The sequence below is a fragment of the Megascapheus bottae genome, chromosome 3 (assembly GCF_031878675.1).
Source record: "Megascapheus bottae isolate mThoBot1 chromosome 3, mThoBot2.hap1, whole genome shotgun sequence".
NCBI lineage: Eukaryota > Metazoa > Chordata > Mammalia > Rodentia > Geomyidae > Megascapheus > Megascapheus bottae.
In genome coordinates, this window is record NC_143511.1 from 63,897,278 (window position 1) to 63,969,366 (window position 72,089).

General features: G+C 42.5%; 1 protein-coding gene across 1 annotated transcript; it reads left to right on the forward strand.

Annotated features, from left to right (window-relative positions):
• The first annotated feature begins 15,438 nt into the window (after positions 1-15,438).
• Positions 15,439-58,524, forward strand: Nr4a3 (nuclear receptor subfamily 4 group A member 3). Its single transcript, XM_090330318.1, has 8 exons — positions 15,439-15,961; positions 19,562-19,729; positions 22,212-23,185; positions 26,929-27,058; positions 27,500-27,672; positions 38,104-38,303; positions 41,119-41,297; positions 56,193-58,524. Exons 3-8 carry the CDS (start codon positions 22,214-22,216, stop codon positions 56,438-56,440), a joined length of 1,902 nt encoding a protein of 633 aa, XP_090186444.1. The 5' UTR covers positions 15,439-15,961; positions 19,562-19,729; positions 22,212-22,213; the 3' UTR covers positions 56,441-58,524.
• Positions 58,525-72,089: the final 13,565 nt, after the last annotated feature.

Consider the following 72,089-nt stretch of genomic DNA (forward strand, 5'->3'; position numbering starts at 1 on the left):
TTTCAGACTAACAAGTTACACAGAGCTTGTTCTAGAGACCTTGACATTAGCTCACTGGAAAATAACCAGAAATTCAACTAAGCTTGAGTATTTTTTTTCTCCACATTTTCCTTTTTCTTTTTTTTCACTTACCATGTTAACACTATTTCATTTGAAATAGCAGCTACAAAAACGTGAGACAGATAGTAGAAATAAAGCTTAATGAAACTCAGTATCTTTCAGGGACTTAGCCAAGAGTTCAGGTAGCCAACAATGAAGCTATATGTGAAGACTCAAATTCCCTTGCTCCCAGACCATTTTTGGGTCTACTTATTCTATGCCAGGAATAAAAGATGCTGGTCTACTCTTCCTTTTACCATACCAGTCTAGAACAATAGCTATGTGGTTGCTAATTTTCCTTTAACTACTATTACTTGAAAACACCATATACTACATCTACCTAGAATAGTCCCCACCAGAAAGTCAAGTTACTCACCAAGTGAGGATTGGATGAGATACAGGGAACAAGAGTTGAGGGAGAAGAAAAAGAAGAAAATAAATTACCAAACAATCATGCAGATAGATGATGTAAGACACAAGTATCCAAGAACAGTGACCAAGATCAAAGCAAGAAATTACATCAGTGTCAGAAATAAATGGAAAATGGAAGCAGGTCCATGACCACATACTCAAAACCAAAGAGCTCAAGAAGTAATGCTATTTAGTTCGTTGCTGTTGTCTGTGAAGAACAGCCTAGGGCAGAACCCTAGCAAAGACAGAGACTGAGAAATAGCCACTTGGAATCTACATCTACATTGTAACGCCAGAAAACAGGAGAAAGGAAGAACCCTGATTAAAAAGTTATGGGAATAGAATCAAATCCACTTGACATGAATCTGCTTAGGTCTCATGCTTTGGCTGCGAGTGACAAGGTCCCAGTTCATGCTGGCTTACACAATGAGGAACTGTGTTATCTCACAGAACTGGAAGTTCAAAGAAAAGACCAAGAATAATGCAATCAGCAGTTCCGTAAGGTCATCAACGTTGGGCTTCCTCCATCTCTCTGTTCTGCCATCCTCTAGATTGGCTTCACCCCAAAGCAAATCTCTCTCCATGCCCCAAGATGGCTCACAGAGTTCTACTCACCAAACTCAGACACATCAGATGAAGATGTGTCTTCTCTTTCAGCATTAAAAAAATCCTTTCCCAGAGCACTTGGTCTCCTCTGGCTTTCCTTCTAACTCCTGATGAGAACAGCTTGCAAGCCACTCCTCACCCTCCACTGCCATGGGGAATGGGACTGCCAATGCTGGCTTAGGCTAATCATCTGGAGTGCGATGGGTGTGGGGCATCACCAGCATGACCATACAATGGATCATTTATAATGCTGTGATATTGTGCTCCAGACAAGTCTATAATTTAATTATGCTGTTTCCATGATCTTAACTACGAGGCAAATGCTTTGCCTGAAGTTCAGATAGTCTTCGCTCACATCTCATATTTATCACCATAAACTTTTTTACCAGATATAAAACATTTTATTATAACTTTCTTCATCAACCTACTGTCTTACGAAAACATTAGCATATTGAGAAAACCCAAGTACAAGTACTCAGACCCTGAGTTCAAGGCCTAGGATTGGCGAAAAAAAAAAAAGAAAAGAAAAAGAAAACGCTAGCATAACATAGAAAATAAATGTTAAGAGCTGGGAGTTTGGCCTAGTGGTAAAATGCTTGCCTAGCATGTAGGTTTGATTCCTCATTAGCACATACATAGAAAAATATGGAAGTGGTGCTGTGGCTCAAGTGGTAGAGCTCTAGACTTGAGAAAGCCCAAGGACAGTGCTCAGGCCCTGAGTTCAAGCCCTGGGCTGGCAAAAATAAATAAATAAATAAGTAAATAAATAAATAAATAAAGTGCAGAAAACAAATGGTAAAGTAGGTTTGTCTTCAATACCAATTGAGGAAACAGACATCTAGAGCCCCTTTTTGAGAAAGGGTTTAGCCAGGACTGGGTCCGATGAGGAATGAGTGGCAAAAGTCATCAATGAATATACACCCATTTCACAGACTCAGGTAGTGTCTCTTTGCCTCAGAGAAAAATGTCTTCAAATGATTTACCTCCAATGAGGATGTTTCTCTATTGCAATACATGTTTATTTTTATTTTAGTAGACTCTTCTCTTTACTTTCACATCTACTTTATATAGATAGACATATAACACACATCAAGCATGAGCTCCAAAAGTCATTTCACTAATAAGCAGAGTTTCATAGGAATTCTGAAACTGGGCCTCTATTGTGACTCCACAGAAAGGCTTGGCAGAATGACTTCATTTATGAATTCTCACTTAAAGCAAGCAGGGATGTCCTGGGGGTGCAGGCCAAGGCAGAAGAGAAGGACAGAAAGGGAAAAAGAATGACAACCTATTCCCAGTTAAAAGTAGACTAGCCCACAGCTGCAAACCAAAAGACAAAATCAAACCAAAATTGCATCTTGGACAAAAGTCACTAAATAATGCTGAAGAATGCTTAAATTGTGAAAAATATATAAAATAAGCAAAGTTGAAGTATGTGAAATGTGTCTTAAAAGCTGGAGCAAGACAACTATGGTTATTCCTGGGGAATTAATTTATGACATTTTTCTTTTGTCCTTCATTCCTTATCTGTATTTTTCTGAGTGTCCTGTACTGTACAAGTACGACCTTTCTAATGAAGGAAAAAGAAAAACAATAAAGCAAACATGCTTTTATCTTACTGCTAGATGTTTTGATTGTTCCAACTAGTATGTTACTGCTTTTTAGTTCAGATCATTCTTGCCCAACCATTCTCCAGCTGTGGTCAGCCAACTTGCTTTCACTTTTTGATATCACAAGCCTCCATGTGCTGCCATAGCTGAAATTAACTTTAAATATAAAAGAAGAAAAGGTCAGAAAAATACCTAGAAAATGAGCCAAAGTACTAGATTAATCCTATAATCACTGGAATTATCACTAATCAAAATCTAATAATCTAGGATATTCAATTTTTAGTGATCATTGTTTGAAACAATTTTCCAGTTGACCAGTTTACTTCTTTTTTTTTTTTGCCAGTCCTGGGGCTTGAACTCAGGGTCTGAATACGGTCTTTGAGCTTTCTCAAGGCTAGTGCTCTACCACTTGAGCCACAGCACCACTTCTGCTTTTTCTGTGCATGTGGTAATCAAGGAATCAAACCCAGGGCTTTGTGCATGCTAGGCAAGCCCTCTACCACTAAGCCAAATTCCTGGCCCTGATCAGTTTACTTTCAACTAAAACATGTTTAGCCCAAATTGGCTTCAACCAAAGTTAATTTTTAAGTCAAACTGGTAATGGACAGAGTATACTACCAGCACTAAGGAAAGTCTGAAGGCAGAGATAAGAAATGAGATCAAAAAGAAAAGGTTCAACAATAAAGAACAGGCAAGATGGCCTGGACTAGTTAGAAGGCAACAATGCCTGGGGCAGTGGTTCAAAGTGGAAGGAAGTCTTTTTATCGATCAGCTCTAAAACTAACCTCAGCAGTCAGGGAGTACAAGAAAGGGATGAAGTGACTTAGTTCTCCCTGCCCACTTAGACTTTCCCTTCCCAATAGGACAATGCAGGATTTCCCCTAGTTCCACAGGAGAAAAGCCATAATCTTTATTTGCTGGTTCAAATAGAAGGACATCTTTGCAAAATCACTCGCCTGCACTCACATTTTTGGTAATTCAGATTGTAGAGGTAGCCAGTGTAAGATGGATACTCTGGTACTACTTTTCTGTCACATTTTGGTTTCTGTTGTAGAATACAAGTGACAAACATCCCATATTGTAACATAACGTACAGGCAGTCTTGTTCAGGTTGCCTCAGAATAGGAAGAACTAAGGCAGTATGCTTTCAGCTGATTTTTTAGAACAGCTGGTGTGGTGGTAGAGAGAACGAGAACGTAGACCTAGTTTGTCTTAAAAGACCCAGCATTATTCTTAGGATCTCTTTCACCAATTGTTGCTCCATGAAAACAGACTAGCCTGTGAACAACCTGTATTCATTTAAATATTAGCTTCTAGGTTGTTGCTGTGCTGAGGAAGGCAGAGGCAGCATGGGGGAAGACATCCCAACCACTACCAAAAGTGATGTAGGAGAAGGAAAACAGAATTGTCTTCCTATTTAGTCACAACCAAAAAGGTGTGAAAAAGAAGTTGATGAATCAGTCTCATTTTTAGTTAAGAAGCAAACAGGGGAGAGGCAGATTGTTCATAAATGAGTAATCATTTGGAGAAAGATTAAGTTGGATCTATTCCTCCATATACCAAGAAAGGTGGATCCAAATTTTAAACCTGCTGAGCACTGGTTGCTCACACCAATTATCCTAGCTTCTCAGAATGCTGAGATCTGAGGGTCACATTTGAACACAGCCCGAGTAGGAAAGTCTGTGATAGTCCTATCACCAATAATCTACCAAACAAACAAACAAACAAACCAGAAGTAGAATTGTGGTTCAAGTGGTAAAACGCTATCCTTAGGAAAACAACTACAAGAACAAAAAATTGGCCCTGATTTCAAACTTCAGGATGGCACAAAAAAAAGTTTTTAACCTAAAATAGAAAACATAAAAGTAGCAAATGCCAATAGGAAATAATTTCTTCATAATCCTATGAGTGGAACAACCTTTTCTAACTATGACAAAAATCCTGAAGTATAAATTTAACTCTATTTTTTAATATATATAGCAAAAATCATCATAAGCAAAACTGGAAAACAAATGAAAAGCTGGGAAAAGCATGCTATAGTTCATATTACATATTATAACTCCATATAATAAACAGTAGTTACAACTATTGTTTCTGAACTAATGCCACCTTCCAAAACACCAAGGGTATAAGACATACTTCAAAAAAAGAAACAACCAGTAGAGTGCTGGTGGTTCATGTCTATAATCCCAGCTACACAGGACGCTGAGGATCATGGCTGAAAGCCAGCCTGGGCAGAAAAGCCTCCATGAGACTCTTATCACCAAGATGCTGAAAGTGGAGCTAGGTTAGTGGCTCAATTGGTAAGTTGTTAGCCTTGAGCAAAAAAGCTTGGGGAAAGAACCCAGGTCCTGAGTTCAAGTTCCAAGACAAGAAGCAGGCAAGGAGGAGGAGAAAGAGGGAGAAAAAGAGGAGGAAGGGGAGGAGGAGGGGGATATATTAAAGATATAAACACATGCTCAAAATTGTAAGAGAAATAAAAATAAAACTACATTCACAGGTTTTGCCTACCAGAATGGAAAAGAAAATCAAAGGATAAATGATGGATTTTTTTGTTATTTTGTGGTTTTTTTGCCAGTTGTGGGGCTTGAACTCAGGGCCTGAGCACTGTACTTGGACTTTTCTCAAGGCTAGTGCTCTACCACTTGAGCACCATTTCCAGCTTATTTTCTAGGTATGTGGTACTGAGGAATTGAACCCGGGTCTTCATGCATGCTAGGCAAGCAATCTACCACTAGGACAAACTCCTGGCCCATGATGGATTTTTTTTATGTGTATGTGTGTATGCCAGTCCTGGGACTGTGAGTGCTTGGGCACTGTCCCTGAGCTTTCTTTGCTGAAGACTAGTCCTCTAACACTTGAGCCAGTTTCTCTTCTAACTTCTTGGTGGTTAATTGGAGACAAACTTCTCCGGGACTTTCCTGACCAAGTCTGGCTTTGAGCTGTGATCCTCAAATCCTAGCCTCCTGAATAGCTAGGATTACAGGTGTGAATCACTGGCACCTGACTATATTTTCTTATCAGAAACACAAGTAATCAGTCATTCATCTATATTTGTGAGTGGGGGGAGAAGTGGGTAGATTTTACAGCTCCTATGTATGGTAATATGGCATTACTTACCAAAGTACATTTGCCCATTTCACCTGCAGTTCCACTTCTAGAAATTTATCCTATCAATATATTTGCACAAGAATGAAATATACAAAGGCAAGGGTTGGTGACTCACACTATAATCTTAGCTACTCAGGAAGCTGAGATCTGCAAATCATGGGTCAAAGCCAGCCTGGGCAGGAAAATCAGTGAGACTCTTATCTCCAATTAACCACCAGAAAACTGGAAGTGGTGCTATGGTTCAAAGTAATAGAGTGCTAGCCATGAGCAAAACAGCTCAGGGACAGTGTACAAGACCTGACAAGCCTCACAACCAATTACCCCCCCATCCCGCCAAGATAAGGAATGAAATAATCTATATAACAAAAGCATTGCAAAAGACCAAAAAATTCCCAAATGTCCATCAGTATGAAGCCAATTGCAAAAGAAATGATGATATATTTACTCAACAATGTGAAAGATTTCTGATATACACTATTAGGTGAATTATATCTTGGATTTTTTTCCAAGTTCGTATGGAACGTACTCTAAGATACGTTGTCAAATGAAAATGGTAGGACAATATATATAAGCTCCAATTTATAAAATAAAAACAAAAAGAATACAAAACAGAATTTTTCACGCTGGCTTGGAAATGCATTAACAGCAGACAAAGGTGGAAGGGAAATTTTTCATCACTAAATGTCCTGTTATTTAAATCACTGAACAGTTTATTTTTTCAAAAGTTAAGTATTTAAATTCTAAGGTAAATACAAGTCAAGGACCTAGTTAATATTCTACAGTCTATGGCCCTTCAGTCATGGATGGTCCATAGAAAAGGGACCAAATAGCAAGGCCTTACATAGCAGCATCTAGAGCTGGAAAGTACAGCAATGGTCACAGACAGAGTGAAGAGACTGATAGACACACTGACAAATAGACTGTATACATATAGAGACAGTAAGGAAAAGAGGGAAGAACACAACTTTGGTGAAAGTGTCACATTAAAATAAAGAGATACCAACGCATGGTATCACACCCCTGTAATCTCAGTAAGAGGCTGAGGCAAAATAACCATGAATTTCCGGCCAGCGTGGGCTATCCAGCATAGTGGGGTACATGGTCTAAAAGAAAAGGAAAAAAAAGGAGGAGCAAGAAATTCTTGTGTGTTTGGGATCAAAAAGCAGTGTAAAAATTCCTTCAGAAATCTGAACTGGTTGAATACAAACACAGGTGTCACAAAGTGTAGAACCCACTGCAAAAGCATGAACTCTTGGCAATGGTGAAGGATGGTAAAGTTAAAGCGGCATAGAAGGTCTTTTCTATGCCTCTCATATGCCTATCCTCTGAGTAAAATGCCCAGAAAGTTCATAAAATCACAGGCTGCTAAGGAAAGAGAAAACAGAATATTGAATAAAGGTTCCTGAAGAACAGTTTTATTCATTCATCAGATGAAGAACTCCTCTAAAGACACAATAAATTCATCTCAAAGAATGGTCATCTCCCACGAGCCCCCATAGTAGAATCAGGTATCTCGCAGTACTTAAAATAGCCATCCCCCAAATACACAAACCTGGGAACATTAAAGCAAAAAGACATTTGGAGATAATATAAGCCCTAATTTAGCACTAGTGACAAATCTGTGATCCTAGCTACTCAGAACTATGGATGGAGATTCAGAGACAGCCTGCGCAGACAAATCTATAAAACTCTGCTCTTCAATTAACCAGAAAAAACGTCAGACGTGGAGCTATGTATCAAGTGGTAGAGTACCAGCCTTGAGTAGTAACAAAGCCAAGTGACAGTGAAAGGACTTGAATTTAAGCCTCAGTACTGTTTTTTTTTTTTCTCTCTCTTCCTTTCTTTTACACACACACACGAAAGGAAAGTCATTTGTAGAATTATAGTTACTAAGTTTCAAATATTATCCAGTACTATTGTTTTAAAAATGTTTAGTTAACAAGTAAACTTAAAATTAATTTTCAGAAATTAGAAAAAATGCGATTTTAGTTTGACTAAACTTAGTAAAAAAAAAAATCTTAAAAATGCAGTTTTCTATCCTCCTTACCACGATTGATAAAACAGGAAAATATAACTGGAAAAGGGAACTAATTCAGAACAGATGTCAGGGAAGAATTTTTCCAGTACTAAACTATAAACATGCGGAATAAATACTGGAAAATGTTATTATGGTAAAAAAAATCAGAATCAGTTACTAATTACATGATCTAAGTAGGAAACCAGATACCTAAATATGTAGAACAGACCTTTCAAAAATAACCCTAAATTAATGGACAAACCATGTTTCTACTATCCAAACCTTAGATAATACATAAACCTGAATCTGCTGAAATTCAGATACTTTCTAATGCCTACAGTCAGCTCTTATTTACCCAAATAATGTACCCAAGTACAAACCTAACAAGCTGGTAAACAATTCACTCTACTCTTGATTACTTTGCCAACATTCTCTAACATCTTCAAGTACTTCCTTAGAACCTGCTTTAATACTTTGAGTAGGCACAAAGGTACAAAAGCCTGCAATTCAACTATCAACAGGCCTCCTCTGGCAAAAGTGGACAGCTCTGCACCAGCTGCTACTCTAGCAATGGCTTATGCCTAGCATGCAGGAAGGATCAGAAAGGAACTGAAAAGCTGGGTGATAGTGGTGCACACCAGTAATCTAGGTACTCCAGGTGGCTGAGATCCGAGGATTTCAGTTCAAGGTCAAGCCTGGACAGGAAAGTCCATGAGACTCTTATCTCAAATTAGCCATATAAAAATGAAAGTGGAACTATGGTTCTAAGTGGTAGAGGCTAGCCTTGAAAAAAACACCTAAGGGACAGAGTCCAGGCACTGAGTTCGAGCCCCACAGCCACAGAACAAGAAAAAGGAAAAGAACTAAAGAAGAGCAAGGAACAGAATCTATTCCAAGAAAGTTTGCTAATCTGTATGAAATCAATTTGTGACTCATCCAATATTCAAATAAATTTACAAAGACAAAATTCAAAGCTAAATATAAAATGACTTTTGGACCATCTAGGTTTTCTACTCATTTCTAATTCACGGACAAGAAAGGGTTGTAATGCTGGCAAAACTTGAACTATCACAGGATAGCAAGATCCCACTCTGTGACTACAGTTAACTGCCATGTGGGCCAAAGCAGCTTTATAAAATATTACTATGAATATACCCTATTACTACTAAAAGCACATGTTTTACATACAAGAGTTAATGAGCCACCTGACTATAACAATCAAGTAGTAAGTTAGATGGCAGGACAGAGGTAACTCATGATTCACAACATTGAACTGGCCTAAAAATATACTCAGCTTTTGAAGCTAACACTATTGTTTTTTAGAGATGATGGTATTTAAGCCTCCAAAAGACCATTACCAAAAGTCAGGCATCTTCATGAAAGCAAAGGTAGTCCTGTCTCAGCTCTCTGAGAAACAGAGATCTCTGAGAGTTCTTTCTTATATACAGTATCTTACTCTTTGAAAATATGTTTAAGTCTTTGAAAATATGTTTAAGGCAGTGAACGTGTACATGTGAGGAAACATATTTTCTTTCGGATCTGGGTTGATGAGAAAGAGTTATGCAGCTATATTTGGAAAGAGGTATTTATTTCGTCAACTCTAAAATGCAGATCCTGTTTCAGAGGCATTATATCCTAAACTGATTTATCACGCATAAGCAATAACTTTTCTCTTCCAAATTAGTGTGGTCTTCCAGAGTTTACGAGTGATAGGGGAAATCATGACTAAGAAATAAAACCAGACTTGCAAGCTTGGCTGTTATTACTGATGAATAGGAAGACATTATTAAATGAGATTTGAAAATATTATTAGCACCTACACCAATAAATATCCTTTCCATCTCAGATTCCTAGCTTTTTTTCTGAAGTTTTCTGACACAAAAAGGCTTTCCTGATTTTTATATTGATTTTTACTTCTTAAAATAAATTTTAATATTCTGTCACATGAGCTTTTAACAAAATCATGATCCCAAAATATAAGCAGTTTACATCTGCATTTTTTTCATGTAAAACTGTGTATGTTGTTTTGGAAAAGAATAAGAAATTCAAGAAAATTTACATTTAACTGGCTAAACACAGCTGTCATAGTCCCCAATTTTCTTAAATATTAAAATGTTTCCAAAAGAAGACTATTAATATCCTCTAGCCTATAATATCTGGCTCATCACTGACAGAAGGCAAGGGGTTAGAACAAAAGTCAAGCCAAAAGTCTACCAGGAAAAAAGAAGATCATAGCAAATCTTCCTACGCAACAAGCCAAACTGCCATTTCCTCCTGCCACCACGGAGCTGCCTGTGTTTCTGGCAGACACCTTGACAGGTATGTTCCCAGCTGGAACATCCAAAGTTCAGGTAAAGAAAACAACTAATTTATGACCTCATATATATCTATTCGTGCAAAGCATGTCTTGAATCCAGTGAATCTGCTACTGCTACTATGTCTGCTCTCTATATGGATTTAAGTTAGATAAGGAATTTTTTATGAACTTACTGTCTGCACTGAACATTCTTAGGTGATGTGGAAATGTTAGACATGGGTAGGGCATCTTTTTGAAGCTCATGGCTTGACAAAAGGACACAAAAAGCAGTCAGTAAAATAAGAATTTTATGAAAGATGAGTACAGTGTGAGTTTACTTCTCAAGCTAGCTTTCATGGAAGGGTAAGATTTCAGTAAGTTTGTGAGAATGGAGAGAAAGGAATGGCACAGAGAAGAGAATTACAAACAAATTGGGGAAGTTGGAAGAATGCAGGAAGAACAGTGAAGATACCAGATTGATTGATTATGACAGGGAAATTTTATGGAAATAAATATAGGGTTTTACTAGAAAACCAAAAGTGGCGCTGTGACTCAAGGGGTGGGGTGGTAGCCTTGAACTGAAGAGCTCAAGGATAGTGCCCAGGCCCAGAGTTCAGGCCCCATGACCAACCAAAAAAAAATGGGGGGGGTGGTATTTTGAAGCCACTAGGCAGTTAGACTTTTGAGGATGTGGGCAATAAAACAAATGGTAATTTGGAAGAATAATCTGACACTGATATAATTGGTAAGAGAAGGAAGGTATGTAGGTCAGATAGAAAATTACTACAACAATCCTGGATCCCTGAGCCAAGAGTACATCAAGTATACTTACAATGTCAGGTACTAAATTTTATGCATTGCATTATGCAATTTCTGCACTGATTCTAAAATATTTGAACCTACAATTTTTTGGCTTCTTATTTTTACCTTAGGTAATAATTTCTGGTTTGAAATTTGGATTTGGCCTTGTTTGCAAGTATGAAGATCATTTTTTACCTACTAGCAAAATCAACAAGGTTGAATGCCATTTTTTTTACAAGAGCATTTAAAACAATTCTAAAATCTCATTTTGTAAAAACAATTGCTTTGTATCACATGCAATCTTCAGTCTTCCCCAAATCCTGTATTTTCTATTCCAAGAAAAAGTATCTTTCTTTCTTACAAATTAATTAGACCTGTAAATGGGGGAGGGAGAAGAAGGAGAAGGGAGAGAAATAGGAAAGGAGGGAAAGAAAAGAAAGGAAGAAGGGAGAGAAAGAAAGGAGAAAGGAAAAAAGGAGAAGGAAGACAGACAAGTAGCTAGCCAGCATATTGGTAATTGTAGACAATTTTTAACAGATTTTCTGCCCTCAGAGCCAAAATTGCTTTAGTTTGTGTCAACTCCAGTATACAAGAATGCCCTTCTTAAAAAAAAAAAGAAAGTTTTCATTATGTCACAAATTAACATGTAGTCTTCTTCTATTTGATCTCCGAAAGGAAGAAACTTAACTATACAGTATTTCACCTGGAAAAAAAAAAGTCACCGAAAATTAATTTTGATGACTGAATTTGTCATATTACACGTGCCTCATCACAGAATAGACTTAATTTCTAATTTTTTAAAGAAAATAGTTTGATGACTTTTGAAAAGTTAAGAGATGAACTGATATTAACCTAATAAAGCCAGCAAAAATTAATTCAGTTTGGGTCACCGGAAGAAGGTTTAGGGACCAGTATGTAAACAGAGGACAATGTCCCATTTTGTAAGAGCCCATTCTCCTCGCCTTCTTTTCCAAAAGAAGTGAGCCGGCAACTGGCTCAGCAGGTCAAACTACCCTGAAGGAACTGAGATTGCACCTGACCCACACTTGGGAAGGAAAGGCTACAGAAGAGGGCCAAAGGAAGAGGGAAAGTGAGGAAAGTGGAGGCCTAGGAGTAGCCCAGACAGAGAGCCTCAGGACTCAGACCCTTAAAGAGAGAAATGCTTTCTTTACCTGAATTCACAGCCACCCAGGGAGCATTTTTTTTAAGGTAACCATGGATAGCAGTTTGAAATTCACCAAAGGAGCCCAATTCTCAAGAACAAACTTGGTTAATCATCTTAAGAACAACCCTAATGGGGTAAGGAGTTAGAAACAAGTGACAACGCAATGAATCCCTAATTTTAGGGCTCGTGCTGATTCCCAGTTCTGCAGGAGATTTTTGAAGTTGAAAGTGGGGGGGGAGGGGAAATGGCAGAGGAATGGGTGGTGTGCAGAACACAGATGAGATTTTTTTTTTGTACAGCATGGAAATAAAAATTATTTTTAAACCTTCTTGAGGGTGAAGAGTTAGGCAAGAAGTAATACGTGGAAACTGTCAAATGCTTCTCTTTAACACACCCACCCACCCACCAGATACCACCGCAGCCGGCTGGGGGAGTCTCCCCTCTGCTTGCCTGACAGCTTCACTTTCTTTGAGGTCTGGAGCTGGTGATCACACTGGCCCGTCATGGTATTTTCAGTTAACAAAGTAGTTACTCAACAGGGGGGAAAAAGCCACAAAGGAGTCGAGCAGCTGCTGCTGCACCCGTGATGCAAGTGCAGGATGAGCCCCGGGCCGCCACCGCCGCCCCGGCTCCTCCGTGACGTCCGGGAGGGGTATCCCCGGCTCTCAGGAAGTGGTGGCCGAGGGCAGCTCCGCCCCACGCGACTCCGGGCTGCAGGCCGGGCGGGACGGGCGGGCCTGCAGAGGGCGGGCGGGGGATCACCGTTTCCCCCCTCCACCCTCCCCCCACCCCACCCCGCGCGCGCCGCCACTCCAAGCGGACCCCGCGCCCGCACCCCGCCAGGATCTCCTCCGCCCGGCCTGTGCGGAGGGATAGAGGGAACCACCCGCGCGCCCCAGCTCACAACCCACTCACCCCGACCCCGGGCGCCGACATCACCGGTCACCAGACGGGGGCGGGGGAGGGGGAGAGGGAGTGAGTGAGGGGGTCGAGCCCAGTCCAAGATGGCGACCCCACCGCTTTTTCCTTCCTCCTCCCCTTTAGCCCCCCGAAACCGTCCGCACTTCAGGCGGGGTCGAGGAACCCTCCCCCCCCTCACCCCCGACGCGGCGCGCTCTCGCGCCAGAGGCCTCCGGCTAAAAATAACCAGACCCGGACTATATTTGGTTCGGCCGGATCCCCGGCGAGGCCGCGCGCGGGCGCGCGTGCACGCTGGCGCACGCGCACACTCGGCGGGCCCCGCCCCTCCCGTCCGGTCCCGCCCCTCCTCTCCCAGCCCCGCCCCGCGCCGCGCTGAATGGAGAGAGGCGGGGGTGACCGAGGAGAGCCTACTCCGCTATCTGCCGCGCGCGCCGGCGGCGGGGCCAGGCCAAGCGCCGAATTTAGTAACATCGCCTGCGTCAATCACGCGCCTCGCGTGCGTCAGCGCCGCGCGGCTCCAGGTCCTGCTCACCCCCCCTCGCCCGCCCCTCCTCTCCCAGCCTTTGAATGGATACAATGTAGCAGCGCCCTCCTGCCTTCAGAGACTGGATTGGAACCCGCCGGGGCGCGGAGGCTCGGTTCCTCCGCGCCGGGTCAACTTCCCGAGCACCCTCCCACAGTCGTCTCCGCACCGGCTGCTTGCCTGCAGTGGAAGTGGAGGCGAAGAGAGACACAGAGAGAGAGAAAGAGAGATACACATGGCCATCTATATTTATATGTAGTTTTGTTTTCAAGTTTTCTGCTCCTGGCTTGAACCTTCTTCGATTCTAAACCAAGTGATGTGGACCTGGGGGAAACTTCCCCTTCAACCCTGCCGTCCACACGCAAAGATCGAGACAGGTCAAAGAAATAAAATGTCACCTCCGACTCCAGCGGACCGCACAGTGCTCGGTCTTGTCTATTGTTTCACTCAGGATATCTTCTCAGAGACATATCACTAAAAGGCCACCTAAGAAATGAGCTTTTAACTGGTGACACGTTTGTTTTGTTTTCAATGAGAAACTCACACTGAGCTCCATCATTTCCAGGAAGAAATTTCTCTTCCATATAGTCGCCCAGCCCAGGCTTTGGACACACCATTTCAAGACAAATGAGTCCCCAGCAGACCAGAGCCAATGCCCTAGGGAGAGACTGACTAATAAATCCTGTTGATTGATTTTTTTTTTTGAGATGTTTCATTTGTGAGATGGGAGGGGGAGGCATCTGCAACCATCAAAAAAAAAAAAAGTGAAAGTGCGAGTTGTGAGTTGCATTTCTGACCCGGGCACTGGGGAGGAGGATTGCTCTACCACAGTCAGACTCAGCTATTCAACACGTGTGTGTGTGTGTGTGTGTGTGTTACACACATTAACTAGTTTCCGGAGGTGGGGGTAGATGAGAGACGTGCACTTCGTTGGAACACAGTGCGTCCAGTTAGGGGGACTCGACACCTTGAAGTTTAAATAAAATAAAAATCAATCGTATCCTTCCAGCCATTAGCATCCCTAGGCAAACACAGGCGCCCAGCCACCTGGGGAAGAGGAGGAGGGAATTCAGCCTAGGCACCGCGGGGCCAGGAAGACGAAAACAGTTTTAGAACCTTTCCAGGAGGAAAGCGCAGCGGCACCTCGGGGAGTCTTCGGGCCCGTGCCAGACTCCTTTCAGCCCCGGCTGCCAGGTCATTCGGAGAAGCAGGCTGGCGGAGCTTTCCCTTTCGGAAGAACTATCCTCTCCCTTACCCGCTTGCCCCCTGGCTGGGTGCCCTGGGGCAGCCTCGGAGACGCGCCAGCCGCGCTCCTCCCCGCTCTTCCCCCCTCCTCCACCCCCATCCTGACAGCTGGGCGGTCCCGCCTGACCCGCGGGCGGGCTCCAGCACTCTCCCCCGAAAACGCACGCCCAGGAGAGCCGCGCCCCCGAGAAGGGGCTGGCCGCGGCGACCTCGGAACTCTCCCCCCCACACACACACACCACCACCACTACCCCGCCCCGCCCCGGGGCTGCACGGGGCCACTACGGCTCACTTTCCATTGTGCGATGGTGAGAATGGCCCGGGGGCGGGGGGCGCGGGCGCGCGCGCGCGCGCACACACACACACACACACACACACACACACACACTCAGACACCCTCCCTCGCACACGCGGAACCGGCTGGGCCAGGGGAGGGAGGAGGAGGGTGACGTAGCGTCCCATGGCGTCACATTGACGTCTCGCATTCCAGGCACTCTATGGAGAGGCCGCTAGGGCTCCTGTGGCATAAATGACGTGCCGAGAGAGCCGGCGAGCGCGCAGCCGGGAGAGCGGAGTCTCCAGCCTCCCGCCCCCCACCCCTCCAGCTCCCGCTCCTCCTCCGCTCCCCAGACACAGACACGCTCACACCCGCGGCTCCCTCACTCGCACACACAGACACACACGCGCGCGGGCACACACACACATACACACTCACTCCACACACGCACACACACTCCACTCTCTCCCGCGCGCTCACACCCCTCTCGCCGCGCCGCAGCCGGACGCCCCTCCCGGCTCACTTTGAGCCGCTGACAGCGCGGACAGTGGCCGCGGAGCTGGGAAGCGCGGCGGCCGCCTAACCTCCCACCCTTTCCCCCCACCCCGGGGTCGTCCACCGGAGCCCGGACGCCGGCGGCGGAACCTCTCGGCGGCTCTCTCTCTCTCCATGAGTCGGGATCGCAGCATCGCCCCGGCCGTCGCTCACCGCTGCTGGGAGCCGCTGGGCTTGGACCTCGCAACCCTTCCGGGACAGCAGCTGTGACTGGACCCGACCCCTCCTCACCCCGCTGCGCACCCCACCCCTGGCCTCCCAGTGCAGATTTCGAGGCAGCTCTCTAGAAACTCGCTCTAAAGACGGAACCGCCACAGCACTCAAGTACGTATGAGATCTGCCCAGTTGTATTTTAAAAGGAAAAAAAGCGTGCGCTCGTGTGTGTGTGTGTGTGTGTGTGTGTGTGTGTGTGTGTGTGTAAGGGGAGGAGGTGAACTTGCTTGAAAGTTGGCGCGCCGGGAAGCGTCGCTCCCCCAAATTGGCAACTTTTGCGTGTGGGGTCCACGGCGCACACACGCGCCCCCCCCTCACCACCACCACCGTTTGTATTCCTGCTTTTCTTTAGCCTGGCGGCCCAAAGCCATCGGCGGTGGGTGGTGATGGCAAACTTTTCCCCGCTAGCGGGGCCTCCGAGGGACTCGGGAGAGGCGGTGGGATTCCTCTCCCCCACCCCAAGAGGCCAAAAGCCTCTAACAAAGAGGAGGACGGGGATTTGCGCCGCGGCGGCTCCGGCGGTGTAATTCAGGGTATTTCGGCTCTAGTTGTCATGGTAATGATGCTCTCGGCGGCGGCGGCGGCGGCGGCGGGGAGTTGCAACCCGGGTTTTGATGAACGGCAGGCATTTTCCTGCCCCCCATTTTTTTTAAGTGGGATGGAAAGTAGGGGGGGGAGCTTCGATGGATCCCAGTTAATACACCTGACGGTGGAAGGGATAGACAGAGAGCGCGCTGGGGAGGGGGGAGGGAGAGGCCTGGGACAGCAGGGGCTGGAGTTTGCCCGGGGTGGTGGTGGGGATGTGGGGAAGGGGCGGGGGGAGCCTGGGGAGATCTCCGGAAAGAGGTCCTAATTGTAGGAATGTGGTGTATTGTATTGAAATGAGCCCGGGGACTCCGCTAGGCACGTCTGCCCGGCGTCGCCGCCTGGCCGGTGGACGCTTCCCTCTCTGGAGGTAATGGGGTGTAATTGGCTGGCTCCCGCGCCCCGGCACGCGTGGGGAAGGGTGTCCGTCTCCTCCGGGGCTTGGTTTCGGGGTGGGAAGGGCAGAGTTGAGTTTGCACTGATAGAATTCGCGCTTTGGGGAGGGGGGTGGGGGGTGCTCGGCGTGTTTCACTACTCCGGGTAGAAATGAAAGTTCTCGGTGGCGAGAGGAAGGCGGGCAGGCTGCGCTCGGCATCGACGGCCGAAGCCGGGCGCCTCTCAAACCTGTTGGAATCTTGTGGCAGTGGCGAGGGAGGAGAGCGGCGTCGGTCCCTGGATTTCTAAGAACATTCTTGGAGGTTGCCTTTTGTCTCTTCCCCTGGGTTACCTAAGAAATGCTGCGGGGCGTTGAGTAATCAGCGATCTCTCTCCACGGCTCCCCCAGGGTTTTGGGGTGTGTAAGGAGAGGTCCAGGGCAGTCGTTTCAGAGCGAATCCAGTCCTAGATCTCCCCTTCCCTACCACTGAGGAGTGATTTTTTTTAAATATATAGAACTGGACTAGGGGATAAAGAATAGCTGCCCCACGCGGAGAGTGAGCACAATGAATGAAAAAAGTACTTTATCCGAGTGGTGGTGGTGGAACAAGAGGCACTGTAACGGGAATCTCAAAGACATCTCCCCACCCCACACCCCCACCCCGCCCCGGCCTCCCTTCTCCAGGCAAACCCCGCACCTTTCTCCCGGGCCCCTGCGCGCGCGCGCGCTCACGGAAATTCTCCCCGCGGTTTGTCTGGTCTCCCGAGGTCTTTCTGAGAACCGGTCTTTTCCCTCGCTGTCCCTGCCCGCTCCCTTCCCCGAGCCCCCGCCCGGCCTCCGCCCCCACTCAGCCAGGATGGAAACTCCGCGGAGGAGCCCGGGCCACGATGGTGTGTTGCACGGTTTCCTCCACACACTCCACAGCCCCGGGAGAGGAACACGGGGGTGTTCCTCTCGTCTGCTCACGAGAACAGAAAAGGGGCTTTGGCAGAGGTGGTTATTTCTTCCTAATTTACAACTCCCAAGGCTCTATGTTCCGGACCCCGGCGGCCCGTGAACTGCCACCGCAGAACGTGGTCTCCAAGGCGGCAGAGCCTTTGCCTAGGTAACCGGCGATTTGGGGAGGGGTTGAGGGGGGAAAGAGGCGGAGAGATGGAGAGAAAGATGGGGCGCTCGACTGGGGCCGTAGGAAGAGGCGGTGTGGCTCTTCCCGGAGAACGCAGGACTCTGGGCAGAACCCCCTTCCTTGGGGACTCGACACCCGCGCCCGCGGGAGAGAAGAAACCTCACCTTAGAAAAAGACTTCGCTTGTAAGGTTCCTTGGGAGGGGCAGGGATGCAGACTCCCACGGGGGAGTGGGGGACGATTGCTCGAGACGCCCCCCCCCACACCGAGGGTGCGAGGAGACCGATCCATGTTACTGTGGTGGGAAGATGACCTTGGGCCAGCCCTACTGCTTTCTGTGGGTGCAGCTTGGGCTGGGGGTGGTGGCAGTGGGAGTCCCCCATTTCCTAGTGGTTGAGGGTTTCCAGGACCTGGTAGCTCGGAACCCCCCCCCCACACACACACACTTTTTTTTTCTCTTACTATACAAGCAAGATGCAGACACAGGAATAACAGGAGAGGAAACTTACACGACCTTCTCGCCAGCGCACTGGAGAGGTTTTGTTGTTGTTTGCTTTGGGTTTTTTTCTTTCTTTCTTTTTTCTTTTTTCTTCCATCCAGTTCCTACCCTTCGAGCTGTGCCCACCCGGAGCAAAGGGGGCGCCATAGGCCATTCTTTAGGGCAGTCAGATCCATTATTCCCCAGGCCAGCCAAGCGATGTTTTCAGCTACAAAGTTTCCCTAGGCTGTGCGCTGAGACGTTTGCTGGCGAGCTACTCCAGGCGCCCTCCGGGAAGCGCCCCTTCGGGTGTCGGGGAACCTTGAAGCCCCCACCCCGGAGGACACTGCCGGCTGGGTTCAGGGGACCTCCCTCAGCCCGCCCCACCAGCCGAGGTCTCCGGCTACCTCCCACCCCCGCCCCCGTTTTCCAGCGCTCCGCTCTTGGCCTTCTTTCCACTGGTGCCCTTTTGTTTGTTTGACCCCTGGCCCCTGAAACTCGCGGCTAATAGAAGGGAAGCTCCATTAGCATTTAGAATGAAAAGCGCGGAGTTTCTTAATTCCTCCAGGCATTCACGCATTCGTTCCAGCCCTTGTGCACTTCCTATGCAACGTGTGAAATTCGCATTTGAGGGGTGGGGTGAGGGGTAGAGTTGGAAAATAGCTTATTTTCCGCTCGTGCACACCCACGGACTCCCAAATTCCGGCTGAAATGGTCGCCAGAGTGTTCACTTGTATTTGACTTTTTTTTTCCTCCTCTTGATTTCGAGGGCTCTGAGCTAATCATGGGGGCAGAGATTAATTTGTGGGCGACGACAGGCTGCGGGGCTTTCTCAGATCGCGTGCCACAAAGCGGCGGAGCAGTGGGCTCAGACAGCCTACCCCCGGCTTTCCCCAAGACAATGTGATTGATGTATCTTGCTCTGGGATTCTGGGACCCCTTAAGCACCTTTTCTTAACCTTAAGAGCATTCTCTGTAATTTTAAAAAAGAAAGAGGCAAAAAAAAAAACCCACTTTTGCAACCGGCTCCTCCTGTAGGGTTCTCCCCACCCCACCCACACTCACTCCCCATTTGCCCAGCAAAAGGATCAGCGACCCAGCCTGGTCTCACCGCCAATGTGTGTTTTCTCCCTCTCCGTGCCTGCAGAACCCACTGCGGGAGAACGCAGCCCGGCGAGCCCGGGCCCTGAGCCTGGACCCTCTGCGGAGCCGGGCAGCACCGATTCGCCTCGCAGGACATCTCCTCCGCCTACACTCTCAGCCTCTGCTGGAGAGACCCCCAGCCCCACCATTCAGCGCACAAGATATCCTCCAGGTAGGTTTGTAAGCAGGACACCTTCACCTTCAGAAGCCATGGGCGGTGTGGGTGGGAAGACCACACATCCAGCAGGCAGGCTGGTCAACTTGCCCAGTGCCAACTCAGCGGCTACTGGCCCCGCATTTTGCGGCGCAGGTGTGTTTTACGCACGTCGCTCCTCTGGATACCACACCCTGTTGCTACCAAATGGAGCAGCAGATAAAACTAAGCTCTGGATTTCTCAAAATGGGATTTTTACCTAAGGGGGGGAAATGCAAGTACTCCAGTAGATTCGGATCTTGTATACATGGGAATGTCTTAATTTTCACTCTCCTCTTGTATCTAGTATATTGATTTAAGACATGTAGGATTACTTACAGCATTAAAGAGCATTTTTTGTCTATATAAAACCAAAATCACTTGGGTGATGAAGTTTGAATGATTGGAGCTTCGTGGGAAAAGGGGGACATATCTGAACCCAAAGCCAGTACATCAATGGAAGTTTGGCAAAAAGAGAAGGCCCAAGCCAGGCTTAGTTTTCACTGCCTCCTTACAAATTTGTTAAAGTGTTACTGTTGATGTAGGTACCAGAGATAGATGCAGATCCATAGAACATTAGTCCCCCCAAAAAAACTCATCATCTTTCAGCAGAAAACTTCAGAAAGACACAAAGAAAAGAAATCAGTAGTGAATGATAGAAAAGACCAAGGGAGAAATCCCAGTGGTGCTGAAGGGCGGGGAGAAGATGGAAGAGCTGCAGTGTTCTTTCTTTGAAATGATTAGCTTTTCAGTTCATCCCAATCATTGGACACCAAAATAAGTAGCCCTCTAACTTCAGATTAGGAAGGGTGTATTTAAGAACCTTGCTTGGGGAAAAAAAAAAAAAAGACAGGCTTGAACTAGCCTGCCTAGTCTCTCTCTCTCTCTCTCTCTCTCTCTCTCTCTCTCTCTCTCTCTCTCTCTCTCTCTCTCTCTCTCTCTCTCTTCCTTCCTCCCTCCCTCCCTCCCTCTCTCCCTCCTCTCTCTCCTCTGGCCATCACTGCTTTTTCCAACAGGTCCTCCTCACCTTTTTTCAAGTCAAGATTGCATCCCATACCCGCATGACTCAATCAGATTTGGAAATGTGGGTAAGAGAAAGATGTCAAAGGAAACTCGAAGAATTCACTTTTCTATTAGTCACATCTTTTACATCAGACACTCCAAGCAGACCAGAAGTACCCGGTTTTCCTTTGGCTCAGAAAAACCAACCACCAGAAACTGCCCATTTTACCACTTCTATTTAACCATAAAGAAGGAAAGTCGATAGATCACCCACTAGTGTCAATAATTCTCAGAACCTTTTCACCCAGTTCCTCTCTGAACAGCAGTAGTCAGCTTGGATACCAGTCTCTTTGGGGCTCCATGTAGTCAAACTAGCAGAGAAAGCAAATCTGTTCCAAAACTGCTTTCTTCTTGTCTATGGAACTAATTCTGTGGTCCTATGAAAATACCTAGACTTACTTGCCTATTATGAGTGACTGTTGTCATAAAACAGCCACTGATAGTTTATTAGTCCAAATTAGGAAACATATATGTGTGTATGTGCGCGCGCATGTGTGTAGTGTACAGCAGAGAGCAGATTTGGTGGGTGTGCTGTTGCAGCTGCTGATCTTTTTCTTTGCAGATGGCACAAACTCCCCCGAGTCCATTTCCTGGGCCTACGTTCCCACTTCGCCACCTAGCTGGCTGAAGTCATCAACAGGGTCCAGTGTGTTCAGGCTGCTAGTCTTGTGAAGAATGGGGAGGGGGTGGGACTCAATCACCAGGACGTGTGTGGGCAGTCTCAGTTGGCACTTGTAAAATGTTACAATGTCACCATCTCTCTTGGCCAGTAAGTCCCACATAGGACATCTTTTTGACTAACTGGTAAGTTTACAAACCAGCCTGTGTGTGTGTGTGTGTGTGTGTGTGTGTGTGTGTGTGTGTGTGTGTGTGTGTGCATGTGCGCGTGCGCCTTGAAGGAACCAATAGCTTCTTTCTCCTAAAATTAACCGAGAGAGAGAACCTTTACTGGCTTTCCTTTTTGTCTTCCTGCCTTGTGGCTGAAGAGGTCACTGCCTTACGTTTATAGGACTCAAAGCTACAACAACAATACTACTACTACTACTACTACTACTACTACTACTACTACTACTAATAATAATAATAATAATAATAGCAGCTTTGGGTTTATTGGGGAAGGCATCAAGGTTCCAGAGCTGGTGGAGAATAAAACAAGGCAGAGAAGATGGGTACAGACATTCTGGTCAGCTTCTGGTATCCCAAGGTCTCTTTGTTTGCCTGGGGAGGATTCAGCTGTCTTGCCAGGGAGGGAGAGAGTGAGCCACCAGACAGACGGAGGACAGGTTGTCACTTCCTCCTGGCTTTCCACATTTAGAGGGCAGTGAGTTCCATGCTGCCTGTTAAACCAGGAAAGAAGCGTGGCCTGGCTTCTGAAACCTTCTCATGCCTGTCCCTGCAGATATGCCCTGCGTGCAAGCCCAGTATAGCCCTTCGCCTCCAGGCTACAGTTATGCAGTGCAGACCTATGGCTCGGAATACACCGCGGAAATCATGAACCCTGACTACGACAAGCTGACCATGAACCTCAGCAGCACGGAGATCACGGCCACGGCCACGACGTCCTTGCCCAGCTTCAGTACGTTCATGGAGGGAAGCAGCTATGAACTCAAGCCCTCCTGCCTGTACCAAATGCAGCCGTCGGGGCCGAGGTCTCTGATCAAGATGGAAGAGGGCCGCGCGCATGGGTATCACCACCACCACCACCACCATCACCACCACCACCATCATCACCAGCCCCAGCAGCCACCGCCACAGCAGCCACAGCCATCCATTCCTCCTCCCTCCGGTCCAGAGGACGAAGTACTGCCCAGCACCTCCATGTACTTCAAGCAATCCCCGCCGTCCACCCCCACCACGCCGGGCTTCCCCCCGCAGGCCGGGGCGCTGTGGGACGACTCGCTGCCCTCTGCGCCTGGCTGCATCGCCCCCGGCCCGCTGCTCGACCCGCAGATGAAGGCGGTGCCCTCGGTGGCCGGCGCGCGCTTCCCGCTCTTTCATTTCAAGCCCTCGCCGCCCCACCCGCCGGCGCACAGCCCCGCCGGCGGCCACCACCTGGGGTACGACCCGACGGCCGCCGCCGCGCTCAGCCTGCCTCTGGGAGCCGCGGCCGCTACGGGCAGCCAGGCCGCCGCGCTCGAGGGTCACCCGTACGGGCTGCCGCTGGCCAAGAGGCCGGCCACGCTGGCCTTCCCCACGCTGGGCCTCACCACTTCCCCTCCGGCCTCCAGCCTACTCGCGGAGAGCCCCAGTTTGCCATCTCCGCCCAACAGGAGCTCGTCCTCCGGGGAGGGCACGTGCGCCGTGTGCGGGGACAACGCGGCCTGCCAGCACTACGGCGTGCGCACCTGCGAGGGCTGCAAGGGCTTCTTTAAGGTGAGTTGCGCGCCCCCCTCTGCGCCCTCCCTCCTCCCCCCTCCGCAGCCAGCACCCCGCCTCCCTCCCCCTGCTGAAGCCAGCAGGGTAAATACTCCTACACCCCAGGAAGACCTGTCAGAGTTTCCCAGCGCCTTCATTCGGGTTCACGTTTCCCAGGGGCCTTACACTGGACGTCTGTGTGGGAGACGCTGCCCCAGTGGGCTTGAATGGTCTCCTCTTGGCCTTGGTCTGGCCTTAGGAGTGTCTTTCTGGGGAGAAATTTAAGTGGATTAGCAGACCGTCCTGACTGTCCATCTAGGCTGTCTGAGAGAATCGGGTCTGCACTGGATGGCTGGATCCTAATCCCCCCCAGTAAGAAAGAGCTGGGACTCTTTCTTAGACCTGAGATGGAGTTGATTGAATTTTGGTCACTCAGTGACTGTTTTTATTCACAGTGTCTCACAGGGAGATAGTAATGATCCTTGCGTCAGAGATGAGGAAGTTGAGGATTTGAAGCCAGGTCAGGGTAGTTTAGACTCCAAGAAGGAACGCTGGGATGGAGGCGAGAGGCTGCTCATGTTTGTGGGTCCTCCTCCTTCTCCACCCGCTCCTCAGTGCACACCCTTTTCATAGTTCTGCAGAAAGAGACTCTGGCAACTATCTGGCTAGATGCAATCCGGGACAATTTCCTCTGTAGAAAATAGAAGCTGGGGCCTCACCAAACTACTCTGTTCTCTAGCAATCTTCCCGCATCCTTGGGCTGCAGGTATTGCCAGATTTCAGCATTGATTGGTCTGAAAGGATTAATTCTCCTTTGGTTTTATAGACCCACAGAAGTCATTGACCACTGTCATCATGTCAGCCTCCACATACACACAAGGAAGTGGAGCCCTAGAGGGCTGAGACTCTGGGAAAGCGAATGCACTGAGTTAACAGTTGGTGTGATGGGCCCAACTGATTTGACTCCAGAGCCCAGTGCTCTCTCCACCACTTTAAGGGTCAGGATGGCATAGCTGTCTCCTTTGCTTGCTGTTCCTCCTTTTGCTATTGAGTCTCAGACTGCTTTGGGCATTTCTGTCTCAACTTCTTCACTCTAACCTGCTTACTGCCCATTAATTGCTTCAGGCATTTGCAAACTCCAAAGTCATATAAGGAAATGAGATACTGATGGCTAACTAGGATCAGAGAGGCCAAGAGTCTATATGAGAGCATACTGGGATTGGAGTCAAAAGATTCAAATAGGAGTTCATCTGTCCCTTTCCAATAATATGACATTAAGCATGATGCTTCTTACTAGGCCTCAGTTTTTCTATCAGTGAATAAAACTCAGATTTAAATTATGTATACATATAATGTATATGTATATATGAACATACTTTATAATCTTTTAGGGACCATAAAAAAAACAGTACATTGTTGAATGAAAACTATATAGTATTTGTAAATTTCATGCTGTGGGTAGCAACAAACAACAATTACTTTTTTAATTAAATTTTTTTTATCTGCGCACTTTAGTTGTACACAGGGAGTTTTATTGTGGCATTTCCACACCTGTGAACAGTGTATCACAACTTACCTGCCCCACCTCCTCTCCCTGAACTTCTTCCCTCTTGTCAAAGCAATTGCAATAGTCATTTTTGGTGTTGATTGAGCTTTGTATTTAAATGGGAAAATAGTTGTGGGAAGACTTTGCAATGCAGTAAGTGCCTTCCAGATCTGCAGGATTCTGATGTTTTCAATACAGAATCTTGGATTCATTGTACCTGTGGGTTGGCCTTTATTTCGCCCTATCTTAACTATTCACGCTTTGGCGAGGGTGGGGGGAGCGCTACATTGGTTTAGCAGGTGGATGTTACAGCATGCCAATGGAAATGCCGAGGGATAATAAAATAGGCAGTAGAAACGAAGAAAAAGAAAGACAGCTTAGAGAACTGTAATTAACCATCCCTCAAATAATTAAGGGTGCACCAAAAATATGGTGGAAATATGTTCCAAATCTAGAAATATTCATTAAATGGTCCCCCAGCAGCTTCCTTTTGCTTCAGTTATCCCTTGGAAACAAATCTATACTTGAAATGGAGGGGGTAGGACAGAGAAGAACCTACCCCACAGATCTGTTAATTAAGGGAATGGGAGCAGGTTTTACCCAGTGGCTTTCTACCATTAAATTGAATTCTTTATAAAATGTGACATGAAGTGCAGTTAATGATGGGAATTCAGTGATTGAACCGTAACGATCTCTCCCTGTCCTTAAACTGTGCAGGCACACACACATGTGGGGAAGGCTTCAGGTTATTGGGAAAATGTATACCTGAAACAAAATGCCAACAGCACTTAAATTGGCATATTGCCTTGAGGATAATGGCAAGAAAGAGAGTGTTAGAAATGAAGCATGTTCAATGAAAGAGAGCTTCATTCAGGAAACACAACTTCCTATCCTTACAGGCTGTTGAGAACTTAAATGTTGGAAGCCCTGAAGTCTGTGTGTCTTGAAAATTTTGCATTTTAGACTGGGAAGATATGGCTGAGATTTGAGATATATATTATGTTTTATATAAGCAGTCCTGAAACTGCATCTTAAAGTGAAATTACAAAGGTATACTGTGAATATTGAAACAAGGGAATAAGGATGATAGAAAATAAAGAAAGGATTCAAATCTAGAATTTTGGACACAAAGTCCAAATTACCTAGACTTTTTTTTTTGCCTTTTCCCCCCTTTTATGCAGCCCAGACTTCCCAAATGAATTCCAACTTTCTTTCTATATAGGGTTGATTAGATCCAGGTAAATCTAAGCAATAAAAAATGCATCCACTTGCACAAATGTTTTCAATTAAAAAATAAGCATTCTTCTACATTTGGAGCATAAAATATGTTTAATTATCCTTCCATGTGTCACTTCCAAATCTGATATGATTCTGAAAAATATGAGGTTATTTTTATATCCAAGACCAAGTTTTGTGATATGTCTTTTACAATATGACTCCATTGGTTTTGCATCAATATTCATTTATGAAACAACATATTAATGGGAATTTTCACTGAAAGTATATGACTTTCATATTTCTTTTTTCTGTTCTCATTTGCCTTTGAGATTTTTCTTTCTTATCTATGATTGTGATTTTTAGTGCCCAGTTTTAAGATTCTGTTTTCAAAGATTGAAAGTGGCTAGATTTCATATTTATTGTTTCAAGATTAAATAAACTACATAGGTCAATGAAGTAAATTTCCTTTTGAATTGGAATATTATTCTCTACATGTTTGAGCATACTAAATCCTGATTCTCTTTTTTTATGATTTCATCTCTATTGGGCAACAAAGCCAGTTACTGCGATATTTGACTTACAATAGTGATAGCATACGAAGTACATCCCAGATAATTCTGATTTTATTTTAATAAGGTCAGCAATAATCAGGGGAGTGGAACAAGTAGAAAATTGTTCCCAAAGGGATATTAAAAGTGGAAATAATCTAATCCTCCAAGGTATGATACGTTGACCTGGTAATTTCAGATATGATTTTATCATTCAGAGTTGGATGTCTCATGAGACTTGCTTCAGAACAATCCAAGATGATTTTCATTGTCAGCAGCTAACACTAATAAAATTGTTTTTCCTGCAGGCTAGCGTGTTAGGAAATTAAATTTATCTAATTATACGAATTGCACTGTCGCTTTTCACATTGTAATTAAAATACATCTTGTCAGGTCCTACCTCTTTCCAGAAACTATTAGTTGACTATCTCTGTATTGTCTTTTCTCAGAGAACGGTGCAGAAAAATGCAAAATATGTTTGCCTGGCAAATAAAAACTGCCCAGTAGACAAGAGACGACGAAACCGATGTCAGTATTGTCGATTTCAGAAGTGTCTCAGTGTCGGGATGGTTAAAGAAGGTACGTTTTTTTTGTTGTTGTTGTTTTTACCAATTTGCTTCTATATATTCTTAGATATCACTGATACCTGCTAATATTTACACGAGTGTATCACATTTTCTTCATTTTTCTTTAATTCCAAGTTTTTTTTATGTATTTACATTTTATGCTTCATATTTACATTTAAACATAATTGAAGAGTATTCATTCTAATTTCTTAAAATCAATAGAGAGCCTACATACAATGCCTCTTGGCTCTATTTAATTCCTTACCAAATGTAAATATGCAATTTGTTTCCATTCACATTAGATTCTCAGTGACTATTATTCCAAACTTATTACCACTTTCAAATGGTTGATCTCATTCATTGCCCAGCTGTGTGTTTAGGGTCCTTTGTGTGAGCTATACCTATTCAGAACATAATCTTGAAATGTGGTTTTCTTGTCCTCTCTCTGCATCAGTTGTTCGTACAGATAGTCTGAAAGGGAGAAGAGGTCGGCTGCCTTCCAAACCAAAGAGCCCACTACAGCAGGAACCTTCTCAGCCCTCTCCACCTTCCCCTCCTATCTGTATGATGAACGCCCTCGTGCGAGCTTTAACAGACTCGACACCCAGAGACCTTGATTATTCCAGAGTAAGTTTTATGATGCCCTGCTTTCAAATGAATGAGCAGAATATCAATTCGTGATAATAGCAATGCTAGTTGATTGACTGTGTACCTAACATCGTGCTAGACAGTTTTCATACCCTTTCTTATAGTTCTCATTTCATTTAACAACTCAGTGCATCCATTATACCACATAATTTTTACCTTATTGGTTCTCTAAATGCCTTAACAAATGACCCTGACAGAGATGCACCTGTCATACACATTATTGCAGGAATCCTAGCAGAGGTGCCAATGAAAATATGCCCAGGTAAACTACAATCTGTAGATTCCCCTCCCTAGCCCCCACAATCTAGACAAAATGACTTCTGGGGTGTGTGTGTGTGTGTGTGTGTGTGTGTGTGTGTGTGTGTGTGTGTGTGTATTTTGTTTTCATATTGTGATCAAACCATCTGAGTGAACCTCAAGTTATCCTTAAGCAGTTTACCCAATGGCATCGGCATTGACTGACCTGCTGCTTGTTCGAAGGGATTAGACCATTGATGGAAAGGAATGAGCTCTGGCCTTGACATCAGGGGACTGGGATGGAACACTGCCTCAGCTGCTCCCTGCCTGTGTCACCTGGCTCTCTCACCCCTGCAGTGGAGATGATTACAATATTTAACTCTAGAGGGGTATTTTGAACACCAGTCACAGGAATACAAAAAAACATTTGGGAAAACCAGAAATGATCACTAGTGTTGTTATTTAAGCCAACCCAAATAGGATCAACATTGTTCTTTCATACATGTAGTGAAAGATGACCATTTGAATTCTGTAAATTCCCACCCCCTATCAGATTTGAAAACCACAAAGAGCCATAAGAGGATTTTCTGGAAAGTGTTTCTAAAAAAACAAACATTTTTCTAAGACCACCACTCTAATCATATATATATATATATATATATATATACATATATATTTTAAGGGATTTCAAAAAGCAAACTTCTAGTAAAGTAGAGTCTAACTGAAGGGGATAAAGAAGGAGAAAAGATCACAACTACCTTGCCGTGATATATCATTTGCTACATTGTCTCATTCATCCTTTAAATAAGCACAAGTTGAGGGACCATTACCCTCACTGGAAGACCAATCAACTGAATCACACATGAAGATACCAGGGCAGAAGGGATAGCCAACAGGCAGTGACAATTACATATTGCCTTTGCCATGTCTGGTCAGCAGTTTAAGCTTCTGGTTGAATGTTTAGCACTGGATATAAGTGCATTATTGCTGTGGTGTTGACAGCAATGATTGAGATACTTGCTGTGATCCTCTTGTCCTCATCCCCACCCTTATAGGCCTCTCTGCACCTGATCACAAGGCTCCATAAGAAGCATGGTGAATTCTTAGCACCTAAGATTGAGGACTCTTGTTCTGATTACAAGTAGCATCTCTTGACGAAAGTCAGGTCTCAAATACTAGTGTAGCAGAATAATGCAGTGGTAAAGTGTTTAGGCTTTGGAAACCTGCAATCTTAGTGGAAAATCTCCACACCATTATTTTCTAGTAAGGTGACTGAGCATTTGCCTAGACCTTTTGATGCTTCTACATCTGTGTAATAAGGGTAATAATATCTACTTCCTGGGATTGTTTGTGAGCATGAAATATACTAATATTTGTCAATGATTTGACACTGTTCTCTGTATATTATCTTCTTTCTTTCTTTTGTTCCAAAACTGGAGCTTGAACCCAGGCCTTGTGCTCTTGCTTAGTATTTTTTTATGTGTGGGTCATGGGGCGTGAACTCAACTTGGGCGTTGTCCCTGAGCTTTTCAGCTAAAGGCTACCACCATATCCCTGGGCCTGGGCATTGTCCTTGAGCTCTTCAGCTCAAGGCTACCACCCTACCCTTGAGCCAAGCCCCACTTCCCATTTTCTAGAGGTTAATTGGAGATAGGAGTCTCAGGTCCTTTTGTACCTGATCTGGCTTTGTGCCTTGACCCTCAGATCTCAGCCTCCTGAGTAGCTAGGATTACAGACGTGAATCACCACACCAGCTTTGCTTAGTATTTTTTGCTCAAGGCTGGTACTCTACTACTTGAGCCACAGCTCCTCTTCTGACACTTTGCTGTTTTTTGTTTTTTTTGAATAAGAGTCTCTCAAATTTGTCAGACCTGACTGGCTTGGAATTAGGATCTTCAGATCTCAGCCACCAAAGCAGCTAGGATTTACAGGCATGAGCCGAGCCACAAGCACCCATCTTATAGTTACCTTTATCAAACTTTCTTATTCTGCCATTTGTTTAATGTGTTAATGAGCATGACTATCACACACATCAGGTACTCAGCAGCAGTTACACCATGAAAATAAGCAATATGTTCTCCATTGTACCGATAAAGGAAATTAAAACTAGGTGAGGCTAAAAAGTCAGCATGCTCAAGACCATATAGCCAACCCACACCTGAATGGCATCATGTGTCAGAAACATTGGACCCAAAACCTGTGCTCCCTAAGAACCAAAGCTCCGTCGCCTCAATGGTTTCAATAAAAGTGGGTGCTAGAATTCCCGAATACTTTTGGGAATGAAAATTCTGCTCCCATGAAGTACCCTAGCCTCTGTCTATATAATTCAATGTCATTTGTGAAGCCAGTAGACATTGTCTTAGCTAGGGTCTGGCGCGTGATCTGACATTGTTGCAGGGAAGTTAGCATCACTGTTGATGATCAGTCTAGAGAAGTTAGACTCCAAAAGTAATACCTTCTTCCCAAATTATCCAATTATCAGTCTTCTGCCCTAATTGCACATTCAATGGCAGAGCCTCCCAGCACTTTGAGTTGTCCCAGCTGGGAACTGTCTCCACACTGAAAAATCCATCCAGTGTGTTTGTTTGCCTCTGCACCATTCAGTCTGTTAGTCTAGTGTCATCCTCCTCATCAACAAACATTTATCCAATTTAATTGTTAGCTTTGTCCAAAATAGCGGATTGACCATGTCACAGTCTGGGTCACACTGATACTACCTTTGGGAGTCTGGCTCCAGTTTGCACAGCATATTTATTTTAATTGCATTGTTTTTTTGGAATCAGGTTGGACCTCATAGCTTGGGTTCTCCTGCTTTTAGATAGCTTTTCCAAATTATCCAAAAGTTGGACCCAAATCAACTAAATTAAAAGAGGTTTTAAAAAAAATACAGTGAGTTTTTCATCAAAAACTTGGATGAAGGCAAAGGAGCATGCTGATCACATTTGCAGATGACAGAAAGCTGGGCGGGATTGCTAATCTGATGGATGTCAGTATCAACATTCAGAGTGATCTCGACAGGTTGGAACAGGAAGGGTTGAAACCATCACGGAGAAAGTTAACAAAAATAAATGTGAAGCTCAGTATTCTGATTTTTTTAAGAGAGAGCCTTGGCTTGTCAGTGGCTCATATTAAGGAACTCAGGAGTTTATCCCACAGACAGTATTATCCAACTAAATTACCTGCAGCAGAAGCAGAAGGATGGAACCAGAACCAAATTCCGCATGGTTCCACAGAATCTGTCCCTTCAGACCACATTTTTTGAAACCGAGTCCAGTTCCAGGATGGGATTTAAGAGGAAACTTGATTCACTGTTTCTGGAACCTTATAAAGAATGGTTGGAGGAAATGGAAATATATAGATCAGAAGAAAGATTTGGTGAAATTAGGTCACTCTCTTGCTCTATGGCAAAAAGAAAGAAAAAAAGGCTGTTTCCCCCATTGGTAGATCTAGAAGGAGAATGGAGGGGGTGTCCCTTCTATTTCCATCTGGCTCTGAGAATGAGCTCTCTTTAGCACCCCACCTGTGGTAGAAGTGAGATCAGAAACACATGAAATAATTAAGGAGAACATATAATAATCCTTCACCATGGGAAAGGTTATTGTAGATGGCAACAAGCTCTTTCCAATGTTAAGATTCTGTAATTTTCTTCCTAAATGTAAGTCTTATATATGCATAAGACTTCATATGGTTCAGTAATATGGTTTTTTAAAAATCAAGATTATGACTTGATTTTTGTCTATTAAAACAATGCATATATTGAAAAAAATGAATTTGAGTGCCTACTTTGAACCAGTCACTATCATATTTTTATAGAATTCCGCATAAGGCCCTAGGTCTTCATGAAGTCTATCATAAAGGCTATCATTCATCAAATGAAATTTTCATCATATTTTCTCTTCATATTTCTTACTTACAAATTCATAGGACTGGAGATGATCATGAAATCATCCAAATCTATGTTTTCAGAGGAGTAAGTGAAGATTTAAAAGGGTTAGCTGACTTGCCTAGGGTCTGGTGGGAGTGCTGGAGTGAGCTCTGGATCATGGCACTCAAGGGTTAAGATTTGAACCCAGCCCAGGCAGGAAAGTCCATAAGACTCTCATTTCCAATTAATCACCAAAAATCTGTAAGTGGCTAAATCAGTAGAGCACTAAGCCTGGAGCAAAAAAGCTAAGAGACAAGGCCCAAGCCCTGAGTTCACCTCCTACTACTGGTGTACACACACATACACACACACACACACACACAACCTTATTATATTTTTAAAGCACAATAATAGTTATATAACTATTGTTTATAACTATTGTTAAGTATTATAACTTTTACTACTTGCTTTTCTAAAAGGCCAACCAGTAAACACAATGAAAAACACTTCAGCTTTCGGGCCTGGAGTTTGGCCCAGTGATAGAGTGCTTGTCTAGCATGCACGAAGACCTGGGTTCGATCCCACGGTACCACATACATAGGAAAAAGCTGGAAGTGGTGCTGAGGCTCAAGTGGTAGAGTTCTAGCCCTGAGAGAGTCCAAGGACAGGGCTCAGGCCCTGAGCTCAAGCCCAGGACTGGCAAAAAAAAAAAAAGAAAAAAAAAAAACACTTCAGCCTTCATTTGTACCTGCCTGATCCCATTCTACAGTAGTAACTAGTGTTAACATTTTAGTATATATTCATAACTTATTATATGTATTTTTGCATCAGTCCTAGGGCTTGAACTCAGGATCTGGACACCATCCCTGGAGCTTTTGTGCTCAAGGCTAGTGCTCTAGCACTTGAGCCACCACTCAACTCCTAATTTTTTTCCCTTTGTTAGTTAATTGAAGATAAGAATCTCACGGATTTTCCTGTGCAGGTTAGCTTTGAGCTACAATCCTCAGATCTCATCCTCCTGAGTAGCTAGGATTATAGCTGTGAGCTACTAGTTCCCAGCTGTTTGCCCTGTCTAGTTTGAGTCAAGAGTGGATGAGCCAATACAATATATTCAAGGTACTGGCTTTTTCCAGTACATCAGATCAATAAAAGAAGGGGAAAATACTTGTCAGCGGGTGTGATTTAATCTTCTTGTAGCAGCATAGGTGCCTGGAAGGTCGAAAGTACACAAGCACCTCTCTCCCTGCCTGTAGGAAAGGAAAGACTTTTGTTCCAAGTCACAGAGGAAATGACTGTTTCACCAGGCCAGAAGGAGCGCTCCTGAGCTCTGTGACGCATTCCTGGCTCTGGGTCCTCCACTTCTCCTTTGGGCCAAACTTCTCTCCCTCAAAAATGAGCTCAGATCATTGTACATCAGCGCAGTCAAAACATGTCATGTTTGATTTGTTTCTCTTTGAAATGCTGCTATTCCCTGCCTCACAGTTGCTTTTAATTTAGTAATACAAGTATATATAGACATCGGGCTTGGCTTCAGTATCTGCATAATTGCTAATGAAAAATATACTTAATATCCTCATTAGTTGGCCATTCCAAGTATTTTTTTTAGTACGCTTGAGTGTTTTCTGATCATTGATGCCACTTAGTATAGAAACAGACTGCACATACAAGAAATATTGCTCAGATAAAACCAGCCACCAGCAAATGCCTTTTAAATATTAACAAGATAGCCTATGAGCAGCAGAATGGTGAATACATGTTAGACCTACAGAGTAAGCAACATAAAGACAGAGTGATTTCATGAAGCTTCTCAGAAGATGCTTTCTAACTATTCTTAATTCTCTCAGACCATTTCCCACCCTTCTCTAGGCCACACTTTCTTCATCAGAATGGTGATGAGATTGAACTAAATAGACTCCTATGGTACTTTCTCTCCTCATTCCTTGGCACTCTATGCATTATACTTGCAAGAAGTTCACCATGAAAGCAGGTCGCATCCCCCTAGGCTGTGGTATCAAGATAGCCTCTATCCAAAAGTGCTTTAATGTTTGCTGTAAATGCAGATATCCAAAGCTGGACACCAGTGGCACATGCCTGTAACTCTAGCTACTCAGAAAGCTGAGATCTGAGGACTACCCCAATAGAAAAGCCTATAAGACTCATCCCCCAATGAACCACCAAAAATGCAGCAAGTGGCAATGTGGCTCAGGTGATAGAATGCTAGCCTTGACCTTAAAAGCTAATGCCTTGAGTTCAAGCCCCAGTATCAACACACACACACACACACACACACACACACACACACACACACACACACACAAGAGATGTATACTATCCACACAGACTTATTGGACTGGAATGAAAGGGAGAAGGAGAAAGTCAGGAATCTATTTTAAGAAGGGCCCCCAAATGATTCTTCAGCACACTAAGGCTAATAATCCTCCAATACAGTTTGATAATGACAACTTTACATTGAATTTCCCAGTTTTTGTTGGAGTTGTAAAAGCATGAGCAATAGAGATGCAAAGCTTCCAGAAAGAAATAAATTCATTGCACAAATATTTTTTGAATGGGCATTGGGTGTCAGGTGAGATCATGGGCATATTGATTATTGAGTAAAACTAATCTCTTGCCCTCAAATGCCAGTGAAAGAGAATAAAAGTAAAATAACTTACAGTGATGCCATTGGTGGCAGAATGGCAGTATTCACTTTTAGGGATTTTTGGACGGATGGAGGGAATAGAGATAGCAGGTTAGAAAAGAAGAGAATGGGGGAGAGTTGGATGTATCCATTGCCAATCTTTTTCACTGCCGATTTTTCAAATGATACCTTCTAATGTAAAAACTGAAGAATATGTATATGTCATTTGTGTCATAGAATGGTCACATCTAAAGTTTTTAGAACTCTAAAAGACCCAGTGGAAGTGGGGGAGGGATTATATTTAACTAGAGCTGGATGTGTGATAAATATTCATTTATGTCTGCTATTAAAATATCATATGGCTCATTTACTAAGGCCGGTATGTCACATTTTAATGACTTAAGTTCAGCTTTAGCTTTGGCTAAAATCTGGGTTGTACAGTTATATTCATGCCATATGAAACACACAGGTTCATTTGAGCTTAAATAGTATTCATTGTTTTTGACTGCAGTGCTGGGTCTCTTCAGGTGCTTTGGAAAATTTCTGTCAGGATTTGGCTGGCTGTGAGTGTCATGTTGTGTCTCAGGAAGAGCAGATGCTAATAGGCTAAAATGCTTTTTTTTAATATATATAATCATAACCTGGAGCATGACCTAGTGATAGAGTGCTTGCCTAGCATGCACAAAGCCTGGGTTCCATTCCTCAGTACCACATACATAGAAAAAAGCTTGAAGTGGTGCCAAGGCTCAAGTGGTAGAGTACTAGCCTTGAGAAAATCCAAGGACAGTGCTCAGGCCCTGAGCCCAAGCCCAGGACTGGCAAAAAAAAAAAATCTTTCTGTATCTGCGTTTGCTGAGCATGATCAATAAGCAGAAGTCTAGAGATTTTCTTTGGTGAAACCAAATCTCTTTCTCAGTGGCAAACAATAGACAAGCAACAGCAGCAGGACTAGGGGTCCAGATCATTTCTCTCTAGGTTTAAACTGCTAAGCCAAAGAATCTGCCCACCTTTATTCTGTTTCTATAAATAGTATATTCCATAGAAGAGATGGTCCTTGTCCCCATGTTGACCCTCCAGCCACCCACAAGTTATTGGTGGCTCAAGTGGAATCCAGTTTGGCTCTAGAATGCTGGGCCTTGGACCAGAATCATTGCAAGTGAAGCCCAGAGGATCTGACTGCATGTTGAAGAGACGTTCTTCTGGATTTCCTCCTTGCTGGGTTCTGTCAGGGAAAAGCACATACACAGTGCAGGCAAAGACTTCTCTTCCCAGATGTAGAGAGCATTAAAATGTGAGCCCAGCGGGGGCTGAGGCCTACAGGGAACCCTGCCTGTGTGAAAACTGTGTGCTCTGGTGCCTTCTGAGTGAACATTGGAAGCAGAACGCTTGTCAAACTGTGAGGTGTGGTTTCAGGGGAGTCTGTGCAGGAGAGTGAGGTTGTTAGGTCTATTCCCAGGAGTTTACATCCTTTTAGTCTTTCTCTCTCCACTCAACTTAATTCTAGACAGTAACCTCTCACTGTTATCTTACTTAAATCTTGTGATTTAGCAATATGGAGAATTTTTTTAAAGCTAGTAGGAATCTTAGGGATCTGCTAAGCCAGTCAGTTCCTGTTTCAGAGATGGAAATAGATGCAGAGAGGTTCAATGATTGGTCTGGTGTTGCACAGCAGAGCCAGGAGCATTCCATGTGCTGCTACCTGGTTCATCACACCCATGCTTGACTCCATATTACCATGTGTAATGTCCTCAGCTTTAATGTATTTTTAAAATGTATTTATTCTTAAACTTTTAAAAAATTCTCTGTGCCAGTACTGAGGCTGAACTCTAGATTTCGTTACTCTTGCTCATGGCTAACACTTCTGGTGTTTTGGGTTTATTGTGTGTTTGCTTTGTTTTGGGTTTTGTGGCTTGGCATGGAGATCCTTCGGTCTCAGCTTTCAGGCTAGCTAAGATTATAGGTGTAAGCCACTGGCATTCAGTGCTGTCAGCTTTTACTGGGATGGGGGAGAAGGGGAATGTGTGTGTGGCGGCAGGGGGTGGGTGGGGATTCTGCCCTTAAAGATCATGTGGAATTACATTAAAGAGAATTTGTGTTTCTTTAAATCTCATTGTCCACTGTCCATTTAAGAGTGTGATGAAGGGAAGAGTCTGACACAGCAGGGACATCTTTAAACATGATCGGCCGTGATGCTGACTCCTCTGTCGTTTGCTCTCTTGGCTTCTGTGATTGCATACAATCTATGGTTTTATAGAATCCTAGGCCCCTTGTGAAGGTGTAGGGGGTAGAGGAGCCAGGTCTCTAACCTGGACCCACGCTATGGGGTCTTAAAAAGTCAAAGTGAAAACTAGAAGGTTGTTGCAATCCAATTTCGTTTTTTGTTTTTTTTTTTGTTTTTTTTTTTTGTTTTTTTTTTTTTTGGTGGGTCATGGGGCTTGAACTCAGCTTGGGCACTGTCCCTGAGCTCTTCAGCTCAAGGCTACCGCCCTACACTTGAGCCAAGCCCCACTTCCTGTTTTCTAGAGGTTAATTGGAGATAAGGGTCTCAGGTCCTTTTGTACCTGGGTTGGCTTTGAACCTTGATCCTCAGATCTCAGCCTCCTGAGTAGCTAGGATTATAGGCGTGAGCCACCGTGCCCAGCTGTAATCCAATTTTTATCTAGTACGTACAGAAGCTAAGGAGGTTCAAAACTCTTATTGCCAATGTCTTAACTCATTCTCCAGGTTAGCCTCTTCCTATATGTTATTTGCCTTTAATCACTTTGGCAAAATTTCTTCTCCTCTCTCTTCTTTCTACAGCGATTTCCCCATGTGGTTAATTCACATTTACCTATTGAGTATATTATAAAATGTGTGCAATGTGAAAGGGAATTTTCAATTTTCTTTACTGTAAGTAGCCACAAGTCCTGAATCTATTGACACAGCACTACCTGGATTTTGTCTAGGAGATTCCCTGCCTCCCTGTCCTCTAATGATTGTCTCACAGAAATCCATCAATAGCAAGCAAAAAAAAAATCATTCTTTTCTCCTATTGGCTACCTTCTATTTTTCTCTAACTTCACTGAACCCTAGGATCACCTAGAAGTCTTGATAAACCAGATCTGCTAGGCCCACCTTCAAGAGGTTTTCATTAGGTACTTTTGGTTGGACCTGAGATGGTCAGGCCTAGAACGTTCCCAGCTGGTGCTACTGACCTAGAAAGAACACTTTGAGAAGCACTTCCTTTATGTAACAACTTTTCAGGGCCAAGCACTTACACTGAACTAGATTCCATGGACACAGAAGGCCCAGAGTGATATAAATGCCCCAGGGCAATGGTTTTCCACATGGGTTGGATGCCCTTGGGGATTCCCTGGGCAGCCTTTGAAATCTGCAATGGTCAAGCCTTCCTTGGAAATCTCTGAGGTTTTCCTAAATCTCTGCATATGATTGCAATGCCCGGTCAAAGTGGAAACCACAATACTGATGGAGAAATAATGAGAAATTCGCTGTATTTTATAGTCTCAGGACTATTAGAAGAATCAGATGAGACGTGGCTATGAAAGATTTCCTAGACCATGGAACCTCAGTGTCAGGATGTGGACGCTGACAGTCTGGGAAGAGCCATCTATACATGATGGTGTTATTTCCATGGGACCAATAACTTTTCTATCTGTGCTTTGCTTTCCAGTACTGTCCCACTGACCAGGCCGCCACAGGCACAGATGCTGAACACGTGCAACAATTCTACAACCTGCTGACGGCCTCCATTGATGTCTCCAGAAGCTGGGCAGAGAAGATTCCAGGATTTACTGATCTCCCCAAGGAAGATCAGACATTACTTATAGAATCAGCCTTTTTGGAGCTGTTCGTGCTTCGACTTTCCATCAGGTAATTACTATTATTTTATCTTCCTTCACTTCACCCCTTCCTATGAAGGATTAGCTACCTTCATATTGTAACCGATTCATCAGGGAACAGTTTGCTCTTTGTGATAGCTTATGCATGTAGTTCCAGCTACCTGGCAGGTTCAAGAAGCTAAGACCTAAGAATTGTGGTTCAAAGCCAGCCAAGGGCAGGAAAGTCTGTGAGACTTTTATTCCCAATTAACCATCAGAAAACCAGAATTTGAGCTGTGACTCAAAATGTTAGAGCACCAGCCTTTAGCAGAAGAGCTCAGGGACAGCACCAAAGTCTTGAAGTCAAGCCCCACAACCGACAACAAGCTCTTAACTCAAATTTACTCTAAGAAACTAAGCAAGCTATTTCCCCACTGGAGAGTCCACTCTTTTCTTTATGAAACAAGGATGGGGTGGGTTAAGAGAATCTCTAACATCCCTGGTAGCCTCAATATTCTATGGCTCTGTGAAGAAATGTCCCCCCATATTGCCTAGGAATGTAGGGCACTGTGATTACCACCTTACTCCATTTCACAAATTATAGTCTGAATACATCCAATAGGGCTCTGAAGAATTCCACCCTCTGGCAAATACTACAAGAGAACTATTCTGGACCAAATGATTTGGGTTAGCCTCTTGCAATCAGTAATACTGACCACAAAGAAGAAGTGACTTTTCAAAGAACTTGAACATCAGACCTAGTTCCTCTTGTAAACTGCACATGTAGTCTTTTAAAAAAACAAACAAGTAAACGAAGTGTATTTTATTAGGTTTCACACAATGTTTCCTTCAGTCCTTCCTTCAGTGATATACTTTTAGGAGATGGCACTAACATTTTACCAAATATTATAGTAAAACCCACCCTCTTTCTCTTCCATACTATCCTTTCCACAATAGTCCCAGTAATTCCTCCTTACACTACAGACTCCATCCCTTATTCCCATCTGTTATGGGTTAGTAGGCAAGGGGGAAAGTTCAGAAATCTTAATTTTTAATTCATGCTCTCTCAATTCTGATGCCAGTACTCAGAGATCCTTCTTTCAGATCTGAGGTTGGATCATTCGGTCCTGGGTATACCAGTGTGGCAGAATCAGTGGGAGAGACAAGTAGAGTGTCCTTTACTAGTTCAATGGGCAGCCAACCCTGTGGGTGCTAGACCCCAGCAGCAATGTGACTGTCATCTACTAGGCATTCAGCAGAAGATTAAGTAGATGATAAGCTCTAAGCAGGTGGACACCATACCTGTCTTATTCACACAGTTTTCTCTGGTACCTACCTCCCGGAAGAACACAGAAAATACTTGCTGAGTGGTGGGATAAATGAAGCTATTTATCTATGAAGCACAAGGAGAGAGATCCTGACTTATGAATGCAATAACCAAGATAGATGAATTTGTAATAAGATATTTTAACATTAAAGGAAAACAGATTAAAGCAAGGGCCCTATAAAACTCAGAACTAGTTCCAGTTAATCCTTCTGGTGTCCCCTTTCTAGGTACTGTGATTTCAAATCCTTTCTTTTATTTAAGTCACTTGGCCTTCTTAAGGGGCAGCATTTAATATTTCTGTATTCAGAATAGATAAGGGGGATAAGGGAAAAGAAGTTCAGAGAGATTAAAGGAGTACCCAAGTACATGCCGCCCAGTAAGGATGTCTAACTGGAGATTCTGGGGTACCTTTCATTAAAGAATGGGATCACTATGTACGTACAAGAAAATATACAGACAGGTTTAGAAATAGCCTCCATTGCCCACTGTTTAAAGTCATGAAAACAATACAAAGTAAGGATTCATTTTAGGTTAGCACACTTTTTAGTTCAGGATTGATTTCTGGTACTTTCAGAGTTTATGCCTTTTATCTCTGCACCATATAATGGTAGTGTCTGGCCCCTGTGTTTATCAGCCTTTGACATTTAAGAAAATAAGGGATTCTGGGTGCTGGTGGTCCACACTTGTAATCCTAGTTACTCAAGAGGCTAACATCTGAGGATTGAGGTTTGATGCCAGCTCTGGCAGGAAAGTCAGTAAGAATCTTATATCTAATGAACGACCCCCAAGCCAGAAGTGGATCTGTGGCTCAAAGTGGTAGAGTGCTAGCCTTGAACAAAAGAAGTTCAGGAGTCAGGCATGGTGGTTCACACCTGTAATCCTAGCTACTAAGGAGGCTGAGATCTGAGGATCGTGCATAGTTCAAAGCCAGCCTGGGCTCTAAAAGTCTGTGAGACTCTTATTTCCAGTTAACCACTAGAAAATTGGAAGTGGCACTGTGGCTCAAGGGGTAGGGCAGTAGCCTAGAACTGAAGAGCTCAGGGACAACACCCAGGCTCAGAGTTCAAATCCCACAACAGACAAAAGAAAAAAAAAAGAAGCTTAGGAACATTGCCAAGACCCTGAGTTCAAGCCCCGGGACTGGCAGAAAGAAAAGCAGGCAGGAGGGAGGGAGAGAGGGAAAGAGGGAGAGAGGAAGAGAGGGAGAGAGGGAGAAAAAAGAGAAAGATGACCTTGAGTTCATCTCAGAGAGAGGTAGTGCCCTGGGCTTCATCTCCTTAATGTTCAGTGCTTGCTCCTCACTGTTCCAACCAGTAACTGATTCAGCAAGAAGACAGCGCGTCCCAGAGCCCCATCTTTACCCAGGCTGATCTTTCCCAAAAACGTCAGCACAGCCAAGTGATGCTGGTCGTTTATTCCTAAGAATACAGACTTGTTCATTGCCATGGTTTACGGCAACAAGCCCTATGTGTCTGAGTGCCTGTGTGTTGTGGTATCAAATAGAGCTGTCTAATGTATCTCCTCATCCTTTACTTCCCAGGTCAAATACTGCTGAAGATAAGTTTGTGTTCTGCAATGGACTTGTCCTACATCGACTTCAGTGCCTTCGTGGATTTGGGGAGTGGCTCGACTCCATTAAAGACTTTTCCTTAAATTTGCAGAGCCTGAACCTTGATATCCAAGCCTTAGCCTGCCTGTCTGCGCTGAGCATGGTCACAGGTAAGCACCACCTGGCCAAAGCCAAAGCCATTACAACTCCTTTCCCTCTTGCCCTGAATCAAAGCGGGTTCTAGCACTGGCCATCATACATACCAGAAAATGGGGGACATGGCTGCTGTTTTCCCCCTGAAATGTGCTAAATTTAAGCTGATTAGCACAAAGAGCCAAGCATCTACAGCTTGCTGTCATGAGCTTCTAGGAAAAAGGAGTCCAAGTCTATATCACTTTCAACAACCGCACCATGTGAAAAATCTAAGTCCACTGGAGCTCCCTTAACAGTTGGACTAGTCTTCCAAGGAAGACAAGGTTAACTACCCCATTCCACCAGAACATAGACAGCAAGTTGTCCATGTTCCTGATCCTTGCCTAGTAACTCCAACTAAATACAAACAACTACAGACACGCGAAGACAACTGGAATTACTAACTTTGGGAGACGATCGAGGAAAATGGCTAATGATAAAAAAATAGCTCTTAAAAGTTAAGAATCAGAAGCATAAATCATATTATCTCTATATGATCCCATTCTCCCTCTAGATATCTCTCCTTTTCTGTCTTTTGGGAGATGATGGATTATCAAGGTGGGGCATATTGAGCAGGAGAAAAAACTGTACCCATATCCTTGTAGCTGCTGAGGCTCAGGTCCTTTTTCCCCTCATACTGGCAGAGTTACCTGTTAAAGCTCATCCTCTTCATTCACACTGGATTCCAGTGAGGCATGACAGGGCCCGTGGGGGCTCTTGAAGAAGCGAGCCATACTTGTGACTCATCTCTGTCTTTTTGGTCAGGTCGAAGCACAGCCTAGGCTGTTGCTTGGGCTTGGATATTCCCAGGGCTGGAGGAAATGTCTTTTGGACAGATGACAAGGACATCTCCAGAGGCCCGAGCACACCTTCTGATACAGCACAGATGAGGGTTGGTTTGCCCAAGCATTGGTTACTGGGGTAGTTTGTTAATGAAGTCCAAAGTCAAGTAAATGCATGTGCTATAAAGAGGAATCAAACACCAGTTTGCCCATTTGGCCTTCTAAGCAGACTTTCCTCTGGTTTTTGGTCCTGAGTAAAAAATTCACTTATTTTATTGTGGCTGCCATGGATTCCAAGAGGGTCATTAATGAACTGAAAGCAAAGGCAATTTCAAAGAATATGGATTCTTTTTTTTTTTTTTTTTTTTTTTTGCCAGTCCTGGGCGTGAGCTCAGGGCCTGAGCACTGTCCCTGGATTTTCTCAAGGCTAGGGCTCTACCACTTGAGCCACAGCACCACTTCTGGCTTTTTTCTATGTATGTGGTGCCAAGGAATTAAACCTGAGTCTTCATGCATGCAAGGCAAGCACTCTACCACTAGGCCAAACTCCTTTCCCCAAAGAATATGAATTCTATTTAGAGAGCTTTGTGATGGCATATCAGAGCACCAGAAGAAAATAAGCATATTTAGGGCCCACAAGGACTGCAATAAAATTGGTCCTTTAGCTCCATTTCATAAGCATTTAGCTCTTCCTAGGACAGTTAAATATTCAAATCTGGAAATCATGGAATTTAGTTAAATAGATAAAATTAAAATAAAATAAAAATAAAATCTGGAGCCAGCCTTGACTCTGCAGAAAACAACCAATCCATTGCCATATCTCTATGGAAATGGGAATTGAGTCTAGTTAATGAGCATGTTGCTGACCTGATCACAGGTCCCTAAGTTTTTAGGTAATGACATACATTCCTGAAAGAAACAGATATGCAAATGAATACATATATTGCAGGGCATTGAGTGTCACATGGAGATTTGAGAGTAGAAACAAAGTACTGAGAGTGATGTTCTTCTCAGGAAGGATTACAGGGCTGGACATGAATGAAAACAGATAACAGTTCCAGGATAAAGTGGGAAGAGGTGAAGCTGGGTGCCCATGGCTCAAACCTATAATCCTAGCTATTCAGTGGGCTAAGACCTGAGGATCACGGTTCAGAGCCAGCCCAGGCACAGAAGACTGTGAGACTGTGAGACCAGGAGAACTGGAAGTGGCCTTGTGGCTCAAGAAGTAGAGCATTAGCCTTGAGCTGAAGAGCTCAGGAATAACACCCAAGCGCAGAGTTCAAGTCCTATGACTGACCAAAAAAAAAAAAGAGGTGAGAACTGTATAAATAAAATTTTGCTAGGATCATTGAAAAATATAGGTTGATATCATTTTTCTAGGAAAGAGAACACATAAATTGAGAATGATGGCAGATGCCCCTTGGTTAACAGGTTAAAGGGGTGAGGGGTAAGAAGGAAAGAACATGAAAAACAATCCACTCCTAGGTGAAATATGTGGTGCTTGTGTTGAAAGCAGTAGGCAGCCATGCCAAGGTGTGAACCAAGATCATGAATAGGCTTGTAGTTCAGAAAGATCTACCCTGATGGCTGGTTCTGAGCTCAAATCAGGGCAGGAAAGAGAGTAAGAGAAAAAATTTTAAAAGATGCCTGTAAGTCCACTATTTTGAGAGCTGAGACTTAAGAAGAGGCCTGTAGCTTTTTTATTTTTCTCTTTAAGTGGGAATGAATGGACAGCGGAGGGTAGGCCATGTGAGTGCCAGATAGTCCGCACCTGGAGAGATGGGCAGCTCAGTACAGTGCCGAGTAGGAAGTAAGAGGGTGGTGCTGGTCTCTGTTTCCCACTTGCCTGTGGGTTCTGTGGTCAGCGCTGCTCAGCCTACTTCCTGTTCCTGTGGGACTTGCTGGAGGAGGAGGTAGGAACAGTACACACATTGTAATCCAGCATCCTTGTGAGTGTGGGATCCCAGGTTTAACATGTATGCACGATTGAGTATTGTACTTTACCTCCCCAAACCTCAGCTCCCCTGCCCATCATTTTGCAATGAGGATAATAGCATCGATTCCATGAAGTAGCCATGCAGATTACAACAAATTGCGTTTGTGAGTGATGTAGCCAAATGAGATTCAGGGTAACTATTCAATCTGCTTATGTTTCTTCTTAGAGTGATGGTGACGGGCTCACTCCCACACAGTCAGCCACATCTGCCCATTCCCCTTGAAAACCTTGGCTAGTCCAGAATCCACCTGTGTTGTGAGGAAACAGATGGTTGCCTCTAGAAAGAAATGTGCTTGGTAACTTATTTTCTCTGACAATTGAGAGGATCAAAGAAGGACAAGATTGTTAAAGTAATGAAACTGCCCTTACAATTCACATAGTACATTATGGTGGTGTTTTAAGGTTTCCTTCCTTCCTCTCCTTTTCTCCTTTCTTCTTTCTCTCTCTCTCTTTTTCTTTCTTCCCTTCTTCCTTCCTTCCTTTCTTTTTGCCAATCCTTAGGGCTTCTACTCAGGGCTCAGACACTATCTCTGAGCTTCTTTTGCTTAAGTATAGCACTCTATACTTGAGCCACAGTTCTGCTTCCAACTTTTTGACATTTTTTTATTTTGGTAATTTATAAGAATTTGTAAGATAAGAGTCCCACAGATTTTCCTGTCCCAGATGGCTTTGAACTATAATCCTCAGCTCTCACTCAACCTCCTGAGTGGCTAGGATTACAGGCATGAACCACCATTGCCCCAGCTCTGCTTTAGGGTCCTGTTTTTAAAGGTGCTGAGGTTCTGTCCCACCAGGAGAATATCCCTCTTATCTCATTTCTGCATCCCACAGCACTGGCTTGGGAGTCATTGTCTGTAAGAAGGATTGAAAGGCACAGAGTCTCAGGAAATGGCAGAAGAGGAAGGGTTGTCTGGGAAGCAGTATACAACTGGTGTAGCTATTTACTTTCATTTGAATGCTGATTGCCATGAATGTTAGCTTTTTACAAAACCTCCCTCATCATTAGGAGTGACTGTGCAGCCAGCTGCTAGTGGCTCGTGCCTGTAATCTTAAACTGTTGAGGAGGCTGAGATCTGAAAATCTCCATTCAAAGCCAACCTAGGCAAGAAAGCCCAAGACAAGTCCAAGAGGCCCTGAATTTCAGCCTCAAGACTGGCATACACAAACACACACATACACACACACACACACACACACACACACACACACACACATACACACACACACAAAAGAGTGATTGAAGAATATCAGCTGGACTGTTAGAATTAGAAAAAGTATCCCTAGGGCCAGACTTGGTGGTTCACACTTGTAATCCCAGGAGGCAGAGATGGAAAGATTGTGGTTGGAGATTAGCCCAGGCAAGGGAAATATTCGCAAGCTCTATCTCAAAAACAAACAAAGCAAAGCAAAAAAAAATTTTTTTAAAGGTGTGCTTGGTTCTTCACACCTATAATCCCAACTAGGTTAGATGTAGAGGTAGAAGGATCCAAGGCTGGCTTGGGGTAAAAACTTGAAAGACTGCTTGCTAGAGGTCTTGAGTAACTGCAGAGAAAGAGAGAGGGAGGGAGGGAAGAAGGGAGAAAGAGAGAGAGAGGGAGAGAGAAAGCGCACAATGTACCCCCAAATAATTGTCATAGTTGTCCCCTCTCAACCCAGGGTTGAACCCATGAGAAGAAAAGAAAATCCTAGAAGTTTAGCCAGTCTAAGTCCTGGCATGGTGATACATACCTGTAATGCCTGACAAGCATAAAAGTTTAAAAATCACAGTTGAAGACCAGTTGGGGAAAAAGTCCACAAGACCCCTTGACAATCAATAGGCTGCTTGTGGTAGTCCCAGCAATGCAGGAAGGACAGAGTAGGATCATAGCCTAAACCAGCATGAGGGAAAATGTGAAACTTGAAAGGAAAAATAACTAAAACAAAGAAAGGGAGAGGGCTGGGAAGTGACTCAAGTGGTAGAAGCCCCATCTAACAAATACAAGATCCTGAATTCAAATCCCAGTAGAAAATAAAACATTAGTGTTTGAAAATTGGGTAATACTGGTACTTTAGCCAAACACAGCTTTCCCTTGTCCCCTCCCCCCCATTCTTTTCTTCCTCCTTGTCTTCTCTCTAGGCTCTCATGAAAAACTAGGTGAAGGGGTGGGGCAGGAAATGGTTTCTTTCAGATCACTCTCCCTTCCTACAGTCAGAGGGAGTTCCCCAGAGTTGTGGGTTTCAATTTTTTTTTTTTTTGGTCTGAAGTTTTTCTACCTAACCATTGCCTCTTACTAATGCCATGTCCCTGAAGTGATGGGCATGCTTCGCTTCTGGTGAGTTAACTCTTGTGTTAGTATCTGGCTTCGCTTAATTGTGTTTAGTGAACAAGACTTAGTCCTTGAAGTAGAAAGTGAATGTGGATTTGCCATCTTTTAAATATTCATTCACTAAGTACTATAAGCCTCATTTGTGGCCAGGTCTGGTCTGTGGAGATGAGCCACGTATGAATTCTGCTATCAGGAAGTATATCATCAACCAGGAAATCATATATAATTATTATTTTAAAAATGAACCCCATCTCTATGATTTATGCTCAGATCCTTATAAGAGACAGAATGTAGAAGAAAGGCAGATAGAGGTAAAAATGCTGGTCATAAATCACCTCTATGGTAGTAGCATATAGATGTGGAAAGACATTTCAGATCAAGGAAATGAGATAGTAAGAGTAACTCATGAGGGAAAAAAATGGGGGAAAATCATGTATGCTAAAGTTGCATTACACATGTATTAATTCACATGCACCATGAAATAGAGGGAAAAGGAAGAGAATGCAGGCTGTCACTGCCTGTGATTATACATTCTAGAGTGAGCATGACAGAAAGATATTAATCCACTGTGGGCCATCACCTCCCTGTCTCTAGTGGAAAGAGCTGAAAAACATATTCTGTTCAGAGACATCTAAAGGATTTTCGGAGAAAAAACTGATTGTATTAGATATTTACTTTATGGCCTGATAGCATGACCTAACTGCAGAATAACAATGCACTTTCCACCTAATAACAGGGGAAATAGGATTGGAAAGGTTATTTTGGGTCCAGATAACAAAGAAGATCTTGAATGTCCCAGTGTTCTTTGTGAATTACTACTCTGAAGGAGTGTTCCTCAGGGGGAAAATGTTTCTTTTCCACACTCAGGTCTTCTGTCAAGTGAGACAATGACTCTTCTCTGTGTAGACCTGTTTTTTTTTCTTTTCCCCTTCTGGTCTTATTACAACACAACCTCTAGGACTGGAGAGGAGATAGGCAGGTAGAAGTAGAAGTAGAAAATGCTAACAGCAACAGATGGCTGCTCTTGTCATGCCCTTCACCATCTGTCTTTCCAGAGCTCTCCTGCTCAGCTTAAGTGGCTACCTAGTTACCCTGTTTCTGCACCAAATATTGTCATCAGCAACACTGCAAGCAAATAAAATGTAAATTATGGAAGGCTGATATGGCTAGAGGGTGGAGGTGGGGGGGAAGAATCCCAGTATTTGGAGATTGGAGATGTGAATTTAAAAGTTTTTGTTTTTAGTACTAGGGATTGAACTCAAGGCCTTGTGCTTCGTAAGCAGGAAGCCACATCCCCAACTTGTTTTTACTTTGCTGTTTTTGTTTGTTTTTTGAGATAGGTCTTCCGTATGGCCTGGGCTGTTACCCTCCTCTAGGTATAGTTCCCTGTGTGACTGGGGTGACAGGCATGTACCACTGCACCCTATCATTGGTTGAGATAGTCTCGTTAACTTGCTTTTTATGACTAGACTGGCCTCGAACTAGTGAGACCTTCCCTTATTTCTGCCTCCAAGATACCTAAGATTACTAGCTTGAGTCAATGCACTCTGTTGAATTTAAGCTTTAAACAGACCCTCTCTCCCCTAGCCAAACCATTTTAGTAATGGATACTCATTACACTGAGTATCCATTTTCTCATTTGTCTTAAGGATAATACCTTATTAGTCTATTTGGGCTGCTATAACAAAAAATTCTATAGGGTATTAGTAAACCCAGAAATATATTGCTCACACTTAAGTCCCAGATCTTGTAGCTAGAGAGGTCTAGCTTTCTTCTTTGTAGGTAGTACCTTTATGCCGAACTCTTGTATGGCAGGAGAGGCAAAGAAGCTCCCTCTGGGCTCTTTATAAAGGCACTAATCTCATTCATGAGAACTGTCCCTTATGGTTGAGTCAGCTCCCCAAAGGCCCTGCATTCAGTGCTCTCACATGGAAGGATTAAATTTCAGCACAAAAATCTTAGCAGATAATGACGTCTATTTGTAATTGATAAACATTGAATGAATGAATGCATACTTTACAGAGGAAAAAACATTTCAGACAAATCTTTGCTGTTATTAATTCCTAAATGTCTATCTTACACACTTTCAGGAAGAATTAGCAGTTTTAAGAACCCATAAAAATTTGTTTACTTTCCCAAAATTGCATACATATAGCTCCTTAAAGAGTTTCTTTGACTTCTTAAGGTCAGAGAGAGTCTTTTTCCCCCCATTGTTAATGGGTCGATTTATTTTCCTTTAGTGTCTCTGTGTGTGTGTATGTGTGTTTACATGCTAGTACTAGTTCTTGAACTCAGGGCCTGGATGCTGTCCTTTAGCCTTTTTGCCCAAGATTGGTACACTACCACACAAACAACAGTTTCATTTATGTCTTTTTGGAGGTTAATTGGAGATAAAAGTCTTGTAGATTTTCCTGCTTGGTTTTGAACCTTGATCCTCATATCTCATCTTCTTGAGTTAGGATGGCAGGCACTGATACTTTGCTTTCCTTTAGTCTTTAAATACACAAAAACCCATGTATTGCTTCTGCTTTAAACAAAATGGTGGTTGTGATACATGCACAGTCTCACAGTTTATTCTTACTTTTTCTTGCATGGATTGCATTCCAAATATTTTTCCATGTCACCATTTTATGTGGAACTGGGAAGTTCATCATTCATTTTAAATGAACCTGAATACATTTACTAAAGCTCATTCTTGGCATTTGAAATATATACCGCTGCCTAAATAAAAATACAAAGGCAAGGAGGATCTTATTCATCTTTAAAATTTCTGTAGCACTTACAATGCCTGAGATGTAGCAAATATTGGTTGAATTGAATGGGTCAATGGTAAATATCCAAATATCTCCCAAATCAGGAAACCCTGAAGCCATTATTTTTAGCCTATGATTGTTATTAGAAAAAAATCTGAATTCCAGAGAACTGCCTTATTTAAATTAAAATGAATTCAATAAAAAGGTTTCTTTGAGCATCTGCCAGGCACACAGTCCCTTATTCTCATAAGAATCTATGGTCTTAGGCCTGGAGCTTGGTTTAGTGGTAGAGTGTTCACCTAGCATGCACGAAGCCCTGGGTTCGATTCCTCCATACCACATACACAGAAAAAGCCAGAAGTTGTGCTGTGGCTCGTGTGGCAGAGCTCTAGCCTTGAGCAAGGAGTGTCTAACAACAGTGCCCAGGCCTTGAGTTTAAACCCCAGGACTGGCAAAAAAAAAAATCTATGGTATTGTTGGAGAGACAGACAGACACGACTCAAGGTACAGTCAGACTGAAAACTGCACTATTACACCTCCACACAGGCTTCCAACTGACTTGTGGCTTCCTGACCTGCGTGGGATCCATGTGTCTGGGGCTGCCTATCAGTAAAGGATGTGACATATGTGTGACATGAGGAGGTGCAGTGACATGACTGCCCATAGAAAGAGGAAGTCCTATTTGTAGGTGCTTAGTTACAAGCTCATGTGCCTTCCAGGAGCTGTGCTGGACTGAGTTTTGTTTTTTGTTTTCGTCTCTGAGTTGGCCTGTGTCCTAAGACCTTCTCAAAAAGAGTAACTGCTTCGCCAGCCTGATAGCTACTAGCCATTCCTCTCCTCACCCCCTGCTCCCTGCCCTGAGGAAGAGAATTTGATGTTTCTCTTGTGGGCCCAAGGGGAAAGAACTGGGAATTATAAGATAACAAAATTTAGCTCAATAGAAGAAACTAAGACAGAACTACTTGAAATTGGAACGCGTTCCCTCAGGAAGTAAGTTCTCCTAGACTGAAGTATCTGATAAATGGAATAAACTGCTTTGGGAGAGTGAGTTCCTGCCTTGAGATCTGAGGCTCACAAACAGACTAGGGATAGTGTGAACCAAGCATCTTAGCACTAGCGTTGGCTAGGGCAGAGCTTCATACACATCGCTGGACATCTTGTTAAGTTGCAGATTGTGATGAAATGGGTATGACACTCTGATTTTCTAAAATCTCCCAGGTTAAGTTTGATATTGTTGATCTGGGATCTGTTCCCTGAGTAAGGGACAAGCGGATCTATGGATAATCCGGATATTCAGAAACTAATAATCACTATTCTTAAATGCTCAGTGCCAGCCTATGTGCCAAGGGATTTGCATGATTATTGTGATTAATGCTGGTTAGTAAATAAATTTGGAAGTACCTGATGTGGATTTTAGCAATAAGAAAGTAGAGAGACCAATTGGTAGCTATTTTAAAAAATCTACTAGTAGAATTTGAAGATTTGATTCAGAGGAACTTAGTAGTGAAAGAAAGACAGAATAGTGTAGGGCTAATGAGTGAAGTTCTGGGGGGTAGGTTAAATTAATTGGTGGGCCAGAAGAATAGAGTTCTTTGAATTTTTCATGAGGAGTAGGGAAGACTATGATACCACTCAGAGATGTGGCTAATTTGAAAGGGAAGATAACAAATTGTATTATAAATATAGAAGACATTCACAAATACCTATTCAGTGCTTGCTATATACAAGGCATTGTTCTATACATTATTCTATTTTATATGCGTTGTAACTCAGTCATTAAAAAAAAACCAACAAGTGATAAGGTATCTACCGCTATTAGCTTGATTTTAAAGATATGGAAAGAGACCCTAAGTCACCCAGCTAATTAATAATTGAGTTAGGACATACAGGGTAGAAATCTGTTTCTAAAGCCCCTCATATAGAAGGCTTTTGAGGGTGTTTTTGTTTTTACTGTTGTAAAGTTCATAACAGCTCCACATGCATTTACTTCATCAGAGCCTCTAGTATTTCATCATTTTTTTCTATGTCATCAGTCCTCCATTCATGTAGCGGATGTGTGTTGAGGGTCGGTGATGTACTAGGCTCGGTGCTGGAAACACAGAGTGGAGCGAATGCTCTCTGATCCTCAGGAAACATGCATTTCATGAAAAAGACAGGCAACTGTCCTGTGAATATCAGGTTTCAAAGTATCATCATGCCATGCAAAGGGAAAGGCTAGAGTACCACGGGAGAGATGATTGATACTGGAGCCAAAGAGAAAGAGATATTTCCTTTGAGAAATATCTGATCTGAGATCCAAAGGAAGAGTAGACCTTAACCTAATTAAAGAGGACAGAACATGAACACAGCCCTCAATGGCTCTGTTACATCACTTTCCTCCCCCGTCCTCTGCCTCTCCCACTCTTTCCTGTCCTTTCACTTGTGACATTAGTTGCAGAAATCCAACTACATCTTTAGATGGTGATCCCACACAGAATACTATATGTTTGGGCTGGGAGTTTGGCCTAGTGGTAGAGTGCTTGCCTAGCATGCACGAAGACCCAGGCTTGATTCCTTGGTACCACATACATAGGGAAAAAAAGCTGGAAGTAGTGCTATGTATAGCTCAAGTGGTAGAGCTCTAGTCTTAAGAAAGTCCAAGGACAGTGCTCAGACCCTGAGCTTAAGCCCAGTACTGGCAAAAAAAAAAAAAAAAAAAAAAAAAAAAAAGAATACTATCTGTCTATCTTCTTTTCTGCTTTGGCTCCAGTATTTAACATAACATTGCTAGCCATAGAACAGGCACTCAATGAGTATTTATTGAAGAAGTGATTAACCAGTGGTTACCCACTGGGCATGCAGAAAATAAGGAGGATGTGATACAGAGGCTAGTTTATTTGGGGATGAGGAAAAACTTTCTGCCAAGTAGAGATCTTTAAAGATGACAGCTTTGGTATCATAGACATCTTTTACTGGATTTTGGTGCCACTACTTGCTAAGTCTGACCTTGGACAAGTCACTGTAATTTTTGGAGTCTTAGCCTTCATGTCTATTAAGGGAATGATTATCCTGCCTAATTGACAAGATTATTGTAAGGGTGAGATAAAATAATTGAAGTAACAGAGTGCTTAACTATAAGGTGCTATCAAATACCTTTCTTTTAACAGGATAAACTAATAAAACTCTTAGTGTCAGCTGACACCTGAAATCCTCTGTAGACATATCTAGAGGAGAATCTTCTCTTAGGTGAGGATTTCAATCAAGTGAATTAAATCTCTTTCAACTTATACATACAATGAATGTGATCCATATATCAATACTTATCCATTTTGTGAGTTGTAATCTAAACTTTTGAACATAAAATTCTGAAGTACAGGGCTCAGGAGTCTGGCCTAGTGATAGCGTGCTTGCCTCGCATACACAAAGACCAGGTTTGATTCCTCTGTACCACATACCTAGAAAAAAGCCAGAAATGGTGCTGTGGCTCAAGTGGTAGAGCTCTAGCCTTGAGAAAGCCCAAGGACAATGCTCAGGCTTTGAGTTCAAGGCCCAGGACTGGCAACAAAACAAAACAAAACAAAAATTCTAAAGTACAGGGTATATATTAGAATGATAATATTATATTCTAAGTACATATATATATATATATATATATATATATGTTTGTTTGTTGATAGAGAAAGACCTTAAATGAAAATCTTCTAGGTGTAATTATCTAACAAAAGAGAAAAGCCTAATGTCTGATTCCCCCTAGGATTATGAACTCTTTGCAGCTCTGTTTGCCAAGCTGCAGGAGAAAGGATCCGGGGTGGGGAGGAGGGGGGTTCAATTAAATGTCAGTGATGGGGATTTTAAGGATTTCAAATTACTGGTGAGGTCCTAGACTTTTGGTGGCTCCCCAGTGATCTGAAAATCTTGCTGGCTGTAGGCAGGAAGTCTACCAGAGAGTAAATTTTATCTTTGCTCCTGTGGAAAAGTGAAGAAACCACAAATGCAGTGGCTGTTGTTCAAAACAACAAAGAAGGTTTGAGGTACCTTTGGTGTCTAACACGAGTGTCTCTGAATTCCTCAAGGAATTCCAGACCTAGGGTTGATTCAGCTGGCAGGAGGTATCGATCTTCACTTGAATTCACTGAATAAATAATGGTTGCCATAGTTATTGAGCAGTCACAACTGGCTGGAGAGCAGAGAAAACTCCACAGCCTCTTCTGTGAGTTTGGCCATGAGTAAGTCTGGCTGCCAGGTATCACAATTAACATCCCCCTTCCCCGGAAAGTGCTCCATTTCTTCATCCCAGAATCTCAAATACTGTGCATGACATGAGGCTCTGAAAGAACTGGAAAGCTTAAATTAATGGCTGGGCATTTTATTCTGAGGAACAATTCTCTCCCTAGCTCGTGAAGCTAATTTGATATAGATCAGAATTAATAGAATTCAGTATCAGCAAGATAGTGTTTGATCATATTACATGTACTAGAGGTCTAATCAAAGGGCAAACTCCCAACTTATAGTGTTTTAACATTATTATACAAACAACCCTAACCTGGCAGTTTTAAAAGAATGAGAAAAGGGTTAGCAACCGTAATATATGTCATCAAATTTTCATACTTGTCTCCTTTCATTCACCTGTATACATAGAGATAGATATAATCACACTTAGATACTATTTCCTTTTAGATACTATTCTGCTTTTTTATTCAGTATTGCAAATAGCTTTCCATATTGCCTCATAGTCTTCATATTGTCCTTTCAGACATCTGCAGAACCTTCCATTATATGGTCGTACCATTATTTGCTTCATAATTCTCCTACTCAGCAACTCTTTATCTTTCCCAGTGTTTGTTGATTTTCTTCATGGAAGTTGGTAATAGATAACACAATACCAAATGTTTTCATGCATACAATTTCATTTTTCTGTTCATTTTTTTTCTTTGGATAAATTCTCAAGAGTCAGATTACTTGGTCAGAGGCTATAAACATTTTATAACTCTTGAAATTTACTGCCGAATTTGCAGCCTGCTTTCATGCTTTGGGGGATATGGGGGGCGGGCATGGGAGGAGATAAAACTTTAGGCAGAATATCTCTGCAGGCATGATCTTTTCTTGAAGTCCACTCTTGGGTGCTTCTGAGATGGAAACACAAGAGCTATGTGTTCAGTAAAAAACCAAAATGGGAGATGCTGGTACCTGGGTCAATTAATGAGTAGTTTCCTAGAGATTGCAGAATCCTTCCTGGATAAGGCTGGAAATGAGGGGATGTTTTGTGTTTGTTTGATCTTACAGATGTTAACCACTGGTAAAGTGTCCTCCATTGTGCTGACTAACCCAGGGTGTAGCCAATGGCAGAATACTGTCATATAACACCATTTACTTGAATCTCACAACAGCCCACAGAAATGAGTTTTATTGTAGTCACAGTTCTTCTATCCATTTTTTGTGAAACTTAAGATGAACAAGAAGAGTACAGCAAAGACTTGTGTAACTAGCACTCTATAATCTCCATTTCTCTATACAGATGTTGAGCCTTAGTCAAATCAGATCACATAGCTAGTAAGTGACAGACTAGATTCAGGTTTGACTCCAAACCCAGGACTCCCTTTCTCTATAGAACTTACAAAAGATGAGATACTTACAAGTTATACTCTACTGAAATGCTACTCTGATTCTCTTGGTTGATTTTGTAATACAATTTAGCACATCAGATCTGAAAAGGGACCTTAGAGGTCATTAAATGCAACCTCATTCATTGACAAGGCCCTAGAGAAGAAGGAAAAAGTTAAATACAACTAGCCTAGCTAGGGAGATTGCTCATTTCCTGGTTCCCAGCCCTCTTTCACTTGGGATAAGAAAAGTGGAGGGGAAAAGTGAAGGGAATAATTACTTCCCTTCTCTGATTTCAGATAATTACATTTTGTAAGAAAACAACTTTTCTTACAAAAATATCTCCAATAAGAAATGAAATATAGCCGGGCACGGTGGCTCACGCCTGTAATCCTAGCTATTCAGGAGGCTGAGATCTGAGAATAGTGGTTCAAAGCCAGCCTGGGCACTAAAGTCTATGAGACTCTTATCTCCAATTAACCACTAGACAACTGGATGTTGTGCTATGGCTCCAGGGGTAGGATGGTAGCCTTGATCTGAAGAGCTCAGGGACAATGCCAAGGTCTAGAGTTCAAGCCCCAAGACTGACAAAAAAAAGAAAGAAATGAAATGAAATATAATAGAAATTAAAAATTCATTTCATTGTAGAAGGATGTCTTTTTGGGGGGTAGGTATTATAAAAGTATGGTATTCGTGTCTTTATACAGTATAAAAGGCCTACACCTTATCCTTTTGAATTCTCCTCTTCTTTTACTCTGTGTTTTTTCCATCTCCCCAGCAGGAGGAGAGAGTCAGGTGTAGGTCAATAGCTGTCTTGAGGAGAGAAACAAAACAAGGGGAAGAAAAGCTGGATTCTTCCCAGGGTTGATTAGCAATGAAAACCTAAGAATGCACTTTAGGAGTTAGCACCTAGAACACGCAGCCACCCTGCCTTCTTCAAGTTGAGTCTGCAAAGAGGGGTTATTCATTCACTAGCCTGGATGTGTTTTCACATCACTCTGGATGAAAGTTACCTACTGACAGGCAACTTTTGTGAAAGCTTGGCAGGAGAAAAGTGTGCAAAAGAATGAGCACTTGCCCTATCATGTATTCCATCAACTGTGTGCCAGGAACTGTGGGCCCTCCGAGTAGTGTCCACCTAAGTTCAGAAACACGGACCTGAATGGGATCCATGCCTTCATCGCTCAAGGAAACTGAGGCACACAAGTGAAGAATACCTACTCAAGGGCACACAGCAAGTTAAATGGCAGATCTGGGATTCAAACCTCCTCCCCCCCCCTCCCCCCCGCCACTGTTCATTCTATCTCTCAGAAGGGTGCTTTGATTACATAATGCCCTGTATTAGCTGGACAGAAATACAGACCTTGATGTGGGGGGGGCTCCAAGTGTCTTTAGATCTGCCTCCTAGCTGTGTCCTTTATTATTGTTGTTGTTGTTGTTTTTACTCCCTTTGTAGAACGACATGGGTTAAAGGAACCAAAGAGAGTGGAGGAGCTATGCAACAAGATCACAAGCAGCTTAAAAGACCACCAGAGTAAAGGACAGGCTCTGGAGCCCGCCGAGCCCAAGGTTCTGCGAGTGCTGGTAGAACTGAGGAAAATCTGCACCCAGGGCCTCCAGCGCATCTTCTACCTGAAGCTGGAGGATCTGGTGTCTCCGCCTTCTGTCATTGACAAGCTCTTCCTGGATACCCTACCTTTCTAAGCGGGAGCCACTTCTTTGCAAGCACCTGGGTTAAACAGTCAAGGGATGGGGTCTGGACACCAACTACTTTCTATTCTTTGTTCAGAGGACACACAGCTCCTTGTAGAAAGCAAAGACTTTGTTGTTGTTGTTCTTTCTGGCACCTTTCCTTGACAACCTAAATCCAGAAAACTTGCAAGAGTATCGTGTTGGAGGTTGTGTTTTATATTTAGGATTTGGGAGGGTGGGATGGTAACGGGGTAAAATTCATGAAGGTTTTCTAAGAAATTGCTAACAAAGCACTTTTGGACTACGCTATCCCAGCAAGGAAAAAAAAAGATAATATAAGTGTTTTAAAAAGCTTTCTGGGGAATACAGTTACAGTTGCTTAGTATTTAAAAACAAGAACAGCCAAGGGTTGTTCGCCAGGATAGGATGTGTCTTAAGATTGATCCCTTAAGAAAACATACATTTCTGTATCAAGGGTACGTATGTGGTGCAAACAAGGCAGAAATTCCCTTTTCTTAATTTCTTTATTCCTTGATTTTATTTTAACAAATAGTGAGAGATGGAAGATTACCTGCAACTCAGACATAGCAAAACAATAATGGCTGTTCGCTTCCATATACAAGTGCAATTTTTTAAAGTGCTGTCTTACTAAGTCTTGTTTATGAACTCTCCTTTATTTTATATGGGGAAAAAAAAGGAAGACACGCAAATGACATGCTGATTTTCCTAGCAAAGGCTTGGTCTACCTGCCCTGTAGAATTCTTCATAGGTATGGCCCATCTAATAGGACTTGAAGGCCATTCTCAATAGAATTAGATCCCTGCTGACTTTCTAGCTGCTCTGAATTGAAGAATCAGATTATAAAGTGTATACCATACAGTGGCTTTGGTTGTGTTCTAGTAACCTGGACAGCATTTTCTTGCTTTGGTTATATCAACTTATTGATGTATTTATTCAGAAGTCCAATGTATGTTTGGTGAATCAGCCAATTATTTGATCTTCAGCTGAGAAAAACCTGCAAATAAGTAGGAATTGGATCATACAGGGTAAACACCAGGGAGATGAAAAGATTTATATATATATATATAATTTAATTTTTGTTATTGACAATTTTGGAGAGCAAGCAAGTCTTCTTTAAAAAATAGTATTAATGTGAGTACTAGACAAGATTAGTAGGCTACGTTTCAACATTCCGTGTTCGTACACACTTTTGTATGTTTATACTGTTAATGCCATATGACTATAAGATAATTTGTTGCATAGTGTCCTTATTTGTAAAAAAATTTGTATGCACGTTATATTGTGATAGCTTTGCCTGTATTTATTGCAAGACCACCAGCTCTTGAAAGCTGAGTTACAGAATAATCAGATGGAGTGTTCACAGTGACTTGAATACACCAGTTAGAGATTGAGCAAAAAAAAAAGACCTATATATATATAATATAGCAGGTTACATATATATTTATAATTGTGTCTTTTTATTAACCATTTGTACAATAAATGTCACTTCCTGTGCCGTTATTTTATGGTTCATTTGCAGTGACTTTTAAGGCAGTACTGTTTAGCACTTTGATATTAAAACTTTTGCTTATGTTTTGCTAAATTCGAATAATGTTTGAAGATTTTTAGGTCTAAAAGTCTTTATATTATATACTCTGTATCAAGTCAAAATATCTTTGGCCATTTTGCTAAGAAACAAACTTTGAATGTCAAACTGATGTCACGGTAGTTTTTGTTAGCTTTAAATCAGTTTTGCTTTAGTCTTTTTAAAGGAAAAAATAACAAGACTATGCTGTTTATATTGTCATTAAATTATACAATCAAACAGATGCCAAATGAATTGCCTGATTGCTGCAAAGTATAACCCAGATAACAAATCATATCCTTTTTTTTGCAAGAGTCATGCTGATATTTGATCATGTATTATGTTTGTGTGAGCATTTATGCAAGATTATTATTTTTATATCAAGATGATAGAGTCTGGAATGTTAGCATGTTGAAACATTAGACTTGGAAGGGGCCTGGCTTGTCAACTAGTTCAGCTTCTTGAAATTCCCAGGGGAGAAAACTAAGGCCTGTTGAAGGATAGACTTAATCAAACAAAATCAGGACTAAGACTTTAATGCACCTTTCCATCCCCCTTATTCCTAGCTGTATCTATAAGTCAGTAGGCATTTAAACATAAATACTAATATTCACATTGTACCTGAAGATAACCATGAATAAAGTAGCACTTTTGCATTAATTTTTTAAGCTTATATGCAAACATAATACACATTATTAAATATCAGGAAAGCTTACATTTTGTACAAGATAGCTTCCAACCAAATTCAAATTGAATTTGAATAAATTAGAAGAACTGTGCATACATAACCTTCTTGTGCATCCATGAATATCTGGAAAGTTAACCCTTGTTTTTGTCATGTCTATAAAGGAAAATGGAAGCAAAACAAAAACCACAGAGCCCTAGGGAAATGCTGTTCTTTTATGATCTGTTTTTACACTTACTAGACTTAAGGAGGACATATTAACAATCCTATATATTGGTTTGAAGAAATGAAGAAGCTTTTAAGCTATAGGTCCAGACACAAGTGCTGAAAATAAAAATGTTCAGAGCCTGTTTTCTTCTGTCTTCCATAGTTATTATAACTATGTGAGCCTCCCAAGTCATCTATCAATTAAACTGTCCCTTTTTTTTGTCTTAATGTTGACACACAAGCATTTACAGAGTGGATGACCACATTAGCACAGAAGAGGACAAGCATTAAGGCAGGTGACTCTTCCCTTTGTGGGGAGAGCTCTCTTAGTGGGAACATGCCTTCTGTGGGCAGAAATCAGGAATCCACCAGCTGTTAACGGGGAGTGCCTTGCTTTTATTTCAGACAGCAGAGTTTCCCGAGTTCTCTGCACCTCTAACAGCATTGCTCTTTTGTGTGTGTTAACCTGTGGTTTGAAAGAAATGCTCTTGTACATTAACAATGTAAATTTAAATGACTAAATTAAATTACATTTTACCAATGGTTACTGGTGTGTGGAATGTGCATGTTTCATTGAACAGTTTTCTCTTAATCATGTATATAATAATATTGGCTGTGAACTCTTTTAAACGTATCCCCAAATAGATTTTTTTTAAAGGCCTGGTAAGGCTGAAAAGTTAATAGGCTTTCTGAATTGGAAATAGATTAAACCTCAGTGATTGGATAGAAGGACACTCTAAATTCAATAACCATTTATCGACTATTTCCTGGGGACATGTCACTGCAGGAGGCCCTGAGGACATGCAAACATCTGCAGTGTATGAAACTCTATTTCTCTTCCAACTAACTGTACATGGTATAAGTGGAGCTAACAATTTGTTGCCTAACAATATTCTTCAGAGACATTAACGATTCACAGGATATTAATTGTTTGTGAATCAAAATGTACCACCATCAAGTATAGTTCTCCAAGACCAGCCATTATGTTCTGCTTTTTTGTTTAAGGCACCATAACTCCACTTTCCGATTTGTTTTTCTACTGGAACCCCGATCCTGAGATCTCAGCCTCCTGAGTAGCTAGAATTGTAATCATGAACCACAAAGGCCTAGCTTAAAGCCTCTTCTTTGTGAGGAACGCAAACCATTTTTATTCAACACTGCCCCACACATCATATTTTCTCAGTTAATACAATGCAATTTCTTTGCATGCCAATAGTTCAGTGGAAGCAATGAAAAAGCCCTGGTAATTGGGTTCCTCAGTTCATGCATTAGGTATTTTGGGGACACCTAAGAACAGTGTGGTCTAGCAGCCAAACTCTTCTCCCGGCTTCTCAAAATAATTTTATCTTACCTATAAATATGCTTGGTCAGAAAAGGAGTCCCAGCTAGCAATTGAATTAAAATGTTGACTAAAAAAAGAGAACGTTAAGTCCCTGCTCTGAGGACAACAGGGACAAAGCCCTGTTTTGAATGAGGAGGAAGACCAGAAAGAGCAGGGCTAAACCAGATACATACATGCTTGCAATTAACTTTCTAAGTTAAATGAGATCTACGATAATAAACACATGATGCTAGCTCATTGTTAATTTTTCTCGTGGTAAAATGCACATTACCTAAAATTTATCATCTGAACCATGTTGAAGTGTGCAGCTCAATAGTGTGAAGTGTTATTTCCATTGTGCAACTATGGAAGTTTTCATCTTGAAAACCTGAAAACTTTATCCATGAAACAATAATTCCCCATTCTTCTTTTTTTATTTTTTTCATATATTTTTATTGTAATTAATAGAAGGGTTACATTTTATTTGCCAGATAGAAGGTACATTAATTCACATACATTGATACCTTTTCTCATGCCCATTCTTCTTTTGCCCAGTCTCAGAAAACTGAGTAATATCCTCCATCTCTAGGATTTTAATTGCACGATTTGTCTTTTTCTGGCTGGCTTATTTAACTTAGTAGATGTCAGCATATCTTTTTTTTTCTTTAAGGCTGAGTAATATAGCACTGTACACACATCCAACACATTTTACCTATTAATTCATCGATGGCTTTTTGGTTTCTTTCTACCTCTTGACTACTGTGAATAACTCTGCAATCAACATGGGTATTCAGATATCTCCTACTTTCTATTCTCTAGGCTAATAGTTGACTTTTGAGTTGGCTCATGATTTAAGTGCTTTCCAACACTCAGTTATATATGAGTTGTTCTTGCCATTGTTTGCCTTAGACACTGATTTCAGTGACTCCTATTTTCTTCTTTTAGGAGGCACCTAGATTGTTCCATGAACAAGGATGTCGATAAACCATTGTTCTAGGGCTAGACTGAAAATCTGAAAGGACCAAAGCCTAGGAGGCTTAAAATTTGTCCGAATACTTTTCTTTGAAAAGGCCCAACCAGTTGAAAAGAAATCTCAAGTGTCCAAGGAATGCTATATTTCTGGCAGTTTAGGAGCCTAATTTTGCCTGTCTCACCACAAACATGTGAATAACACATTGATATTAACATCCTTCACCAGGAATAAAGTTCTTCAAGAAATGCTTCAGGAAGTTCTTTCTCAGAGTTGCCTCTCATAAATGTGTGACATTTATGGGAAGTATTTTGTTTCTTCTCTCTCTCTCTCTCTCTCTCTCTCTCTCTCTCTCTCTCTCTCTCTCTCTCTCTCTCTCTCTCTCTCTCTCTCTCTCTCTCTCTCTCTCTCTCTCTCTCTCTCTCTCTCTCTCTCTCTCTCTCTCTCTCTCTCTCTCTCTCTCTCTCTCTCTCTCACACACACACACACACACACACACACACACACACTGCCGTAGCTGTTTTACTATGTCTATCTTGGTCTCACCTATTTCCTGGCATTATTGACTCCCAGAATAACCAGCCCACGTTCCTATGTGAAGTTGGCCATTCCCCATCCTGGGAAGAAAAGTGAGCGTCTTTTATCACCCATAATCTCATTTAATGCTTTCCACTTCTGTCACTAGTTTGAAGTCACCAGGTTGGGGCCAGGCGGGGAATGGGGGGAACAAAAAGTTCTTGGTCTTACCAGAAAAAGAATGCAATGATGGATAACAGAGGAGATTTAAGAAGAAACAGATGTATTCATACAAAGCAAAACCAGAGGGCATTCTGCAGTTTGAAAAGTAGGTGCAAGAAGGTCCCAAGAAATCAAAGTTTCATTGTAGACATGGCATGGCCAGTCCTAGAAAACTGAGTTCATGTTTCATTGACTTCTGGAGACTGGGTTGTGTGTCACTGACTTCTAGGTGTTAAGGGGAGGTCTTGGTTAGACTGAGGCTGTCATTTGTGGGTTTTTTTTTTTTCAGTCCTGGGGCTTGAATTCAGGGCCTAGACACTGTCCTTAGACACTTTTTGCGCAAGGCTAGCATACTGCCACTTGAGCCACAGCGCCACTTCTGGCTTTTTCTGTGTATGTGGTACTGGAGAATCGAACCCAGGGCTTTGTGCACGCTAGGCAAGCGTGCTACGCCTAGGCCATGCTCTCCGCCCCTGGGGCTGTCATTCTCCATGGGCTGTGGGAGATATGAGTCAGCAGGATCTTGCTGAATGTCACATGTTATCAAGCTAATGTCAGCAGCCCAGGATACTATTCCATATTAACATCCAAATCATTGTTCTCAGCCATCAGGTTTCTTACTCCCTTCCTAACTCAGAAATCACCTCAAAAATATGTGGTTATACATCCTCTGTCTAAAAATGAGAAAAGAGACTAGAATCCTATAGAGAGCATGGGATCAGTTAACCTCAGCTCCCTGCTCATCAGCAAATGCTAAGAATTACCTGGGCATGACAGCAACTATCCAATGCTCATTTACTAATTCCTTAGACTCCTAGGCTTTCACCATTTGGCCCTTACCATTCTGCCTTCATGGTTCACAAACTTGGTTCCTCACCTTTGAGCTCCTGAGCCATGAATGATGAGGTGTTTGTTGCTCTACGTTTGGAATCCCTGCTGGTGCTTTTCTTTCTAACAAGAAATTTCTCAGGGTGAGCTGCCATCCCTTCACCTACCCCTCACTACTCCTCTCTGCTTCTAGCTAAGCTCCCAGTTTGAGGGGGATTTAAAACTTCAGCATAGGCTCTTGAGTCAAGAGCTTCAAGACTGTCTTCCATTTGGTCTAGAAAAACCCTCATCTTACCCTTCTGGCCAGTCACTCTACTCACAGAGACCAAACCTTCCATGCTTGAGATCTGTTTTCCCTGTCTCTGCATGGAGCTGCTAGTACAATTTCTACCTTTGGCTTCTAAGCTCCTGTATCAGTAGTCCCATGAGATTATGATGGAGCAGAAACATAAGTGACATCTTATCAATCCTTGTATCTTAGCTCACGTGTTTGTGATGCTGCTAGTGTAAACCAAACTACTACACTGCCAATAGTACAAAAGCATAGTGGTACCGTTATATACAGCACCTGATTTCTGAAAAGAACTGTTACTGATTTCCATATTTACTGTGCTTTTTGTGTTTTTTGTATTTACTTGCTATCAATATTTTTAAGAGTACTCTCCTTCTGCCTATGTCTATTGGACAGCATTGTGCATGTTAGGTCAGAAGCAGCCTCACACAGCTCATATTTACTGTGTGTTCTGATTGGTTCAGAGCCCTGTGGAGTGGCTGACCTGCACACCTGGGTTTGTATAAGAATGCTCCATGATGTTTGTATAATTGACAAACTACACACAGATCATCCCCAGAACGGATTGTTGTCATCAAGCAATCCATGCTAGTCTAAATGTGTGCATGTGCACATGCGCGCGCACACACACACACACACACACACAATCTTAACATGGCGGGTTTCATATTTGCTGGTCCATATAGACAAATTTAGGATTATTTCCTTTTTCAGAAGAATAGTCATCCTTATATTGTACTTGCAGTTGTCAAATTGTCTAGATTCTACTAGAAATTATTCTCTAAATATATCTCCCTTTCCCTTCACTATTCTCAAAGTTGGATGATCACTGCATACCCATGTATTACTGAACAAATTATTGTTTAGATTTACCTGTTTTTAACTTTTTCTTTTTTTGTGTGGGTCATGGGACTTGAACTCTGGGCCTGGGCACTGTCCCTGAACTCTTCAGTTCAAGGCTACCACCCTACCCCTGGGCGTTGTCCCTGAGCTCTTCAGCTCAAGGCTACCACCCTACCTCTTGCCAAGTCCCCCTTCCCATTTTCTAGTGATCAATTGGAGATAAGAGTCTCACATTCTTTAGTGCCCAGGGATGGCTTTGAACCTTGATCCTCAGATCTCAACCTCCTGAGTAGCTAGGAGTACAGGCATGAGCCACTGAGTCTGGCATGTTTTTACTTTTATACTAGAAGTATAAAGTATATAGTCTTCTGGAGCTATTTTTCTTTGCTCAAAGCAACATTTGAGATTTATCTATGATTTTTGTATAACCCCAGTTGGTTAATTTTCACTGCTTTATAGTTCTTCTCTCAATGTAATTGTTTTCTTGTCAATTGATATTGAAGTTTTTTCTCAATTCTTGCTATTACAAGCAATGAGGTTGTGAAAATTTCTGAGCTCATCTTATAAACATAGGCAAGATTCTCTTGAGGCTGGTGGTCTTCAAAGACCCAGTCCCCAGGAAGGTAACATTAACATCATCTGAGACCTTTTTCTGAAAATGTAAATTCTCAGGACCACCTTAGACCTACTATGTTATAACAAGCCTTCCAAAAATCCTAATGTATGCTACACTTTGATGTTCACAATTGTGAGACTACCAAGAAGTATTATTTCTAGGTTAAGGATTGAGAAAATCATCTTCTTCTCTAGTTATATCGATGTTCCTTAAAAATGGTTGTATCTGGGCCAGGAGTTTGGCCTAGTGGTTAAAGTGCTTGCCTAGCATGCATGAAGACCCAGGTTCCATTCCTCGGTACCACATACATAGAAAAAAGCTGGAAGTGGTGCTGAGGCTCAAGTGGTAGAGCTCTAGCCTTGAGAAAGTCCAAGGACAGTGCTCAGGCCCTGAGCTCAAGCCCAGGATTGGAAAAAAAATGGTTGTATCAGTTTCCATACCCAGCAACAATGTGTGAGCTTCCTACTATGTTACATCTTCCCCACCACTTGAATTTTAAAAAATTATCATTAAAACTAATCCAGTGGTTATAAAATAGCATTTGATTGTGCTTCATAATGGATTCTTTTTGGAGAACAAGTTAGTATGTTCAAAACAATATATCCTTCTTACTTTGCAGAACCAGTTCTTTCTCTTCTTTTCCAGTAGTCCCACTTCCGAGATGGTATAATTTTTCCCACCTTGGAGGCTAGAAATCTGGATTCTATGTTTTATATACTTCAATCCTCTTCTAGCTGGCATTGTCTTTTAGACAATTGGCCTTGTCTTCTAGAGACAACATTGCTTGGGGCCTTATGTGTGGAAGAATAAGCTTGGAGAAGAGTCAAAGGTAGTGTCATGGTAAGTTTAGAATCTATCTAAATGACATTGCAACCCATACATTAGCTAGGGCCTCCCTCTAAGAAGATGCAGGAAAGGTTATCTTAAACATAATCCAAAGATTTCTTGACAGTATACTAAGTATTATGTCAACTCTGGCTTTGGACTCCCACTTCTGTTCAACCAGCTGTTAGTAGATCCTTCTGTTTCTGGTGTTGCTGTAGAAGACTCAGATCTTTCCATAATTTCTGCTCATGGATCATGGATAGATAAGGCATCAGATTCAGGACTGGGAGTTTGGCCTAGTGGTAGAGTGCTTGTCTAGTATGCAGGAAGCCCTGGGTTCGATTCCTTAGTACCATATATACAGAAAAAGCCGGAAATGGTGCTGTGGCTCAAGTGGAAGAATGCTAACCTTGGGTTGAAGAGCTCAGGGACAGCAACCAGGCCCAGAGTTCAAGCCTCAATACAAAAAAAAATTCTACAAACCTATATTGAGTGAGAGTTGGTCACTCACGACAACTTTGTTTCCCCTTTGTTCTTCATGTTTTTCCTTTCTTCTTCATGGTTTTCTTCCTCCTCCCATCAGGAACACGGATGCCACTTTAGACCACCAAGGTACAGGTAGCTCTTTGAGGCAGTAGAATAACAAGTTGGAAGTAATTGGTTTTATGAAAAAGATCTACCTCACCAGCCCTGGATTACTCATAATTACACTCTTCATGAGAACGAAATAAAATCCTTGTTAAACCACTGTTACTTTGAGTTTTTCCATGAACACATATCTGACCTTTATATGGATTGGGACACATGGGACACAGAAATACAGCTCCTCCACAGCACAGGTGAAGAAGACTCAAACATATTAAGGACAATGACTCAGAGTGAGTCACTCATGTTTTACACACACACACACACACACACACACACACACACACACACACACACACACAGAAACATAAAAATCACCATGGCTTTTGTCTTATTTATTTCTTGGTTCATTTAACTTTGAATTAGGCCTTGTTTTGCTTTTACTTTTTGGGGTCTTCTTGGTAGTAATGAGGTTTGAACTCAGGGTTTTATACTTGCTCAGATAGTGTTTTACCACTCGAACTACACCTCAACCCCACTTTTTGCTACTTGTTTTAGAGATGGAGTCTCACAAACTTTTCTGCCAGGGTTGGCCTCAAGCTTCGATCCTTTGGATATCAATCTTGTAAGTAGCTAGGATTACAATATGAGCCAGTGGTGACTAGCTAGGTCCTATATTTTTACTTCCTCACAAACTCATTAAGTCGGTGACTTATATCCCCCTGAAGTCTTAATCATTTAAGTCTTGTGGTTGCTATTTTATGCCTTCTAATTTCACCTTTATTCCAAGCTATTGTCCCATTTGATATCTTCCAAATCCTATACATGAAAGAGAAAACCCAACTGGATTATCTCAACGTTTCATGCTAGGCCACATTATAGCTGCATGAACAGTCTGTGAATTAGGTGCCCTTGGGTTTTTCTGTAGTCCAGTCAACAGTGCTTGGGGAAAACATGCACATTGACTCTTTTGAATAAATTGCTACTGGAATAATTTCATCACACATAAATGTATCCGCATGATCATTATTGTATGTAACATGGTGACAGTGGATGCTTCACTTAACTTATGGGAGCAGTAGGGGAAGGCAAGGCTGGTAGAATCATTTCTTCTTGATCTCCCAAATGCCTAGCGCAGTGCTTAGCTTTCTGAAATTATTTTAGAAATTCTAGCTGAATGGATTTATTGTTAGAGGTAGAAAGTAAATATGTGTGTATGTATGTATGTATGTATGTATGTATGTATGTATGTATGTATGTATGTATGTGTATGTTTGTACATCCCCCCCTCTCTAGTTTCTAAGCGACAGAGACCATGTCATATTTCAAAAGGTGATATCCACAGCCACAGTGTCTAGTTTCATCTTTTTTTTCAATGTCTGTGGAGAGAGAGAGAGAGAGAGAGAGAGAGAGAGAGAGAGAGAGAGAGAGAGAGAGAGAGAGAGAGAGAATCAACACAACCCCAAGGAAGATTTGTTTTTTCCTTTCCTTTAGAAAGCAGCTGTCAGTTTAACTTATCCCAAAATACTGTCAGTGATGAGCATGACTGAAAATGTGTTTTATCTGTAATTAGAGAGATTACATTAAACACTATTATTTGCAGGCACACATTGAATTAACCCTAATCGAGGCTAGCAAATAGTACAAGCCTGCCTATTTTTTGCCTCAAAATTTTTAGAAAATTGTGACAGTTGACACACGAGGGACAATGCTGACAAGATTTCTTTCCATCCAACATGAGACAGTAATTGTAATTGCCTTTAAAAATGTTTTAAGCAGTTTCTTCAGTAAATCAGAAGTTGCCACAAATCATGCTGGTAGTTTCTAAACATGGGAGTTGTTGACTGTGCATTCCAATATGAGTTTAATGAATTGATTTGCTAAGGAATTTAACTTTGCATCTGTTTTCAGATGCAATTAATTCACTCTGATTAATGTGATTAGCATGGATATCAGTGGATTACACATGATGCCCCCTTATTTATTCTCTTATTTCTAATCTGCCTTGTTAGCTGTTGGGCAATAATTATATGAGTGATTTTGGGGGATGTATCTCACTGGTGACTCCGATCACAGTGGATTTCTGCAAAAGAATAATCCTGGTAGAAATTCATTGATTATTCAGACTGCAGCAAGGTACCTCTGTTCGAAGTGGAAGTTTGCATAGGGAAAGATGAAACAGGCATTCCAATGCAAGTCACCGGGGAGAGTGACAGTCTTCCCATTCTTGTTCTAAGGACCCCCTATCCAGCTAAGGCTTCTCACTCCCTATAGCAATCCTATACATGTTGTCAACTACATTTCCAGGTCAATCCTTGCCCCCAACTTCTAGGCCTGGGAGGTTCCAGGTGCCTTCAGATGTCTTCTCTGCAAAGTACTGCAACTTCCCAGATCCAAATCCATGTTTTTCTCTCCAAACTCATTCCGCTTCTCCCCATCCTCTGGAGATAGCCCCTCCATCCACTTATCCAAGACTCAAGACAGAAAGGCATTCATCTGTTTCTGTGGTTCTCAAACTTTCATATTCACCTCTAACAATCATGAAGTCATTTGTAAAATATATCTTTAAAACATAGTTTAGAAGCTGGGCACGGTGGCTCACGCCTGTAATCCTAGATCTCAGGAGGCTGAGATCTGAGGATCAAGGTTCAAAGCCAGCCAGGACACAACAGGACCTGAGACCCTTATCTCCAGTTAACTTCTAGAAAATGGGAAGTGAGGCTTGGATCCAGGTTAAGGAGGTAGCTTTGAGCTGAAGAGCTCAGGGACAGTGCCCAGGCCAAGTTCAAGCCTCATGGCCCCCCTCCCACACACAAAAGAAATAGTTTAGGGATACTTATGCCCACAGATTCCGTTCTGCAGTGGAGTCCCTGAATTTTGTATTTCTAGCAGGATTATGGGTGGTAACGTCATCACTGGATCCACTGATACTCACCATTGTCAGTTACATTTGGGGAGCCAATTCCCTAGAGAATGCAGAGAATGCAGACACATTTCCATAAGCTACCAAGTCACTACTATGTGAGCAATCAATACTAGAGACTGAAGACTCAAGAAGCAATTCTTCCCTGGGGAGAATTATCTCTGTATCACCGAAAGTCAATACACCCAACTGTGTCTTGCATCCCTTCCCTTTGCTGGGTACAGCACTTAGCACTGAGCTTGGCTCTGAGACACAACACTGAGAAAACCATGACACAATCCATGTTTCCACCTTTTTTTTTCATTGATTCCTAGCTGTCTCACCTATAAAATGGGCATAACAATGTCATTACATATAGACTGTAGGAGAGGTGTCCAAAGGGTGTATGCTAAATGCCTTGTTTATTGTCTGACACATTTCTTCTCAATAATTAATACATGGTGTGATCAATTCTTCTTTACCCACTCTCAAAGTGCAAATGCTAGTTCTTTATTAAATTTAATTAATTTATTGTTGGTGCTGGGGATGGAATATGAATTATTCAGATTTCCAAATAATTCTGAAATGGATCAGGACTACAATTACTGTGGCCACTAGATGGATCTAGGGAGAAAATGTGAAAGGAGGCTAGGAGTGGTATCCTAGAGTCGTTTGTGACATTTGTCATCTGATATCAATGGAATCTTGAACAAACTACTTTTTTTCCTTTCTTATGCTCAGATTCTTTGAGTGTGCTAGACATATGATGTACTACTACTGAATTACATCCCCAGCTTCTGCTATTAATTTAAGCATGAATGTAATGGGACTCCCCAAACAACTAAAAGAATAATTTTACAACTTAAGGAATAATAGAAATTCCATTTTTCCAGTCAAGAGATAAAAAGGAAACCTAAACTTAGGTTGTCAGCCAATCATGAACAATGTGTAGAACTTTCAGAAAATGAAACTTGATGGAATAGTGAAGTTTGCATCAGCAGAGTATCAATCACTTTTTAAGTTTTTGGGGCTTGGGTATTAGTAGTTTCCATATTTCCCTTCTGAAGATCTTTTTTACACATTCATAAAATACATCCTAAATAAATTCTAAGATTCAAAATGTCTTTTCAGAAAGAAGTACATGTGGGATTATAAGACATCTACTTGTTAAAGACTTGTTGAACTATGCATCTAGGATTTTCCTAGCAGAGGAAAGCAATAGCTCCAAAGCTATGTGCATATAGTCACACAGGATGAGGCCAAGCAAAATAATCTCCAGAATAGGGAAACAAAAGACTTATCCTTGTAGTGGTTGTTTTTGTTTGTTTGTTTGTTTTGCCAGTCCTGGGCTTGGGCTCAGGGCCTGAGCACTGTCCTTGGACTTTCTCAAGGCTAGCACTCTACCACTTGAGCCTCAGCACCACTTCCAGCTTTTTTCTATGTATGTGGTACCGAGGAATCGAACCCTGGTCTTCGTGCATGCTAGGCAAGCACTCTACCACTAGGTCAAACTCCCGGCCCCTATAGTGGTTGTTTTTAATGTACTATGTGAAGCTATTTCTTTACTCTTTTGGGTATTTTTTTTTCTGTTGTTGTTGTTTATTCTCCTTAGGGTTTATCTCCTGTTACTGTTGTTTCTGACTTTGGTTCCTGGTGTACTGTATATACATTTATTTGTTCATTTAATTTTTTTTTTGCCAGTCCTGGGCTTGAGCTCAGGGCCTGAACACTGTCCTTGGACTTTCTCAAGGCTAGAGCTCTACCACTTGAACCTCAGCACCACTTCTGGCTTTTTTCTATGTATGTGGTACCGAGGAATCGAACCCGGGTATTCATGCATGCTAGGCAAGCACTTTAACCACTAGGCCAAACTCCCGGCCCCTTATTTGTTCATTTAAATCAGGGAAGAAAAGAGGAAAAACAAGATGATGAGACAAAGGACAAAGGGTGAACCAGTGATAGTCACAGGACAATATGTTGGAAATGAATTTTACAATTTGGGAAGGGGTAGGGAAAGGAAAGTTAGAGAAAAACATGGGAAGGGGGTAACAATGTTCAAGAAATAATGTACTCACTACCTTATGAAAGTAACTGTAACCCCTCTATATATCACCCTAACAACAAATAAAATTTTTTAAAAACTAAATGAACTATGACTGTGGGATGCTACTGAACCTTTGAAAATGATATTTGAATTTATTGATAGAGAAAAATAATGAAGTTAGAAAACATATCAGAGTGCAGTAAGTATATCAGTTTCATTTTGGAAGTTTATGTGTTCATTTACAGAAAAACGTAGAAAGATTCCACCAAATTATTAAAAGAATTTCTTTCTCTGTGGTATGATTAAAATTAGTCCCCAAATATTAAACTGTGATTTCTAGATTTTTATTCAATGATTCTATATAATTGGTATAATAAGCATTTGGAAAAGGAAACATCAGAATGAGTCCACAGATTCCACAAAGAACAATTTAGTGGTGGAATCCCTTAGGCTCTGTTTCTCACAGCTGGCATGTGCATCTAGATCACATGATCACAGAAGCTTTTAAAACATCTAAGTGACCATGCTTCTCCTAAAACTAACTAAACCAGAATCTCTAAGGTTGTATCTCAGGACTCAGCGCTTTTTTTAAGGTGCCCAGGTGTTTTCAATGTGTAGCTCAGGGGGAGAATCACTGCTTCAAAGGACTGTCAAAAGACAAAAGCTTTTTTATGAGATGTAATATAGAATTTACTGCTAAACAAATTCCATTATTGATTTTCAGTTTTCAATGCATATCCCTGCACTTTGCAAAGCCTGAGTCTTTTTTTTGGTGTCTTTTTTTAAAATGTATTTTATTGTCAGGGTAATGTATAGAGGGGTTACAGTTACAGTCATCAGGTAGTGGGCACATTCCTTCTTGAACATTGATACCCCTTCTTGTGTTTTTGACCCCCTTTCCCTCCCTCGTACTCCTCCCAAGCCATCTTGTCCTTCCATAGATTCTTACAACCAAACTGGTCATCCAGAGAGACATCAGTGTTCCTTGACTCTTGATATCAACATGGTTTTATTCAGATTTCAAATAATTCTCCAATGAATCAGGACTAGAATGACTGGCCACGACATGGGTATAGAGGGAAAAATGTGAGAAGAGGCAAGGAATGGAATCTCGGAATGCTTTGTGTTGCCTGTCCTCTTATAGCCATGCCGTTTTCTTTTCCTCAGATCCTCAAATCTCTGCATCTCAGAGTTACTGTTTAGATTAAATGAACTAAAAC

Bases quoted from the DNA above. Each gene is read 5' to 3' on its own strand.
- Nr4a3 (XM_090330318.1), top strand. From the start codon at position 22,214: ATGCCCTGCGTGCAAGCCCAGTATAGCCCTTCGCCTCCAGGCTACAGT. The intron at 23,186-26,928 runs GTGAGTTGCGCG...GTCTTTTCTCAG, and splicing joins GCTGCAAGGGCTTCTTTAAG to AGAACGGTGCAGAAAAATGC. The intron at 38,304-41,118 runs GTAATTACTATT...TTTACTTCCCAG, and splicing joins GTGCTTCGACTTTCCATCAG to GTCAAATACTGCTGAAGATA.